Here is a 72,089-nt window from a genome sequence, read left to right as displayed (position 1 = left end):
TAAGAGGGCTATGCATAGCCTATGTATAAGACTATGCATAAGCCCTATTGCATAAGGCTATGTATAAGCCCTATTGCATAAGAGGGCTATGCATAAAGAGGACTATGCATAGCCCTATGCATAAGAGGGCTATACATAGCCACTAGCCCTTATGCATAAGCCCTATGCATAAAGAGGGTTATGTATAGCCTAGCCCTTATGCATTGCCCTATACATAAAGAGTGCTATGCCTAAAGAGGGCTATGTCTAAAGAGGGCTATGCATAGCCCAGCCCTTATGCATAGCCCTATGCATAAGCCCTATGCATAAATAGGGCTATGTATAGCCTAGCCCTTATGCATAGCCCTAGCCTATTGACCTAACCCTAATCCCCAGCACCCAAGGGTGTAAAAACACAAAGACAAAAAGCACAAAGCACAAAGAAAGAGGGCTTACCGTATGAGAGACTATGCCCAAAACCTTGCTCACTTAAATAATCCTACAAAAAGAACCATAATAAATAAAAAAGTTAGTCCTCATTAACACATTAGTAAGCAATAAGAACAAGATAAAAAAGAGGTAAGTGCCCTAAACCCTACTCTTAATGCATAAGTGAATGGAAACACTAGTTTATGTTAAGCCTAAACCTCTGCATAATGCATATAATGCTTTAATAGAAAGCTTTGATGGAGAGCTCTCCATCAAATCTCTCTATTAGAGCTTTATGCATTAGGCTAGGGTTAGGGAAAGAGAGAAAAGAGAGGGGAAGGGAGAAAAGGAGAGAGGGGAAGGGAGAGAAGCTCACCTAAACCCTATTTCCAAGCTTTCCATGAAAGCTTGGAAGAAGACATAAAACCATGAAAGAGGGAAGAAAGCAAGAAGAGCTTACCTTGGAGAGGGAGACTTGATTTATTGAAGACCCTTGAGGGATGAGCAGAGGTGGGAGAAAAACTCGCGTTGTAAGCATAGCTTTGCATGTGCAGCAATAGGGAAGAAGGTAGGTATTGACACCCATCGGAGATGATTTAGATGGGAGTCCCAGTTTCGCAGCAGGTCGCTGAGCTAAGTAGCAAAATTTCACTGCTAGCTTCGCTAGTGTAGGTGCTAGCAACGGAAGTAGCACTTCTTGCATGGGGCCGGGTCCCACACCAGAGCCTCGCCCACGGATATCCAGACAAGAGACTAATCCATCAGTTCATTCAAAACCGAACCCAAAAAAACTTCCCTTGCCCGAAAAGCACAGGCGATTCCTTCAGGATAACTTTTCTCTAATGTAGTCAAAAGCCTTATCTAACAGAACTGATCTGACCGAACCTGTAAGTCCCCTAGTCAGATCAGGGAAAAGGTTGCACTTGGATCATAGATACCAACGCTTTTTTCCTCATTGAGAGGCACAGCCGTTGATTCTTTTTCATAGAACAATTTTTGTCCGAGATTTACTTCATCTATCGTACCATAACAGAATTGAGTCTCAAATTAGGGATCCATCCCATCCAATCCCATCCAAATTAGGGATCCATCCCATCCAATCCATGGGTTATCTAACCGCCCAGCCACTGTAGTGATGGGATCCAATTAAGAATTTGGTTAGGTTTTGTTCCGGGTACCAGGGAAAAGAGTTCCCAGGCCCTCTAGCCGGATATTCATGCAAACTTAAAACTAGTCACTCCACTTACACACCCAATATGAAATTGCCTTTGTCTCAGCATCATCTATCTTTAAAAACAATCATTTAATGAAACCATTGTCTCACTGATCATAATCCTCAAAATCTCTGGTTGAATCCTTAATTCCAATCATTCCTTCATCAATGTGTATCTATGGCATCATTGGCAACCAGAACGCTCACCACTTGACCACTCAGGGGCCTTTTCGATAGTTCCTAGCTCATAGTAACCGGCAATATATTCACATATCAAAATGGAAACTTCGTTGAGAATTAGCAAGATCAACCAACGGATCCATATAAAAGGGCCATGGACTCATCCGTTGAGGACCAGCAAGGTCAATCAACCAAATCCATGCCCAAATTATGAAAACAACTCTTACTCCTTGTTCCAATATCTTCAGGGACGCACGTGTAGGTATCGTCGGTGACCCAGAGTCCGAGCACCGTATGGTCAGCACCCTCTAGGATCCTTCACAGCAGGTGACCTAGCGCTTCACTCATAGGCCGCTTCCTTGGTCCCTCATCCACCGTACCGGAAGCTCACCATTTTAATCGAACCGAGGCCGGTCAAGACCTCAGCTGACCTTGCTATGCGAGACGTCCTCCACTGACTCTCCGTCAGCTGTTGCAACTTTATCAGCTAGGTCTGGTGACCTTAATCACAAGATGGTCAAAATGCTTTCTCAGCATTCTTGACATAAAACAGTCATTCAAAAATAGGCCATAAATACAGTTTCTATAACGAACTCTCGTCTTTCCACAATAATCAACATTTCTTAATCCACATTCATTTCATATAAATTCCCATTCTCATTCAATCGCATCATTTTCCATCTCATCACTTCTTTTCTCAATCGCATTTACCCATATCCACATCTCATCACATCATATGCATTCACATCTCATGCATTCATATTTACCCGATTCGCATCACATCACATCACATTCATCACATCTTGATTCACATGACATCACATCCATTCTCATCCCATATCATTCATTCACATCCTGATTCACATGACATCTCATCCATTCACATCCTATATCATTCATTCACATCCCGATTCACATGACATCACATCCATTCACATCCCATATCATTCATTCACATCTCGATTCACATGACATCACATCCATTCACATCTCATATCATTTATTCACATCCCGATTCACATGACATCACATCCATTCACATCTATCCATTCTACATCACATCACCTCCATCCATTCTACATCACATCACCTCCATCCATTCACATCCATCACATCACATTCAATTCATATCCATCACATTCACATCCACATATATTCTTTCACATACACATCTATATCCTTTCTTTCTCATACATCCACATCCATTCTTTCACATACTCATTCATATCCATTCTTCACATATACATTCACATCCATTCTTCTCATACACATCCTTATCCATTCTTTCACATACTCAATCACATCCATTCTTCTCATACACATTCACATCCATTATCATCACATACGTTCACTCATATCCCATATCATTCATTTACATTATGATTCACATGACATCACATCTCATCCATTCATTCACATTTATCTGATTCACACCGCATCTCATCACATCTATCCACATCACATTCATCTCATCACTTCTATTCATATCACATCCATCCATTCATTCTTCACATCTAGCTGACTCTCATCACATCTATTCATATCACATCCATCCATTCATTCACATCTATCTGATTCTCATCACATCTCATCACCTCTATTCTCATCACATTCGTTTAAACATAGAATTTAAGAGAATTTTTAATTTTTGATATAAAGATTCTTTACGCATCTATTTATGCATAAAATCAACTTCAGTGGGAATAACACTTTTAACAAAATCCTTTTATGCATCTATTTATGCATAAATTCAATTTTAAGGAAAATAAACTTTTAAAACAAAAATAAATCCTTTTTGCATCTTTCTATGCATAAAATCAATTTTAATGAAATTAACACTTTTGAAATAAAAATAAATTCCCTTATACATCTTTATATGCATAAAATCAAAATTAATGAGAATAACTCTTTTGAAATAAAAATAAATTTCCTTATGCATCTTTCTATGCATCAAATCAAAATTTTAATGAAAATAACTCTTTTGAAATAAAAATAAGTTCCTATACGCATCTTTCTATGCATAAAAGCAAAATTAATGAGAATAATTCTTTTGAAATAAAAATAAATTTCCTTATGCATCTTTCTATGCATAAAATCAAAATTAATGAGAATAACTCTTTTGAAATAAAAAAAATTCCTATACGCATCTTTCTATGCATAAAATCAAAGTTAATGAGAATAACTCTTTTGAAATAAAAATAAATTCCTTTATGCATCTTTCTATGCATAAAATCAAAATTAATGAGAATAACTCTTTTGAAATAAAAATAAATTCCCTTATGCATCTTTCTATGCATAAATTCAATTTGAATGGGAATGACACTTTTGAAATAAAAACAAATCTTTTAGAATGCACAAATAGAAGGAATTACTCTTTTAGAATAACCTAATGATAAACTTTAGTTCCACAAAATTTAAGAAAATTTTGCCATAACCTCCTTTGTATGGCTGACCATTTCTCAATTTTAACATTAAATTTATGACTTGAATTAATCCAATTTGAATTCTAATATCTCTAATCTACTCCATTTTCTAAAAATCAAGAGAGTAAACAATGAAAAGAGTTTAATCAATCTTTTAATTAAACTTTCTAGGATTAAGAGGGCTGAATCGTAAAGAAAAGAAGGGGGTGACCTTTCCATCAAGGCATAGCATCAGATTTTTATTCAAACATTTACAAAGCATAAAATTTAAGAAAACCATAGATTTAAAATTCACAAATAAGTAAGAATTAAGCTTACATGGAACTTGTAAGCTTTCCTTTGGCTTGAGGGATTGAGGGTTCTACTCTTGTTTGCAACAAGGGTAGCCACCAGTTCTTTTGGAGAGATTTAGCCAAAAACAATTGAATTATCAATTGAATTCAATGTATTTGACTTTGGGGAGGAGTAGAGTAACAGTGCATAAACACTATATACCTTTTACAAAGGGGGAGGCTTCTATTTATAGGAAAAAATTAGCCTCTAACCAAGCAAACTGATTCTAGAATTTTCCACATCAGTTTGGTCAATTTTTGACCATTTGTGGGTCAGTTTAGCTCACTTTTTTGATCTAGTTAAAACAAGAGAGAGGAGAGATAAAAATATCTCATTATTTGTGAGTTTAAAACTCATCCACACATGTGAAATAGGTGCCTCCTTCATGAGGGGAATTCCCCAGACTAAGGTGTCAAAAATGCATCATTTCCTATAAATATCTCTTCTTTTTTAACCTTGTCCTTAGTCAACTCTTCATCTTATGTGAGTATTTACTCATTTTTGGGGGATTTTTCTTTTATTCTTCAATTTATCTCCTCCCTACATTTGGATTAATCTTATTGGTCCATAGGAACCTTAATCTAAAATTTTCAAAAAATCTAGACCCTCAGGCTAAGGTCCTTTTTACCTATTTTAAATTTATTCTTCCAATTGCACACTGGAAAGTTCTTTTTGAATTTCTGTTTCAAGGAAAATCATTTTAATAAGAAGGGATATTTTTCCATCCAAAGATATCTAGAAACTGAATTATCTCTCTCTAGAATATTTTCTCTCTCTAGGCCAAAACAGATAAAAATAAGATCTGTTATTATTCTCAAAAGGGGATTGATTACAGGGGAGAAACTGGACATCTTTAGGGACTGGGGGAGGAATCTTACATCCTACCCCACTTAAAAAACGTGAGATGTCCTCATCTCAATCACTTCGAGCGTTACTGCCTTGGAAGTGGACGGCCGATTTGGGAACAACTCTCTTTGACCTCTCCTATTCTGAGGCAGAGGTCTTGCATTACTTTGGTTTGAAATTGCGGGTTGGTTGGAGGGTCTACCTCTGGGATTTCCCTGATATTGACGGATAGAAACCTGATTACTCTGGAAGGAAGGAGCTGGAGTCTGGAATCTTGATCCCTGATTTTCTTGCCCTGAAATCCTTGATCCAAAAGGAGTTGGACAATCCATACTGCGATGTCCAAATCCTTGACAATTATAGCATTTCAATCCCTTGTTCAAGGGTGGAACTTCTGAAGTTGAATTCCAGGGGATTGAGTTTCAAAAAAAGGACATTTCTTCCATTTTGAAACTTCCCATATTCTGGGATTGACCCTGATATCTCTTAGGCGGTGGAAGGTTGGAATCATTTCCTCTAAATATCTCTTCTTTTTTAACTAATAAACCTTGTCTTTAGTAGTCAACTCTTCATCTTATGTGAGTATTTACTCATTTTTGGGGGATTTTTCTTTTATTCTTCAATTTATCTCCTCCCTACATTTGGTTTAATCTTATTGGTCCATAAAAACCTTAATCCAAAATTTTTAAAAAATCTGGACCCTAAGGTCCTTTTTACCTATTTTAAATTTATTCCAATTGCACACTGGAAAGTTCTTTTTGAATTTCTGTTTCAGGGGAAATCATTTTAATAAGAAGGGATATTTTTCCATCCAAAGATATCTAGAAACTGAATTATCTCTCTCTAGAATATTTTCTCTCTCTAGGCCAAAACACAGATAGAAACAAGATCTGTTATTATTCTGAAAAGGGGATTGATTATAGGGGAGAAACTTGACATCTTGAGGGACTGGGGGAGGAATCTTACATCTTACCCCACTTAAAAAATGCGAGATGTCCTCATCTCGCAGGTGGAGTATGATCTCTTTCATCATCATCTTCTTCTTCTTCAATCACTTCTAGGGTTACTGCCTTGGAAGTGGACGGCCGATTTGGGAACAACTCTCTTTGACTTCCTCTATTCTGAGGTAGAGGTCTTGCATTATTTTGGTTTGAAACTGCGGGTTGGTTAGAGGGTCTACCTCTGGGATTTCCCTAATTTTGCATTTTGTCGGATAGAAACCTGATTACTTTGGAAGGAAGGAGCTGGAGTCTAGAATCTTGATCCCTGATTTTGCCGGATAGAAACTTGATTACTTTGGAAGGAAGGAGCTGGAGTCTGGAATCTTGATCCCTGATTTCCCTACCCCTGAAAACCTTGATCCAAAAGGAGTTGGACAATCCATACTGCGATGTCCAAATCCTTGACAGTTATAGCATTTCACTCCCTTGTTCAAGGGTGGAACTTTTGAAGTTGAACTCCAGGGGATTGAGTTTCGGGAAAAGGACATTTCTTCCATTCTGAAACTTCCCATATCCTGGGCTTGATCCTGATATCTCTTAGGCGGTGGAAGGTTGGAATCACCTTCTTGAAAGGTGATGGTGCTGGCTTTGGTGGGACCTTGACATCAAAGGCCTTGGAGAAATCCTTCGCCATCTGCACTGCTTAGGCCATGGAAACTGGCTTGGCTTTCTTCACCAAAATATTCAAAGGTTCGTTCAGTCCCTGAATGAACCTGGCCATCAGTTGTTCTTCATTCAGCGGTGGGTGGCGAGTATTTGAGGAGGAGAGCGATTGCTTGGTGATATACTTCAATAGTTATGCTCCCCTGGGTTAACTCTAGAAATTCGTTCATTTTTGTTTCCAAAAAGCTAGGAGGACAGAACCTCGTCCTTAGGTAAATTTTGAGATCATTCCATGTCTGGGTATTCCGATCCAGACGGTTTGTCTCGCAGTGATTTCTCCATGCCACTCTGGCTATTTCTACTATCTTCAGCCTTGCAAGAGCCATTTTGCTCTTCTTATTGTACCCGGTGACATCAAAGTACTCTTCCATTGCTTCGATCCACTTCTCCACAACCTCACCCAAGTTTTCCCCTTCACCCTTGAAAGGTCCAAGCTACGAACTATGAAGAGTTTTATAAACATCCAAGTCAAGCTCTTCCTCATTGAGTTGGGGGTTATCATTTCTACCACGACAACCTTGATCCATGTTCCTATCAATACGAAAAATCTTGTTAAGTCTCTTATTTATGATTCAAATCCGATTTTTGATTCATCTGATTCTGGGGTTCTTTAGATAGGTCGGCTCCCCACAGAATCGTGGGATAAAGATACTCGCATTATTAGATAACAATTCATTCAGAACATATCATTCATATCTTTCACAGAATAATGGTCTATTAGACCAAAATGTCCATCTAAACAGTAATCCATGGGGGATTTCAATTTTATAGACTTTTAATGTTGGAATTAGGGTTGCAGGAAAGCACACAAAGCTTGGAGAAGAAGAAGCAAGAAAATGCACACAACACACAGTGTATTAGATTGTGTCAATGTACAAAAGATAAGTTAGCCCTAGAATAATGGGCGTATATACAAGCCGGGGGAAAAAACCCCCTAAAGAGGAAAAAAGTGCCCCAGCAGTCCTAAGTGTGTTCATACACATCATTGCCTATATATGGCAACAAATCCCCCCTGAAGTGATGGTGTGAATGAGAGCTAGCACTCATGTATAGGGAAGTGCCATGCCCGAAGTAGATCAGTCCACAAAGGGGAGCAAGCCCAAAGCTTTGCGGAAAGCTTTGAACTTCTCACGAGGAAGCGCCTTTGTGAAAAGATCGGCGAGGTTGCCCTTTGTTGCCACATAGGCCAAGCTAATCTCTCCTGCTGAGAGTCTCTCCCTGACATAGTGATAATGCACCTCAATGTGCTTTGTGCGAGCATGAAAAACTGGGTTTCTCGCAACTGTCAATGCGCTCTGACTGTCAGTGTAGATGGAGGTGGCAGACTCTTGTCCAACACCACCCAAGTCAACCATAAGCTGTCTGAGCTACACACACTCAACCGTTGCTGTGAAAGCTACCCTATACTCAGCTTCACAACTAGAAGTGGCCAAAGTAGGTTGCTTCTTGCTCAACCAAGATATGCATGAGCTACCGAGCATGAAACACAAACCACTTGTGGAAACTCTTGTGTCATAGCAACCAGCCCAAAAAGCACGTAAATCTGGCACGATAACGATCCCCCCTTGGGATAAAACAGCCCAAGATGTATGGTGCCACTCAAGTAGCGACGAAAGATGCGCTTCCAATGCTGAGACCCTGGGCTATGCATAAACATGCTCACCTGTGAGACTGCAAACTGAATGTCCGACCTTGTAATGCATACATAAATGAGGCAACCAACAGCTGTATGATAGAGTGTGACATCAAAGTGATCTCCAGCATCATGAAGACTCAACTTCAAACCTGTCTCCATTGGAGTAGCAATAGGCTTGCAGTCTTCAAGGCCAAATCTAAACAACAATGGCTCAAAATACTTTGTCTGACACAAAGCAATACCTCCATCACACTGCTTAAATTGTATCTCCAAATAATGATGCAAATGCCCCAAATCTGACATCTCAAAAGAGGCATTCAAATTAGCCTTAAAATCAGCAATATGACTTTCATTTGGTCCTGTGAGCAGCATGTCATCGACATAGAGAGCAATGATTAGATGTACATCATCCACACGTTTAACATACAAAGTGCTTTCTATTGGACTATTCTGAAAACCATGTGCAGTCAAATATGCATGTATCTTTTCATACCAAGCTCGTGGAGCTTGCTTTAAACCATATAAAGCCTTTTTCAACCTGCACACTTTGTTTTCCTGCCCTCTTTGAACAAAACCACAAGGCTGCGATACATACACCTCCTCATGCAAATCTCCATTCAAGAATGCAGTCTTTATGTCCAACTGATGTACATGCCAACCATTATGAGCTGCCAATGCACAAATGCTACGAATGGTAGTCATACGACAAGTGGGAGCAAAGGTCTCATCAAAATCAATGCCCTTTTCTTGAGCATAACCCTTTGCAACAAGTCTAGCCTTATAGCGATCAACACTGCCATCTGGCTTTCGTTTCAACTTAAAAACCCACTTACATCCAATGCCCTTTTTACCAATAGGCAAATCACACAAAGACCATGTATCATTCTTCATTATAGCATCATATTCACTTTGCATTATAGCCAACCAATTATTTGATTTTTGTGCCTCATCAAATGAAAGAGGTTCTTCCTCTTCACACATACTAGACACAGCCAAAGCATAACAATCTGATGCATAAGAGGCATGCTGAAAACCTGAACGAGTACGACTAGACATAGCCTTATCCTCATAAATTACATCCTATAAATCTGCATCACAAATAGGCTGATCTATGATGTCGTTTGAAATTTGCATAGGCTGAATATTTGCCTCATTAGGACTTACATTTGAATTCCCACCTGTAAACAGAGGCAACAACGTATCAAATGTTGAAAGATACAAGTGAATAGGGTGTGTGCGGGAACAAGCCCTTGGTTAGAGGCTGTAAAGAGGATGTGTAAATGTGAAAGAACCTGTGAACAGGTGAGAAGAATCTACTGGGAGAGAATAAAGGGTAGCATGAGAAGATTTAGGAAGTGTGGAGATATTATGGGAAAAGTGAAGAGGTGCAGAGAATCAAGCAAAAGAGGTGGAGATATTCTGGGAGAAGTGGAGTGAATCAAGGAGAAATCAATGGGATTAGATGCTTTGATGTTGTAAACTATAAATTGAGGCATTGGCCTAATGAGAATTTTCAGGTTTTTTATTATCCATGTCTACATTAAGCTATTTGCTAATTACTCACTAATTACATCTTAATTATTTGCTAATTACATCTTAATTATTTGATAATTACTCACTAATTATATCTTAATTATTTACTAATTACTCACTAATTATGTCTTAATTATTTACTAATTACTCACTAATTATGTCTTACGTCTTAATTATTTGCTAATCATTTTATTAATGATGTTGATTCTAGTATTTGATCCACCATAGCTCATCACATTGCTCTAATTTCAACATGGTATCAGAGCCATGCCTAGAATCCATTAGGTTTATGAGCCCATTATCTAATTAATTAAGATTAGTAGATAATTAGAAATTAATCAAAATTTTAGTTATTTTTCACCTCACCTCTGCACCCCCAGCCAGTGGAGGAGCTCCCTCTCCTTGCACACATCAAATTAGCCCAAGCCCTTTTAGGTACTCAAACTAGACTCAAGGGGCTACACTCACCTCAAAGGAATTGAAGCAAATCAGTGCAAAACACCGGCGCGACAGCCCGGATTGAAGGCATGTTTTTTTCTGAGAAAATTTGACATTGCAGCTGCTCCAAATCAAATTGGTCTAATTCCTCATAGCTCCAGGGGTTTTCAAGCATGCTCTACAAGCTGGTGAAGACAGAATTCAATTTGATCAAGTCTACGGTGAGTTCCAAGCTCTTCATCAAATCTGCAGGTGACTTTGGTAAAACAGAGATTAAGCTTTCAATATTTGGTCAAATCTTGTGTTTCTTGGCTTAATCCTCTACTAGACTCATTGCTATTGATGGCCTTGAAAGAATTTGAGCTCATTTGAAGTCTAAGGCATCAGATCTGGACTCCCCGCATACTCTGTTTTTTGCACACAAAATAATGGATTAATTTACTAATCAGTGATTAATTTACAATCAATGCTGATCACTATATTTTGGTGCAATTGAGGGTTCAAATTAACCATTAGGTATCTGATACAGATCCCTATAACTTCAAATTGCAATTCAGAGTTGGTTTGATACTCCAACCATTCCGTACAAATTGGTTACCCTTGATTTAATGTAATTTTTGCTAAAATTGTGCTGATAAAATTGTGATAATCATCATTTTGCATTTAACCCTTGGTTAATGCTTGTAAATCTCACTCAAATTCAAGATTATTCACAGCCACAGTTGCATTTGGGAATGTGCATAAGAATTCATGCTATATGCATTATGTATTGGGCACATTACATCAGTGTAAATATGGGATCAGACACTGCCCTTGTCTAGAATAAGGCAAGAGGTAAGACCTCCCGCATAGATTTGGGTTTGCATTGCATAATGATACAAGATAAACATCAAAAACCCAAAGGAACTGTCAGCAAAACATTTGAACATGTTGCTCACATGGAGCAAGAAGACCTGACGGACAAGCTCATGGTCCCAGCCATGAAAGAAGAAGAACATCTCCTTCCAAGAAGAAGATCCACACCAAGAAGATATAAAGAAAGACACGGACACGAGAAGAGAAGCTGCCCCAAGAAGACTGAAAGAAGACATGGACGCGTGGAGAGAAGCTGCCACGACAAGAAGACTGAAGAAAAGAGAAGATGTGAGGCTCCAAAGAGTGAGGAGCCATGTGAAAATCTTTGAGAGAGAGAGAGAGAGAGAGAGACCCCACAACCCAATGTAACCTGCCCCAATAAAGTAAAACCATCTCTGAGCCACCGATGATGTAGGCCACATGGTAGATGTATGTGTGAGCACTTTAGTCAAGGTCGCCGGCAACTATAATAAGCCTTGGATACATAGAGAGAGAGAGTGTCAAGGACTATGAGTTTAGGTACTTGAGGCACTGGTCGCGGGCTATCAAGTAAGAGAGAAACTTGGTATAGGGTCCAGGTGTGCTAAGTTAACTTGAGGGGAGGTGTGCTAGACACTGGTCGCGGACTATCAAGTAAGAGGGAAACTTGGTATAGGGTCCAAGTGTGCTAGAGAGTATTCACTTGAGGGGAGGTGTTGAAATATACAAGTGAATAGGGTGTGTGCGGGAACAAGCCCTTGGTTAGAGGATGTGTAAATGTGAAAGAACCTATGAAAAGGTGAGAAGAATATACTAGGAGAGAATAAAGGGTAGCATGAGAAGATTTAGGAAGTGTGGAGATATTCTCCCCTAGCCGGATATTCATTCAAACTTAAAACTAGTCACACCACTTACACACCCAAAATGAAATTGCCTTTGTCTCAGTATCATCTATCTTTAAAAACAATCATTTACTGAAACTATTGTCTCACTGATCATAATCCTCAAAGTCTCCAGTTGAATCCTTAATTCGAGTCATTCCTTCATCAGTGTATCTATGGCATCATTGGCAACCAGAACGCTCACAACCTGACCACTCAGGGACCTTTTCGATAGTTCCTAGCTCATAGTAATCGGCAATATATTCACATATCAAAATGGAAACTCCGTTGAGAATCAGCAAGATCAACCAACGGATCCATATAAAAGGGCCATGGACTCATCCGTTTAGGACCAGCAAGGTCAATCAACCAGATCCATGCCCGAATTCAGAAAACAACTCTTACTCCTTAATCCAATATCTTCCACGACGCACGTGTGGGTATCGTCGGTGACCCAGAGCCCCAGCACCGTATGGTCAGCACCCTCTAGGATCCTTTGCAGGTGACCTAGCGCTTCACTCATAGGCCGCTTCCTTGGTCCCTCATCCACCGTACTGGAAGCTCATAATTTTAATCAAACGGAGGCTGGTCAACCTTGCTACGCGAGACGTCCTCCGTTGACTCTCCGTCAACTGTTGCAACTTTATCAGCTAGGTCTCCACTACGACCTTAATCACAAGATGGTCAAAATGCTTTCCCAGCATTCTTGACATAAAATAGTCATTCAAAAATTGGCGATAAATACAGTTTCTATAACGAACTTCCGTCTTTCCACAATAATCAACATTACTTAATCCACATTCATTTCATATAACTTCCCATTCTCATTCAATCGCATCATTTTCCATCTCATCACTTCTTTCCTCAAATATCCTCATCAGATCTCATCCACTCGCATTTACCCATATCCACTCGAATTTTCCCATATCCACATCTCATCACATCATATTCTTTCACATCTCATCCATTCATATTTCCCCGATTCACATCACATCACATAACATTCATCACATCTTGATTCACATGACATCATATCCATTCTCATCCCATATCATTCATTCACATCTCGATTCACATGACATCTCATCCATTCACATCCCATATCATTCATTCACATCCCGATTCACATGACATCACATCCATTCACATCTCATATCATTCATTCACATCTCGATTCACATGATATCACATCCATTCACATCTCATATCATTCATTCACATCGTGATTCACATGACATCACATCCATTCACATCTCATATCATTCATTCACATCCCGATTCACATGACATCATATCCATTCACATCTACCCATTTTACATCACATCACCTCCATCCATTCACATCCATCACATCACATTCACATCACCTCCATCCATTCACATCCATCACATCACATTCAATTCGTATCCATCACATTCCATTCATATCCATCACATTCACATCCACATATATTCTTTCACATACACATCTATATCCGTTCTTTCACATACATCCACATCCATTCTTTCACATACTCATTCACATCCATTCTTCACATACACATTCACATCCATTCTTCACATACACATTCACATCCATTCTTCTCATACATATCCTTATCCATTCTTTCACATACTCATTCACATCCATTCTTCTCATACACATTCACATCCATTATCATCACATACATTCACCATATCCCATATCATCACATACATTCATTCATATCCCATATCATCACATACATTCATTCATATCCCATATCATTCATTTAAATTCTGATTCACATGACATCACATCTTATCCATTCATTCACATTTATCTGATTCACGTCCCATCTCATCACATCTATCCACATCACATTCTCATCACTTCTATTCATATCACATCCATCCATCCATCCATTCACATCTATCTGATTCTCATCGCATCTATTCTCATCCATCCATCCATTCATTCACATCTATCTGATTCTCATCACATCTATTCTCATCACATTCGTTTAAACATAGAATTTAAGAGAATTTCTAATTTTTGATATAAAGATTCTTTACGCATCTATTTATGCATAAAATCAACTTCAGTGGTGGGAATAACACTTTTTACAAAATCCTTTTATGCATCTATTTATGCATAAATTCAATTTTAAGGAAAATAACACTTTAAAGAAAATCCTTTATGCATCTTTCTATGCAAGCATAAAATCAATTTTAATGAAATTAACGCTTTTAGATTAAAAATAAATTCCCTTATGCATCTTTCTATGCATAAAATCAAAATTAATAAGAATAAATCTTTTGAAATAAAAATAAATTTCCTTATGCATCTTTCTATGAATAAAATCAAAAATAATGAGAATAACTCTTTTGAAATAAAAATAAATTCCCTTATGCATCTTTCTATGCATAAAATCAAAATTAATGAGAATAAATCTTTTGAAATAAAAATAAATTCCCTTATGCATCTTTCTATGCATAAAATCAAAATTATTGAGAATAACTCTTTTGAAATAAAAATACATTCCCTTATGCATCTTTCTATGCATAAAATCAAAATTAATGAGAATAACTCTTTTGAAATAAAAAAATTTCCTTTATGCATCTTTCTATGCATAAAATCAAAATTAATGAGAATAACTCTTTTGAAATAAAATATATTCCCTTATGCATCTTTCTATGCATAAATTCAATTTGAATGGGAATGACACTTTTGAAATAAAAACAAATCTTTTAGAATGCACAAACGGAAGGAATTACTCTTTTAGAATAACCTAATGATAAACTTTAGTTCCACAAAATTTAAGAAAATTTTGCCATAACCTCCTTTGTATGGCTGACCATTTCTCAATTTTAACATTCAATTTATGACTTGAATTAATCCAATTTGAATTCTAATAATCTCCTATTTATGCAACATCCTTGGCTTGATTAAGGGTTGTCGCACTCTCATAAGCCTTTCTCTTTCTAATTAAGCGTAAATATCAGAAATTTCTAGTTTTTTCTTCTTCATAAATCAGCCCATTACTCTCTAATAACCTCCTTCAATACCAATGTCAAAGGAACACACCCAAATCAAGAAGTTCTCGGGAGAGGGCTTCCACACTTAGCAAGTCCTTGTCAAGTACAACCATTATCATGCTTCATCTTGATGAGGCTCTCACCATGTGGACCAGCTTTCGACTCCAAAGGAGAAATGGGATGAGCTTGATAAGCTCTATGGAGCTCGTGGTGGTAAGAATTCCAAGATCTCACTCAAAATTGAATTTTTCAGCTTGGAACTCAAAGAGGGAGATGGCATTGGAGCCTTCATCTCTCACTTGAAGGGCCTTATGGCTCAACTTGCATCAATGAATGCGAGAATGGATGAAGATGATGCAGTGGCTGTTTTGCTAAAAGCAGTCAAGAAGGTGTACCCCACCTTAGTCACCACTCTAAAAAACATACCTAATCCCACCCTCGAAGGATTCATTCAATCTTGTCTTGATGAAGAAAAGAGGCCAAAGGGAGGAGCTGAATCTTCAAATGCAACACTTCATCGAATATCGAACAAGCTTTGTCACATCAAGTGGTCAAAGTAAGATGTGCCCATTGCAAAAAGGTGGGTCATTTGGCAAATAATTGTTGGATCAAATATCCCAACAAAATGAAATGTAACAAGTGTAAACAAACGGGACATATCACTTCTAAATGTCCTAACAAAGAGTCAGAGGCTAACTTTGTATCAATATCTAACTCCTCTGAGCACCTATTTTAAAATGTAACAACACCTATATTCCTAAACCTTGTACGCCTAATGTTATAAAGGCAACCTATGTCCAATACCACCTATTCCAATTCTTTTATAGTTGGTATTGAGGAAGGGTATTAAAAGACTAAGGTCATGTAAAAGGGTAGGAGAAAGGTGTGTGTGTGAAGGGACTTAAGGTCCACTAGCTCACCTATTTAAAGGTGGAGCTAGAAGGCTTTTATGTATTGAGCAAGAAGCCTAGTTGTATTTGAGCAACTTAACACTAGTTTGGTACCAAAAAAGGACACTTAAGTGTCCTTTTTTGGACGATGCAAATAAAATGCTACTTGCACTAGGAAAGACATATTCAAAATCCCTCTTGAGGAGTTTGAATATGTGACCTAGTGTGTCTTTAAAAAATGTAACCTTGCAATTTGGATGTTGGCACGATAAGGAATTACACCCATAAATAGGACTTGCATGAGACTGCAACTCAGGTTTGAGAAAACCGCCTTATAAGCTTAGAGAAAAAAATCACTAAGCCCCGTGAAAAATTCCAAGTAATTATTTCATATTTGTGTCAAAGATTTTACCAAGTTTCACATGAAATAAAATTCAATTGAGAGTGTCTAAAATAGTAGGAAGTTGTATGTGTTTGATACACCACTTTTTAGCTTCCATTTGTATCCAAACCAATACATGGTTTTAATGTGTTTGCAAGTTTTTTAAGGTGATACAATGCTTACTCTATCCATTGAGATCTTAAAGTTATATGTAAAAGTCCCTTAGTAAGCTACAAATATTAATTGTTTCAAAATGTCAAAACTGCACACAACAAAAATTCTGGATTTAGATTCTTGAGTCATACGTATTACATTCCTTAGTAAACTTGCAACATTTTGTCTGTATAGAATAATTCCACTAAGGTACATTGTACAAACATAATTTGGGCACCTAAAACCTTTGTTTCATGGTTGTTGAGAGAGAATTTAGAAAATTTGAAAAATGTAGCACGATTGAAAAACTAAGATAGCGCTCAAGTAGCAAGATTTACTTGAGCTTGGGACCCCAAAAAAATCTGTATTAACTTGGTTTTGAACTATATAATCATTTTCGATTGCCAATTTGCACTAACATAACCCTAGTTTTATGGAAGTACCTTTGGAAGGCCAAAATTTTTCTCTTTTTCAGCATCTTGGTAATTATGAGATTTTTGTTATAGTTCACAAGTAGCTTAGGAACTAGGACCTAAAGGAGATTGTGTTGTTTTGAAACCCCAAGTTCTACCAATTGACTTTTACAAACATGAAAAATTCTAAAATCAGTTTGCTTGGTTAGAGGCTCATTTTTTCCTATAAATAGAAGCCTCCCCCTTTGTAAAAGGTTAATAGTGTTTATGCACTGCTACTCTACTCCTCCCAGAGTCAAATACATTGAATTCAATTGATAAGTCAATTGTTTTTGACTAAATCCTCTCCAAAAGAATTGGTGGCCACTCTTGTTGCAAACAAGAGTAGAACCCTCAATCCCTCAAGCCAAAGGAAAGCTTACAAGTTCCATGTAAGCTTAATTCTTACTTATTGTGGCCCTACGGGCGTTTTTATATAACTAATGAAAGGATCTTTTCTCGGGAAATTTTTTTTCTTACTTATTGTGAATTTTAAATCTATGGTTTTCTTAAATTTTATGCTTTGTAAATGTTTGAATAAAAATCTGATGCTATGCCTTGATGGAAAGGCCACCCCCTTCTCTTCTTTACAATTCAGCCCTTCTTAATCCTAGAAAGTTTAATTAAAAGATTTATTAAACTCTTTTCATTGTTTACTCTCTTGATTTTTAGAAAATGGAGTAGATTAGAGATATTAGAATTCAAATTAGATTAATTCAAGTCATAAATTGAATGTTAAAATTGAGAAATGGTCGGCCATACAAAGGAGGTTATGGCAAAATTTTCTTAAATTTTGTGGAACTAAAGTTTATCATTAGGTTATTCTAAAAGAGTAATTCCTTCCATTTGTGCATTCTAAAAGATTTATTTTTATTTCAAAAGTGTCATTCCCATTAAAATTAAATTCATGCATAGAAAGATGCATAAGGATTTTTTTTAATTTCAAAAGAGTTATTCTCATTAATTTTGATTTTATGCATAGAAAGATGCATAAAGGAATTTATTTCTATTTCAAAAGAGTTATTCTCATTAATTTTGATTTTATGCATAGAAAGATGCATAAGGGAATTTATTTTTATTGCAAAAGAGTTATTCTCATTAATTTTGAATTTATGCATAGAAAGATGCATAAGGGAATTTATTTTTATTTCAAAAGAGTTATTCTCATTAATTTTGATTTTATGCATAGAAAGATGCATAAGGGAATTTATTTTTATTCTAAAAGTGTTAATTTCATTAAAATTGATTTTATGCATAGAAAGATGCATAAAGGATTTATTTTTTTTAAAGTGTTATTTTCCTTCAAATTGAATTTATGCATAAAAGGATTTTGTAAAAAGTGTTATTCCCACTGAAGTTGATTTTATGCATAAATAGATGCGTAAAGAATCTTTATATCAAAAATTAGAAATTCTCTTAAATTCTATGTTTAAACAAATGTGATGAGAATAGATGTGATGAGAATCAGATAGATGTGAATGAATGGATGGATGGATGTGATATGAAGAGAAGTGATGAGAATGTGATGTGGATAGATGTGATGAGATATGACGTGAATCAGATAAATGTGAATGAATGGATGAGATGTGATGTCATATGAATCAGAATGTAAATGAATGATATGGGATATGAGTGAGTATGTGAAAGAATGGATGTGGATGTATGTGAAAGAACGGATATAGATGTGTATGTGAAAGAATATATGTGGATGTGAATGTGATGGATATGAATTGAATGTGATGTGATGGATATGAATTTAATGTGATGGATATGAATTGAATGTGATGTGATGGATGTTTACTTTTGCTCACAGCCAAGCAGTTTTTTGCACAGGAAATTGTCACACAGGAACTGTCATTTTAGATGACTCCTACTCTTGTCAGACCAAGAAAATCCTCACACACACAAAACTTCAGTTTCAAAACACACACATTCCTCTTAGATCACTACTAACACCATATTGGGGAATATGGGAATTTCCCACAAGTTTGGGACACGTGGTCAAACGTTTGGATTAACCATAACTTGAACACCACTAATCCAAAATGAGCGCTTTATAGCTCTTTAGATTCCATTTTTCAAGCGCTTTCCAACGATAGGTCATATGATAGGGTTTTGAGAAACTTACAAACATGTTATCCATGTCCCCTTTTTAAAGTATTCAAAAATGGGAATTGGAAAATTCCCAAATTCACTAATATGGTGTTTACTACATTGTATCTACACTCAAGACACTGAATATGCAAAGTACAAGAAACAGGAATAAGACAGATAGACTCACAAACTGCATCTTGCATTCAGAAATCCCCCATAGCTACACAGAAAATCCGCCTAGTATCAAGAACGTCCATAACTGAAAAGCCTTCTCCCTTTTCAAGAGCCAAACGACTTTTTAACTTCTAGGATATGAAAAGTCTCCAAAATAGACTAAGGATTCATACATATGATAAAAGTAATTCCTCCTAGGGTCTAGCCTAAACAGCTGGCACAACTCGGTGGCTTGAGCCAAAGGCTAACATCGGACCCACAATCCCTTGATCCGTAATCTAGACAGGCAAAGAATCTTGCAAAGATAAGCATAAACGCCATCAGAACATCCTCCTCTTTGAAATTTTGCATATCCGCTGACTTTCCATTTGAAACATAATGCTCCACTGCTGATTTTTGACTAATTTGCTGCATTGCCGACTGCTGATATGACTTCCTACCTTGACGTTGAAAACATGCTTCCTCCACATTTTGAAAATTGGACCATACTCCCTTGTCAAACAGAATGAAAGAAACCTGACTGTCAAATTAGATAACACTTCCAGAATACTTAAAAATTTTGCATCATAATTCTACCTTGAATCTGATCTAATCCTCCACACCTGTTTTGACATAATCAAATTTGTAAAACCTGTCATCAAATATCTGTACTTGACATCCTCCAAGTTGAATGCTATCAAAACTACCTTTGTCAAATAAATCTAAACCCAAATCTGCCAAATAGTCAAACTGATCACCAACTTTCTTCACAATGAAAACATTTTGAAAGTTAGACAGAACATTTCTCATCAACATCAGAGATTCAGATACTTCAAAACCAAAATTTTAACCCTTGATAACTTTTGCAACTTCCCTCATAAGATTTTGACATTCCGTTTGAATCCTCCAGCGATCAAAATCAATCTCAATCAACTTGTGTAGGTTTATTTGGTGTGACACCAATATGCAAGAAACCTACTGAGATGTATACAAACCAAGTTTGCTCTGAAATATGAAAATTCCATAAAAATCAGGAAAATAATCCACATATAATCCTCTAAACCTATTTAGATGTGATATGATCCACAAACCATAAAAACTGATCACTATGCATCCTATAATGCATTCTTCATTGCCCAATCAGCAACTCCAAAATCTGCAACACATGAATATCTAAATTTTGACAATCTGCCATCATCTGTATTTTAGAATTTATCATCCACATTTGACAACCCATTTTGCACAAATTCACCTCCATTCTGTCATCAACTTGAAAGCACACATCATTTAACAAAAATATATTTGAATTGAGAACAACTTTTCCCACATCCATTTTAGAATGCACATCCATCAAACTTAAGCTTAAAATTTCATCAGCCCGCATTTTAGGCATCATATGCTAATCCCCCAAATGTGTCAATCAATCCACTTGTTCAAATTCTTTGCAACTGAAACATCTCCTTGCTGAATATCAACTTGTGACATCAAAATATGTCCTTCAAAACATTCAGAGTCAAAATTGTGATTTCCTTGATCATCCGCAATATCACTTATATCAGTCGAAAAATCCACTTGAATCCACCAACTATCAAAATTAGCATTCGAAAACTCCTCTGGTATTCCTGCAGCACCTGAAATGTGACCATAACAATTACCAGCAACAACCATGCTTTGATGTACAAGAACGGATTTTGCTCTTGTTTCGCCATATTCCTCTGAAATACACTTGCTTGCTGGAAATTCCTCCCACTAGTTTTTTGATTGCAAAATCTGTTTATAGGGTTCAAATATCAATTCTGCAATATCTTTTGGCTTCAAATCCTCCTGTGCGGATCTTTCTGGTGGAAATTCTTCTTGAACTGACATATTTGCCAAAAATTCCTCTTCAGCAAATCTGATTTCAGAGAATTCCTCCTGATTTGATTCTTTATCTCTGTAATTCCACACACATCATCCATGGAACCTAAAAACAACTAAATCACATCCTCCTCTTCATTCATCTTGGTATCCGCCTCTTCAATTGCGCTTTGAATGACATGAACAACATCATTGCTATGTATGATCTGTTTCTCCTCACAACATTCCTCAGATGCAAGTGACATATGTAACCTAATGTTGAGCAATGAATCTTCCTCTTCCGCTCCATGAGCATACTCTAGTGGTAGGTTAGGGGTATCTAGGGGCTCTTCTAGGCTCTCTTGGCCAACCTCCTTTTGCACCTCCTTCTCCTCCATCTTTGGTATCCCTACTTGATGGATTTCAATCTCCATGCCAACCCATCTGTCATCATCATCACTCAATTCCCCATTGAATTCATCCTCATGTGCATCCCTCAACTTGTCACATGCTTTTTGTAACTTCCCAATGCTTTTCCTACTGGAACATGACTTTCGCTTGTCTCCTTTGTGATCAGCTAACCATTCATATGCACTCTCTAAGTCATCCTCAAAATCCGCCAGCCTTTCAAATGTAGTTTCCATTTCCTCCCAAGATGATGCTTTATGCACTTTATGGATGATTTTATGAAACTTTGTGCATAGGTCAACCATACACCATTTCCTACATGCATCTTTATTTGAGCACTCATCCCCATTGCACATGGACAATCATCTACCTCATGCTTCCGACTCATGCAAACCTCACATTTTTTCTTCTTCTTCTTACCCCCCATGACACACTCACATAATTAAAATACAACAATCATATTCAGTCCTCAAGAAAGATGCACCACACCAATCTGAGACCCATTAAATTTGCTAAACGGAGAGCCACAGATGCTGTACCGAGATCCACAAAGTTCAGACATGGCATTAACGACATGCTGCATAACAAACAACCTTTCATTATCCTCATTGTTTCTGCTCGAGGATGCATAGTTATTTTACTGCAATTTTCCATTTTGCATGTCAGCTTGCTTCTTATATAACAAGCTTCTTGCACATGTCCAGGCTTACCCACAATCAAATCATCCACATGTATCATTATACTGCCTTTGCTAATTTCCATGACCTCTTTGACTCCCCCTGCCTCTGAATTGGCCTCTTCCACCTGCGTTGTTGTTGTTGTTGTTGTTGTGAATTTTGGGACTGTTGTTGTTGTTGCTGCTGGCCATAATTCTGATTACCTGTTCGGCCACCTCCTTGGCCACGTCCACGGCCTCCTCTACCTTGTCCTCTTGCTGAACTTGTGTAGAAGGCCTGTTGCTCTGAACTATTTTTGTTTTGTGAAGACTGTTGGTCTTCACCCAAGCTCTTCTCTTCTATAATCAACATAGACACCAAATCTGTGAAATTGGGAATGTTTTCCCAAGTCTGAATAGACGTCTTGAATGCCTTATATTGTGGCCCGAGACCACATAGACAGACTTCCACCTTATTATCATCATCTACTGAAATGCCAATAGATGCAAGGGATTCCACAATACCCTTGATCTTCAATGCATAGTCATTCACAGACATGCTCTTTTTTTCCACAGTATGAAGTTCATTCTTCAACTGTATCTTTCGTGCCTTGGTATTTGTTTCATAGAGCTTTACCAAGGTGTCCCACGCCTCCTTGAGGGACTTGGCATCCTGTATGTGCCCAATCATAGTGTCTTGTATACTGATTGAGAGCCAATACATAACTTTTCTAGCTCCTTGGTTCCAATCCTTGAACTCTTGCAGTAGTCAGATTGATCTCTGGTATCTCCGGTACCTCTTCATGCTCACCTTCTATATAGTCCCAGTAACCCTTTCCCATTAGGAAATTTGTCAACATGAACCTCCAAGAATGGAAGTTGTTCTTATCAAGCTTCTCAATGAGCGACAATTTGGTTTATGTCATCATTTGACATCTTGCTAGACACACAAATTTACCAGAAACAGCACTCTGGTTTGTCTTGCACAAACTGCTATATTTTCTGCACAGCGGTACTGTAATACACTCAAACGTCACAAACAATGACCTCAATGAGCATACATACACCCAATGGCAAACTGTTGACCTCCTTGCAGCACACACAGTGTCTGCACAACCAATCTGTCTTCCTGCAGTTCTTAAAACAGAGTTCTGCAGAGAATTGATGACTTACCCGCAGTGCTCGAAATTGCCTGCTTTCTGAAAAACGAAGGTTGTAACGCGCCTGAAACGCATTTTCGACCGAGAAAATTTTATTCGATAGGACAATTTTGTCCGATAGGACAGAATAGTTGCCCTATAGCTTTACTCTCGCGAAGAAATCTCCTCAATCAGAGATCGTTTGCTGGTTCCTCTCGTAGAGCTCCTGACAAGGGTGTAGTCATCGCCAACACAAATAGGGAAGAGTAGTTGAAGCTCTTATCCTCGTACCGCTTCTTGTGCTTCTCTTGCTTGCAGCTCAGCCCTTAGCATGAACCAGGCTTTGATACCATGAAAAGATGCAGGGGAGAAGAGAGCTTGAGCTCTTGCAAGCACACACACACTCACAAAACCCTAAAAGAGAACACACAAGGTGAGAGGCTGAAAATCTTCTTCTTCTTCTTCACAACACTCAACACACCATATACAAAGATAAGAGTACACTTAATATGAAAGGTACTCAACCAATAATACTCGGGTTCTCTATAGTGTAAACCCAACTAAATGAGCTGGCGTTATAACTATGCCAGTCTCTAGAATGGCTGTCACATAGCCTGTCATCCCACTGGCTGCATATCACCCATGATCTCACTAACCATGCCAGTGGTGTAAGTGTGGGGCCTATCCCCCACCAATGTCCACCGCCTCACTAGATGAGCTCGATATCTCAACATATAGGCCTCTCACTCACACCACACACACCTCACTAGATGAGCTCGATATCTCAACATATAGGCCTCTCACTCACACCACACACACCTCACTCACCTCGCTCACACAAAGAGATAGACAAAACACCAAACAGAGCACACCACTACTATCACAATACCAAAAAGAGTGATACAAGGGAGACTTTGCTCTCCGATAGTAGAAGGACTGTGGAAAAACTCAAGGTGATACATGAGAGAGTGTCCTCTTCTGTGAGAGTGTGTTCTAGACTGTTTGTATGCTGCCGCGAGAGAGTGCTCCCCTTAACTCCTCCTTGGGTGTCCTTCTCCTCGGGTGGTGCTCAAGAGGATCTCTCCCTGCCTTGGGAAAGGGAGAGGGGAAAGAAAGATGGTGCTTAGGATCTCGAAGAGGATCTCTCCCTGCCTTGGGAAAGGGAGAGGGGTGTTGCCTCCATGAGTGCCATCGAAGTTGGCCATGCACGTATGAGATGTCGAAGGGGACCAGCGGTTAGAGGGGTCAAAGAGCATTGGCGATTGGAGGGCACTGGTGGTGACGATGGTCAGAGATGTTGGAGGTGATGGTGGAAACTCTTGGTGGAGTGTGGAGGACTTGGATTCCCGTCCACAGGTCGAGCAGTCGGAGTGGTCGAAGTAGTCGGACGGCACTGACGGTCGGAGTGGTCGGAGCACACTAGCGGTGACGGTGGTCAGAGTCATCGGAGGGCACCGGTAGTGATGCTAGTCGATGGGGTGTGGAGGAACCGGCTTCCCGTCCATAGGTCCCCCACTACTACTCAACTCACCGCCGTCCCGGTGAATGCCAAGAAAACATAGGTGAGCCTTCAAGCAAAACATCCGGAAAGGAGACTGCCAGGCATACCTCATACAACGATCCTTGCAGGAAAATCTTCTAGAGAGATACAAAATAAATAAAAATGAATCAACTAGGCTCCTGGGCAACTTCATCCAGCAAGCTGTAGAAAAAAATGATTGAACATGGAGCTCCTGGGCACTTCATCTAGCAAGCTATTTCTGAGAGCTCCTAGGCACTTCATCCAACAAGCTATCACTAACTATATTACAACTATCATCCCCCGGGCAAAGCATCCGATAGAAGGCTACCTCAACAAAAGCACAAAACCAATCTAAACAATAATCATCACTGGCCACTTTGTCTGGGCAAAACTTCTGGCATGAAGTCTAGGCATACAAGATACAAAATGAGATCTGGCCATGGCCAGTATATAAGAGATCCGCTTTTCATTAACAAAAAAGGTTTGATGCTCCCAAGCATCAGTAGCATGTGCCACGGTAGCCTCCAAGAGAACGTATGCTTCAGGGGGGCCAATACTGCTCATAAATTGCCACGAAGATGGCCATACCAAGGGCTCTACAGCCAAAGGGGAAAGCTACACATGTACATGCTATGTTATGGTATTGCAGAGCGATGACGAAGGGGTGTGCCCTTGAGAGTTTCGCTGCTGCAACCTAGCTGCACCCCATGCCAAGAGCTCTTTAACACATTTAGATGATCCTCTATGTGCTACAAAATGCAATGATGTGCTGCCAAAACCACAGCCGCTTCCACTAGATCTTGTAGGCATTGCACACATGAGAGATGCCTTACTTAAAAGCAAGCAAACTACTGTAGAATGGCTGGACCGGGCTACCAAGTGTAGAGGTGTAGCTCCACATGTTCCTGCCACTATGGGCATCTGGACAACATCCAAAACTTGTTGGACACAATCAAAGTGGCCACTCTTTACTGCATAATGGAGGCATGTCCTCCCATTGGGAGCATCAAACACGAGGATATTAGCTCCCCATGCCACAAACCGCTCAATGCAAAATACCCTTCCATTTTTATAAGCAAGCATGAGAGGCATATGTCTACGATGATTCATTGCATTCAACGACACACCCTTCTCCAAAACAGCAACAAAAGTACCTAGGATTTGGCCATGTGAGGCAGCATAATGCAAAGGTGAGAGGTGGCTGCGAGAGAGAGTGACAATGGGGAGTGACGGGAGGGGGACGATGATCGCACACGAAGGGAAGTGAGGGCAGTGAGAGAGGGGGAGGGAGTCAAGTAAGTTGATGAGACGAGTAAGGTGAGAGAGGGGGGGTTGGTCTGTGGGGTGGGGGGGGAAAAGGCATGGTGGGGGGGGTTGGTCTGTGGGGTGGGGGGAAAAGGCATGGTCGATGAGGGGTGAAGTAAGAGGGGGGGCAACCATTTGGTTTGTTTTTTTTAAATAACTATTATTATCATATTTGTGTTTTTTTTAAAAGGGGGGGAATGGTGTGGTGGGGGTGGCAGGAAGGTTTGCCCAGAGTACAAATCCAAGAGGCTAGTCAAAGGACTCAGCTTGACAATGTGATTCTTTCTAAATGAACTGCCCTCAATAAGTCGAGCACGACACCCTCCAGTTGGCTGGCATAAGACGGTAGAATGGCTTCCACATAGCACAACACTCTGGGAGTTACTAAACACCGTGGTGAGGCTGAAACATCCTGACATTTCCCATCCATGAAGAAGGAATTTGGAGACTGCAAAAGAGGTTTCAATTTGTGTTTTTTCCCCACCTCTACTGGAGGGTGCAGTAAGTCAATGTCATTAGAGAGAACCATGATGATCATCGAGAGGGTGGAAGGTTGAGGATAGCTCGTTAGCACTGTTGCAACAGGCTATAGTGCCAAAACGAGCTCCAACAATGGTGCACAACTGCGAAAGAGAGGAGGACGAAGGTTGAGGATAGCTCGTTAGCACTGTTGCGATGGGCTGTAGTGCCAAAACGAGCTCCAACAATGGTGCACAACTGCGAAAGAGAGGAGGACGAAGGGGGTGATTGTTGCACAGGGGAGGCACCGCTGGAGGGGTGGGGGGTCATGAGGTGAGAGAAGGGGAAGGCCTAGGCGTACAATGGGCCAGCGAGGGGGGCTGGTCGTGAGGGGAGAGAAGGGCGCACAAGGGTAAATGAAGGGGGGGGGTTGCTGGTGGTGAGGTGAGAGAGGGGGGAAAGCGAGCGAAGGGGGGCTGCTGTGTACACCCAAGAGCAGGCGAGGGGGTTGTGAGGTGAGAGAGGGGGGAGGCTTGGGCGCACAATGGGTAAGCGAGGGGGGGGGACTAGTTGGTGAGAGGGGGTAAAACCCCCTGCGGAAGAGGAGGTGGGGGTGTCGGTGAAGAAAGTGGGGGGGGGTGACGGGTGACCGTTGCGCACAAGGTTGAGGGGGCCCGGGGGGGCGAGGAAAGTGGGGAAGAGAGGAGAGTGGGGTCGGTAGAAGGAAGGGGGAGAGGAGAGGAGGGTCGGTTGGTGAGTACACAATAGAGGAAGGGAAAGACGAGGGGGGTCGAGCGAGAGGGTGGGGCGGCCGGGGGTGAGCAAACAAGGGGGGGCGCTAGACGGTAGGGTGACAGTGAGGAAGAGAAGGGCGGTGGGGTTGCTAGAGGGAAGGGGGAGAGGAGAGGGATGGTGGTCGGTGGGGTGAGAGTGAGGGAGAGTACAAGATGAGAAGGTGGGGACTCAGGAGTGAGGTTGGTCGGTGGGGAGTGAAGGGAGAGGGAGACAAGGTTGGTCGGTCAGGTGAGGGTGAGGAAGAGAGGGTGGTGGGGTTGCCAGAGGGAAGGGGGAGAGGAGAGGGATGGTGGTCTGTGGGGTGAGAGGTAGGTGAGGGGGTGAGGAGTGTGTGGTTGGTGAGGAGTGAAGGGAGTGTGTGGTCGGTGAGGAGTGAAGGGAGGGGGTGGTTGGTGAGGAGTGAAGGGAGGGGGTGGTCGGTGGGGTGAGGGAGGGAGAGAGGGGGTGGTCGGCGGGGTAAGGGAGGGAGAGAGGGGTAGTCGATCGGTTGGTCGGTGAGTTGAGTGTGAAGCGGGTGGTCAGTGGGATGAGTGAGAGGGCCCTAAGTGGTCGATGGGTGAGGTAAAGGGGAAAAGAGAGAAAGAGAGAGGTGGCGGGTGTTTTTGTTTTTTTTTTGGGCTTTTTGTTTTGTTTTTTAATAGAAAAAAGAAAACTAAGAGGGGGGAGTCGATTTTTTTGGGGAAAAATGATTTTTTTTGGAAAAATAAAATAAAATAAATATTGAGGGAGGGTTTTTTTGGGAAAGAAAAAAATTACAAAGGGGGGATTTTTTTATTTTTTTTAAATTTTTGCTTGATTGGGGAGAAGGGGAGGTTGGGTTGGTCAGTGATGATGAGAGTTGAGGGGAGAAGAGAGAGGGAAGGGGAGAAGAGAGAGGAAAAGGGTGGGTGAGATGAGTGAGAGATTGGTCGGTGAGGAGGTTGTGTGAGAGAGATTTTTTTTTTTGCATCTCTTGTAAAAGAAGAAGGAAAAAGAAACCGAAGAGGGGGATTTTTTTTATTTTTTATTTTGGAGACGGAGACCCGATACTTGGCACTTCACGAACACCAGAGTGAGTTGAGACATGTGTTTCGCTTGAGCCACCACCCTTGGCCAGCCACATCTTCTGAAGTGCTTTGATTGAGGGATCTGAAGTCTACACAGATCTTGATGTTGTTGGTCTTCTTTTTTGGAATCACCACTATAGGTGACAACCACTCGGAGTGCTCAATGGGAATGATGATACCTGCCTCTTCCATCTTGTCTAGCTCTTTCTTCCGCACTTCAGAATATTTTAGATTCACGCAATAGATGCCCTTCTTGATCGGCCAACTGCCTTCTTTTTGTGAAACTTTATGAGTGCAAATGGCTGGGTCTATCCCTGGAAGATCCTTGTGAGTCCATGCAAATGCCTCTTGGTGTTCATTGAAAAAGTTGGTGATTCTCTGAAGAGTGGAAAGGTCCTCCCAACCCAAGCTGCCACTAAGAGGGGGTGTGGCTCCTCTGATGTGCCCAGGTTCAGCTCTCTCACCTCCTCATGGTAAGTGGTGGGTGGAAGAGGAGCGGTGCCGAGTGTTGCTTGATGGAGACATAAGGGGTCATGGGTTGGGGTGTTGTCCAGATGGAAATTACCAATGTGTTTCTCTGTCCAGTTAGGGGGTATCTCTTCTACTGGCAAGGCTTCTTCCCAACCCTTGAGGTGCTCTACCCGCCTCACCTTGTAGGTGCGTCTGGGAGGGGTTATAGGTGCGTCTGGGAGGGGTTATAGGTGCCTCTCTGATGACTCCTCTTGAGAGACCTTCTTGCGAGGTTGTCAAAAAAACTCAGGTTCCCCTAGACCTATGACCTTTATGGCTTCCTGTTGAGATAGTGTTGCAGAGGAGGAGGCCAGAGTGAGCAAAGATTCTGTCCAATCCCGTACTCCTGCTTCTTTTGAGAGCTCTTCTTCTTGGGATAGCTCTTGAATAGGGTATGGGTCCAACTCCACTATGTCCACCAAGTTGCACTACTGGAACCCCTCATAGGAATTTAACCAATTTCATAGAGGTTCTGTCGCCTCGCCCTTTGAACCGAATGGATCCTAGGCCTCATCTGCTGGTGTTCTTCCTCGTCATTGGGTCCTTTCTCCCGAATGAGAATCATGTCATGTAGGGCAGTACCCCAAGCACTCTCATCTTCGGGACCTTTTTTTGGTGTCCCCTCTGGGTTAGGGTTATGCAAGTTGTCCCGACCCCAATCATGGATCACTTGAGCTGCCCTCAACCAAGGCCTTCCAATGAGGAAGCTGTAGGCCCCTTGAGTTGGTGGGAGGTGGAGACCCAAGACTTTCCTAGTAGCTTCGGGCATGATGTTAACACCAGAACCACCATCCACAATGGCTCCTGTAATTTGAGTTCCTCCCACGGAGATTGTCACCCTTGGGCTTCGGTGATCGGCCACTCCTGGGACAGTGAGGCATACCCTTGCTTTGCTGCCTCCTGGGCCGTCGCCCACTACTACTAGATGTGGCTTTATCCCTAGTTGCCTTCGAATCCATCCAATGCTGGACCAAGCCTAACAGTTGCTCTCCTATTTCTTGGTTCAAACCACATAACTGAGGAAGGGTGATTTTCACCTTTACTCCTGCCAACTTTTCCTCCCAACTTAAATTACTAACCTTGGGTTGGGTAGACTTTGAAGGTGTGGTGGTTGGGGGAATGACCAAGGTAGGCGCCGCTTCCTTCTCCATTTGAATGAATTCCTCCACGGCCTCCTTATAAGCTCGGTTCCACAATGGATGGGTAGATTGCACCATCAGGGAGAGGAGCTGGTGTCTTTGGGGCTCCTTGGGACTGGGTGGTGTGATGACTGCCACTATTGGAGTGCCAGTAGTGGGAGGTGGCACCACTACCACTATTGGAATGTCAACCTTAGGAGATGGCACCACAGCTTCCACCATGTTAACCAGTGGGGGTCTAGGACATTCTCGGGTGTAGTGGTCTTGGCTCTCCAGGCAATGGAGGCATGGGGGCGAGCCCTCTAGTATAGTGCATTGAGCTTGCATGTGGCCGCTCCCCCCACAATGGTAGCATATAAGAGGTCAGGTGGGGTTGTTGGGAGGATGGTGATTGGGGAACCTTTGGTTAGCCATACGTGTTGTTAGCAGTTGGAGGTACTGGAGGGGCTGCCGCATAGACCACTGGAGGTGGGTTTTGATAGACTTGAGGTGTTTGTGGGACCGATGGGAGGTACTGCTGATAGGTTGGGAGAGTGCTTGCTTGATATGGAATTTTCATAGGTAGGGGGTTGTATGTTAGGGTTGCTCTGGAGGAAGGAGGGGTATTGGTGTATGCTACCATGGCTACTTGAGCTCCCTACTACTAAGATGAATTGGTTTGGGGCGGTGGACGGGTTTGTACAAAAGTAGCCATGGGGGAGGGAAGGGTATGTGGGGTAGCTAAGTAGGAGGGACCAACGGGGCAAGGTTAATATAAGCTTGGGATTGGGGGGTTGATTGAGGGTTCAAGAAGGGTGTTGGGTTTGTTGGTGGTTAGGAGCCTGGGAAGAAGTTGAACCACTACTGGTTGGGGTCAGCATGTAGTCTTCGGCAAAGGGATTAAGCGGGGAGGCACCTTGCTTAAGTTGTTGTTACATAAGGCAAAGTCCCTTGAGGTAGTAACACTCCTTGTCCTCATGGCCCGCCTTTGAGCAAAATGAGAAATATTTCTTGGATGGACAATCATTTGGAAGATGGCCTTGCAAGCTACATACCGGGACTCGTCTTGGGATCTTTGACCTTGAGCTACTCGATCTCCTTCCTAAGCACTGCCATAGCCGCGTCTTCTTGTTGTGACCTTTTGAAATCTTCAAGCTCCTTCTTGAGCTTGGCTAGCTCTTCCATGGAAGCAGATGTAGACGCTATCGTCGGGGCTAGAGGAATGATTGGAGGAGCCAAAGACATGCCGAGGATAAGTGGGGACCAAGAGGTACTATGCTCTGCCATGAGGCAAGCATTCTCCAATTGTGTAGCTCTGTCTTGGAAGTCTTGCAGGGTGCCTTGGGGTGGAAAAGTCTCTCATCTTCATCGCCGTTTGAGTAGGGAGTGCTCGAAGCACCCACTATTGTAGCATGTAGTTTCCAGGATCTTGGGGTAGCCGAGCGACCAAAGCTTTAGCTCTTGTGACAAGTTGGGCCACTGACTCCCCTGCATTCATGGAGATTGGTTGAGCTCTTGAGTGATGAGGTTGAAGTAGTTCCCTGGCCAAAAGGTAACCAAGAAAAGTAGCCTGAGGGTGGCCCAATCCGGGAAGTGGTTGATGAGAAATCGACTGTACCACCGATCGGCACTTTCTTCTAGCATTGTTGGGAACAAGACCAAGTGTGCATCATCTCAGTTGAGACCTCTTGAGCCACACATAGTGAGGAACCGCCGCACATGGTCTTCCACATCTTTAGTGATGGTACCTTTGAAGGTTGGTAGCTTAACTTGCATGCAATTAAGGACAGTAGCCAATGGCTCTGGCCTTGGAGCTGCCATAGGCTTAGAAGAGGAAGATGCTGAGGGAAGAGTAAGGGAACATCGCTCAAACACCTTCCTTAAGCAAGCCAGATTGTCTGCCCATCGAGAGTGTGCACATAGATCATCAATGAATACCTCCAACCACTTCTGCAAGTAGTCTTTGAAGGCTATGCGTTGGAATGTTGCTGGGGAATTAGTGAGATCGAAGGGCATGACTCTATATGCAAACGTCCTCCACATTGTGTTTAAAGTTGTCTTATGCTGGTCCTCTGGTGCTATTGACACCTGATTATAGCATGAAAATCCATCCAAGAAGCTGTAAGCTTCTTCACCAGCCATTCTTTCTAAAACATGTTCCGTATAGGGCAATGGATAATGGTATTTCCTAGTAGCTATGTTAGCCTTTTTAAGATCAACACATACCCTAAGTTTTCCATTCTTTTTTGGCACTATTATGATTGGTGACAATCTGTATGTTCTATCTCATAGATGAGATCCACAGTTAATGAGTTTATCTATTTCCTCCTTTACAATTGCCGCATACTTAGGATTCATCTGGTATGGTTTTTGCCTGGTTGGTCTTCATCCTTCCATGATTGGGATCGTATGTTGCACCACCTCAGGTGGTACACCCTTTATCTACACATAATTCCAAGTGAAACAATTCTTAAATTCCTTAAGGAGGGTAACGAGCTCATTTTCTTCAGCGGAAGTCAAGTCCTTATAGCAATATATACAGGTCTGGCTTCCTCCCTTGGTTTTGCAATATCAACTTCCTTGACTTCAGTCAGGCCATCATATGATGTAGACAGCGCATCTTCCTCCTTAACCCTTTCTGCCACCATCAGTCGGACTGTAAGGTCCCTCCCAAGCCATGTATGTGTTAGAATTCGTGGTGCTCATGATAGATCAAGTATGTGGAGGAGAGGGACTCACAAAATACAAGAAAATATCTTGCTTATTAACACTAGTTCTGTAATTGGACACTAAAGTGTCTTGAGGACACTTTAGTGTCTTGTTTCTCACCAAAACTTTGGAATTTTTTGGGGAACCTAGAAACAACATTTCTACACCTTGTTTCAACCATAGGTCGGTTAAAAGTCAAAAAATAAAGGGGATTTTTCATGATGTCAAATCACAAGCTATATTAGAAATTTGACAAAAAAAACTCACTTGAAATTTTCATTGAAATTTGAAGCTGTTTTGTCAAAAATCCCATAAAATGCCTATAACTTCTTGAATAAATCATGTTTTTCATGTTTGTAAAAGTCAATTGGTAGAACTTGGGGTTTCAAAACAACACAATCTCCTTTAGGTCCTAGTTCCTAAGCTACTTGTGAACTATAACAAAAATCTCATAATTACCAAGATGCTGAAAAAGAGAAAAATTTTGGCCTTCCAAAGGTACTTCCATAAAACTAGGGTTATGTTAGTGCAAATTGGTAATTGGAAATGATTATATAGTTCAAAACCAAGTTAATACAGATTTTTTGGGGTCCCAAGCTCAAGTAAATCTTGCTACCTTAGTTTTTCAATCGTGCTACATTTTTCAAAATTTCTAAATTCTCTCTCAACAACCATGAAACAAAGGTTTTAGGTGCCCAAATTATGTTTGTACAATGTACCTTAGCGAAATTATTCTATATAGACAAAATGTTGCAAGTTTACTAAGGAATGTAATGCGTATGACTCAAGAATCTAAATCCAGAATTTTTGTTGTGTGCAGTTTTGACATTTTGAAACAATTAATATTTGTAGCTTACTAAGGGGCTTTTACATATAACTTTAAGATCTCAATGGATAGATTAAGCATTGTATCACCTTAAAAAACTTGCAAACACATTAAAACCATGTATTGGTTTGGATACAAATGGATGCTAAAAAGTGGTGTATCAAACACACACAACTTCCTACTATTTTAGACACTCTCAATTGAATTTTATTTCATGTGAAACTTGGTAAAATCTTTGACACAAATATGAAATAATTACTTGGAATTTTTCACGAGGCTTAGTGATTTTTTTCTCTAAGCTTATAAGGCGGTTTTCTCAAACCTAAGTTGCAGTCTCATGCAAGTCCTATTTATGGGTGTAATTCCTTATCGTGCCAGCATCCAAATTGCAAGGTTACATTTTTTAAAGACACACTAGGTCACATATTCAAACTCCTCAAGAGGGATTTTGAATATGTCTTTCCTAGTGCAAGTAGCATTTTATTTGCATCGTCCAAAAAAGGACACTTAAGTGTCCTTTTTTGGTACCAAACTAGTGTTAAGTTGCTCAAATACAACTAGGCTTCTTGCTCAATACATAAAAGCCTTATAGCTCCACCTTTAAATAGGTGAGCTAGTGGACCTTAAGTCCCTTCACACACACACCTTTCTCCCACCCTTTTACATGACCTTAGTCTTTTAATACCCTCCCTCAATACCAACTATGAAAGAATTGGAATAGGTGGTATTGGACATAGGTTGCCTTTATAACATTAGGCGTACAAGGTTTAGGAATATAGGTGTTGTTACATTTTAAAATAGGTGCTCAGAGGAGTTAGAGATTGATACAAAGTTAGCCTCTGACTCTTTGTTAGGACATTTAGAAGTGATATGTCCCATTTGTTTACACTTGTTACATTTCATTTTGTTGGGATATTTGATCTAACAATTATTTGCCAAATGACCCACCTTTTTGCAATGGGCACATCTTACTTTGACCACTTGATGTGACAAAGCTTGTTTGATATTCGATGAAGTGGTTGCATTTGAAGATTCAGCTCCTCCCTTTGGCCTCTTTTCTTCATCAAGACAAGATTGAATGATTCCTTCGAGGGTGGGATTAGGTATGTTCTTCAGAGTGGTGACTAAGGTGGGGTACACCTTCTTGACTGCTTTTAGCAAAACAGCCACTGCATCATCTTCATCCATTCTCGCATTCACTGATGCAAGTTGAGCCATAAGGCCCTTCAAGTGAGAGATGAAGGCTCCAATGCCATCTCCCTCTTTGAGTTCCAAGCTGAAAAATTCAATTTTGAGTGAGATCTTGGAATTCTTACCACCACGAGCTCCATAGAGCTTATCAAGCTCATCCCATTTCTCCTTTGGAGTCGAAAGCTGGTCCACATGGTGAATGAGAGCCTCATCAAGATGAAGCATGATAATGGCTTGTGCCCTCTCATCATCTTCAATATCTTCAGCCTTAGTTCAATCAATAGCCTTAGTGCCGGAGATGAATGGCCAAAAACCTTTGGACATCATCTTGTACTTGACAAGGACTTGCTAAGTGTGGAAGCCCTCTCTCGAGAACTTCTTGATTTGGGTGTTTTTCTTTGACATTGGTATTGAAGGAGGTTATTAGAGAGTAATGGGCTGATTTATGAAGAAGAAAAAACTAGAAATTTATGATATTTACGCTTAATTAGAAAGAGAAAGGCTTATGAGAGTGCGACAACCCTTAATCAAGCCAAGGATGTTGCATAAATAGGAGATTAAGATGGTAAATTTTATGGTTTAGCACTTAGGGCTTGTGCCCAACTAGTAATTTTGATGGAGATTAACTTCATTAGTGTTAAGGAGCACTTTGTTTGGTGATTAAGATCACCATTAGTGTTTAAAAACATGATTAGTGCTTAAGAGCACATTTTTAGTATCTAATGATACTTATACTGGTGATTAGACGTCTAAAAATGTGTTTAAAAGCATATTTTTAGCATCTAATGACACTTATATTGGTGATTAGATTCACCATTAGTGCTTAAGAACACTCTTAGTGTTTAAAAACACTGGAATAACTCCCCTTTGCTAGATTAGAAGCCTCATTAGTGTTAATCAATACTATTAGTGCTCATAAGCACACTTTGAAGGCTTTGTGAACTTGAAGATGACGAGGAAGCTTGATGACATTTTGATGAATGAGACTTATGAATGCCTCATGTGGTTGGCCACCGCTTCAAAATCAAGAGTAGGATCAGCAACAAGCCCTCACAAGATTACTTAGGTGATTATGCGTATGTCGAGGGAGATCTTCATGGATTGGTAAGAAATCTATTTAAGTGAACTGGGAACTATGAAATTCGATCTCATTGGTTGACTAACTAGTCTTCAACAGAGAGTTCGGATAATACTTGATTGTAAAATAATGGACCTATAATACTAAGGATTATGATGGGAATACTGAGGTTTTATTGTAGTTCTGTCTTTAAAATAGTTGAATATGAGAAAAAGGCAAATTTCATATTGGGTGCGTAAGTGGTGTGTCTATTTTATATTTTTGCATGAGTGCTGGCTAGGGGGCTTGGGAACTCTTTTCCCTGGTACCCGGGACAAAACACATCTAATTTTTATAAAGAGGGATCCCACCAATACAATGGTTGGTGGGCGGTTGGCTAACCCATGGACCGGTTGGGGGTTAGGCGGCGGCTGGATCAGTGGATTCCTACAATAAAGTTCATTTATGTTCAAGTTATGATAGTTGAAGTAAGTCAGAGGGTAATTCTTGTTCTATGGGAAAGAATCAATGGCTGTGCCTCACTTGAGGGGAAAAAAGCGATGATCTCTATGAACCAATTGCAAGTCCCTTCCTTGATTTGGCCATGTGACCTGTGGGTTTGGTTGGATTACAAAGGATAGTTAAGGCCCTTGACCCCGTTAGATAAATTCTCGTTAGAAGATTTTCCTACTAGAGGAATCGCCCGTGCTTTCTGGGCGAGGAAAGTTTTTTCGATCTCAATTTCGGAAGTCCCTTGCCCGGACATTTGTGGGCGAGGCCTTGAGTGGGAAGCTCTGCCCTGTGCAAGAGTTTGCTACTTCCGCTGCTAGCACTCTGAAGATCGATGTGCAAAGAGGGTAGGGGTCTCAAAGCTCTTATCAGAGCTTTGTTGAAAACTCAAGAATCGAAGATGAATTTTGTGCTAAATAGGAAAACCTGTGCAAGTAGAATTGGCCAGTGGAAAGATTCTTTTCACACACCACGAGACAGACCATATTCAGTTTAATCTAGATGGGAACATAACAGGCTGCCAGGGTTGCCCATGTGATTCCAAAAAAAGGAACCTACACTGCAGTGGATGTTGCCAGAGTCTTCCTCAAGGAGATTTTCAGGTTGCATAGCTTACCTAGAAGGATAGTAAGCGATAGAGATCCTAAGTTCACATCAAGGTTCTGGACTGCATTCTTTGAAGCAGCGAAAACTTCCTTAGATCTCAGTACTGCTTATCATCTTGAGACAGATGGACAGACAGAAAGAGTGAACCAAGTAATAGATTTATATATTCTTTGGTCATGATGTGGTAGAGAACCCAAGAAGTGGTTAAGCTACTTACATCTAGTTGAGTTTGCTTATAATGCCTCTTATCACCGAAGTATCGAGATGAGCCCTTTCAAAGCTCTATATGGGCAAGATTACCTCACACCATTAACTTGGTCCGACCCATTGATCAGGGTCGAGATGTCCAGACAGATGCTTGATGATATGGAGCAGCAAATGCAGGCAATCCACAAAGATATTAAGGCTACCCAGGATAGACAAAAGCAGTATGTTGATAAGAAGAGAACGGAGAGAGTGTTTGAAGAATGAGATATGGTCTTCATTCGTGTACGACCCAAGAGAAGTTCTTTATCTCTAGGGAAGTACAAAAGCTGTCTCCTAGATACGGTGGACCATACACCATTACAAAGAAAATAGGAGATCTAGCCTATGAACTTCTTCTATCGGTACATAATGTGTTCCATGTCAGTTTGCTTGAAAAGTATGTACCCAGCTTGAGTCATGTGCTAGATGATGAGCAGTTGACTTTTCCGACTCAAGGCTAGATGAAACTTCAACAACCCGAAGAAATCCTAGATGTTTGGGAGAAGGCTCTCAGGAATAAAGTCCTTAGAGAGTTTTTGGTCAAGTGGAAGTTCTATCCTTTAGAGAACGCCACTTGGGAAAAAAAAGATCAACTGATAAAGGACTACCCCCACTTTGCGAGATGAGGACATCTCGCATTTTTCAAGTGGGAGAGGATGTAAGATTCCTCCTCAGTCCCTAAAGATGTATAAGTTCTCCTTTCAGTCCCCTGTAATCATCCCCCATTTCAGAATACAAGAAAACATTATTTTCCTTTGTTTTTGACCTAGAGAGATAAAATATTCTAGAGAGAGGTAATACAGTTTTGAGATATTTTTGGATATAAAGTTAACCTTTAAATTTAAGATGAATTTCCCTAAAACTGAAGTTTAAAAAGAGTTTTTCAATATGCATTAGAAATCAATTGAATATGTGCATTGGACACCTTAGCCTAAGGGTACCCATTTTTAGAAAATTATGGATTAAGGTCCAAAGAGTGTTCTAAAGGGCCAATGGGGTTAATCCAAGTGTTTGAATAAGAAAAATGCAAGAATAAAAGAAAATCCACAAAAAATGAGTAAATTCTCACATAAGATGAAGAGTTGACTAGTATTGGGATTTATTAGTATGAAAATGGGAATTTTGACACCTCAGGAGGGTGAGTGGAGCTCATAAAGGAGGCGCCTAGAATCTCATCATTTTCCCCAATTTTTAATTCATAAAAAAGTGATATTTTATCTCTTCTCTCTCCTCTTTCAAACTAGATCAGAAAAGTGGACCTAACTGGTCCAAAACTTGTCTTCCAAATTGGACCTAACTAGATCAGAAAAGTGGACCTAACTGGTCCAAAACTTGTCTTCCAAATTGGATCAAACTAAAGCTAGAAGCCTCTAGATCCCAGTTGGACTTGGTTGGTGGCCTCTCTCACCTATAAATAGAACCCCATTCCTTTGTATTTTCATCTTAGTGTATTTACATGCTAGTGTAATTTTTATTTTAGTGTAATTCTATTATCCCTCTACCTTGCCTCTCCATTGTGAAGCTTTGGAGCTTCACTAATCGTCTTCTTCTTTTGGTGGAGATTACTCTCTTCTTCTTGGTGGCCAAGCTTCTTCTTTGAGTGCTACACATCTCCCTAAAGAATCAAGCTAAAAACCAAGGGTAAGCCCAAAACAATGGTGTTTTACTCTCTTCTTGGATGGCAATCTTCTTCCCAACCTCTCTACATACTTGGGAAGCATTCTATTTCATGGTTTCTTTTTAAAACTATGCCCTTATTGATTTATGTTGTTTTGTAGAATTAATGTTAATCTCTTATGCTTAAATGTTATTTTGTAGAATTAATGTTAATCTCTTATGCTTAAATGTATTGTTTTTTATTTGTAATCTCTCTTTTTGAAAGAATACTCACTTTATGGTTAAATCCTTCTTGGAAGGATAAGCTTTAATTCTAATCTCATTTTCTTACCCAAAACTCTAGGCCTAACAAGCTAGAGATGGAGATTAAACATTTTTATGATTTTTAATCTACTTAAAAATGAGGTTAATTCATTTAAGCTTGTTTTTATGTTAATAAATTTTATATTTATTCATTTTAAGATGAAAGAGAGCTTATGCTAACATTCTTATAATTATTTTTATAAGGAAGTTATATTTGGGTTTTTTTTTTAATAAGCAAGATGCTTAGATGCAATTATGCTCAGGTTTATGCATAAAGAAATTTTATATTAAAAGAGAAAGTATCACCATATTTTTATGTTTATGCATAAATTTGATAATGCAAAAAGAGGAATTTTCATCATATTCTATGCATAAACATTTTAATGCTAAAAGAAGGATTTTTGTTACATTTTTGAATATACATTCATAGTATACGCATGCATAAATTTCTAGATGTCAAAAAGAGGAATTCTCATGATATTATATGCATAAACATTTTAAATATTAAAAGATGATTTTTTGTTATATTTTAAATAGGTATATTCATGGTATGTATATACATGGATATTTTTATTTGTTAAAAAAAGGAATTTTCATCGTATCTTGAAATAGGAATATGCATAATTAATTTTGGTATCAAAAAGAGAAAGTTTCATTATACTTCTATGTAGATAATTATGGCATGTTGATGCCTAGGCTCAAATGGAGAAGAGAATATTTAAGAATATTTCTAGGTGAATAATTTAAAAAAATGATGTATGCATATTTATTAAAGGATTATTTAGAAAAAGAAATATCCTTGTTAAATTTCATTATTCACCACCAGTAGAGTTATTTATAGTTCTAATATGTCCAAGGAAGAATAAATTTTCATATTATTGGATGTTTATCCTTATGACTAGAAATCACAGTTATTGTATGAGATAAATAGAGAAATATCTTTAGGAAATAAATCTAGGAATAAATTCAAGAAATTATGTGTTGACCATGACCTCGTGAGAAAGGTGGGTTAGTAAGATGCTTGCCCATCTCTTGAATAAAAAATTAAACCAAGACTTGTGACCATTCCCATTTCTTCAGTACGAAGAAGGGATAACTGTCTGATTTAGAGAATTTTCCCTAAGACCCAAAATCGTCTAGAAATAAGTTAGAAAATTGTTTGTAATTGATGGATGGATCACCGAGATACGAGATTCGTGATTTTCATTGAGAAAGACTGGGTTTGAAAAAAGGGTCTTGTGAAACCAACACTAGAGATGTTTTCTCGTGAAATGGTTTTTTGTGAGAGGAAATCAAACAAAATGGGAAAATCTTACTTGCATAGAAACTCTGCTTTTTATAAAGGACTGTCTTACACCAGCTGTCTTACGCCAGACTAGTCCCTTGCCCGGACATTCATGGACGAGGCCCCGAGTGGGAAGCCCTGCCCTGCGTAAGAGGTTGCTACTTCCGCCTGCTGTGCTAGCACTCCGGAGATCGATGTGCAGAGAGGGCAGGGGTCTTACACTCACCATTAACTGGGACACCCTCCTTGCGTATGGACAAGCAACAAACACCAACCCCTCCATCAATTTTATAGTCCCCCCCAACCACTGGCAAAGCTTTGTTTGTACCCCTATGCCTCTTCTAAATCCCTTAGTGCCCTCGCCTACCTAGATCTACCCAGCTGGACAACAATCTACAATTCTTACAGAGCTCTCCACACACCCTCCCTCCCTTAATCTCCATATGGCCTCTTCGTTATCTACACCTGTATCTACCGCCAAATGGAAGTCATTGCTGCCGAGTGAAAGCATGTATAGGTGGTACCAAAAAGGAGTGTCTTAGACACTCCTTTTAGCCACCCCTCTGGGAGGAGAAAGAGGCTTAAATTTGAAATAGAGGTGGGATTGAAAATGCAACTGAGCATTCATGAAGGGAATGGCGTGCCCATTAAACGCTTCTGAATATTCTCTCTCCTCCACTCAGTCTACACTCGTCCTGCAATCACTCTCTCTCTCTCACTCTCCGCCTCTCTCTCTCTCTCTGCCATAGCATAGCCTTTGCTTCCCGCCTACACAAAAGGGCCTCTCTTCCCGCTTGAGCGCAAGCTGTATTCAACTGTACTATCTCCCTCTCTCCCTCTCTCTCTCTCTCCATGAAGACTACATTTGTGCTTTAATGGTCTTCTTTGCAATAACCTCAGCCTCCTAGCTCCCTCATAACTGCTTTAATGGTCTTCTTTGCAATAACCTCAGCCTCCTAGCTCCCTCATAACTGGCTCCACATGGAGTCTCATAGTGTACAGAATGGCAATACAGGCTCTGTATATCTTCCCCCATTGTCTATCACACAACACATCCTGAGAGAACTTCTGCCAAGTCTTCGAAACTACTAGGTTGCAAAGAAGAGGGAACAAAGAAGCATTGAGAAGAGGATGGCACGTACGCGCAAGGATGGTGACATTGATGAGCGAGAGGCAAAGAAAATCTGCAGAGCAATTTCTCAGTGCTGGCGCAAACAAACAAACGGGCTTTCCGAGGGCCTTCAAACAAAGATTTTACAACAGCTCCTCCGTCATCCAACATTCTCAATGTTACAGCACACGTCAAAGACAGTTGAGAGACTCATTTTCTCTAACATTTGTCATACATTATGTGAGGTGAAGACACCCCATTCAAATAATGAGTTGTTATGTTATTCCAAGTTCATCTAAATGGATCCTCAGGTTTCTAAGTGCTTGCAGGTGCCTAAGAGTGCTTTATAGTGCTTTACAACGATTTACTAGTACTGCCAGGTGCAGAAAGTGCTACTAAGTGCTTCTAAGAGCTTTACCCAATGAGTGTCATAGCTTTACACTGATTGAAAGTGTGTCATAATGCTTACTAATGTTATAGGTTGCTTCAGAATGATTTATAATGCTTGATAGTGTGTCTAAATTTGTCTTCTTTGTCATCACAGAGGGACTTCTATATGCAGTTCCAAGTGGCTCATCCTAACATAAGTCCCTCAGATGTTTTGAGGGTCTAAAGCCATACTTCGTACGCAAGTTGAAGGACCGCAACACTTGTTGCTGTGAATACCATGTGCATCTTGTCTACTTCAAGGAAGCTCTTAAATCAGATGCTCCAAGGAAGATATGGGATACATGGCCGGCCATGCAGTTGTTGCAGGTGCCTTGTTTGCAGTTCTCATGATGGAACAGCGCAGTGCACGGCCTCCAATGCCACATTTCCAAGCTTAACAGACCTGTGGGAGTCTGTATTGTGCCCAAAACCCATTGATTGTGCTTATCACCGTAGACAATGTCTTTTGGGTACATGCAAACATTGTGGCATTAAACAGATCTCCTTGTGTCCACATGAAAAAAGCGATGACATCTCTATGATGACTGTCAAGCTTTTTGATGACGTTCCTACACAGGAAGTGGATGAGAACGATCAAGCAAAAACTCGGAAAGATCTTGTTGTTCACCAAGTCAGCCCGAGGACTTTCACTTCCTTGCTTCAAAGCAAATTGGGAAACTTCATCAAACACAATTATAAGTACAGATGGCAAGCTGAACAATTCAAAGAGTGTTTGGATAAATTTCTAGATGATGTAGTGGTGTCGGTAGTGGATTTTGCAGAGAATTACTCCTTCAATTCAAAGAGTGTTTGGATAAATTTCCAGATGATGTAGTGGTGTCGGTAGTGGATTTTGCAGAGAATTACTCCTTCAAGGTGCAGAATGAAATTCAGTCAATGCATTGGTATTCAACTCAGGTGACAATCTTGGTCCACATTTCGTACCTGCGTGATGTGCTTGGTACCATTCGGAAGACAACCCACTTCTACATCTCTGATGACAAAATCAACGACACTTTGTTTGTGCAGCATTGCTTTATTTTGCACAATGAGTGGCTGAAAGCTCAAGGATGTAGTGCCAAGCGACACTAGGTGTGGTCTGATGGCGCTACTTCACAATTCAAAGCAAGGTGCCCTTTCTATTTTGTAGCCCGATACTTCAATATGACAGGTATTGAGATGATGCACAGTTTCTTCGCATCCGGCCATGGGAAGGACGAGCACGATGGGGCTGGTGCAGTGCTCAAAAGAGCTCTCACATAGGAGCAGCTGAAATCTGACGGATGGGTGTTACATAACGCTTCAAGTGTGGTGGCATTCCTCAACGCAACCCTCAGGAAAGAATGTCCATTGATAGGGAAGAAAGTCGATCGTAGATTCTGGGAGGTCAAGCTCGGTGATGTAGACAGAGATAGAGAGTGGGATTGCATGCGGATCAAAGGGTCGCGATCCTTCCACTGTGTCAACGGCTACAGTCAATTAGATATGCACGGGCTACAGTGCAGACCATTGTCCTGCTTTTGCCATGCGTGCATGAAAGGCCAATGGAGGAGATGTGTAAACAAGGACCACGTTGAGAGGTGGTAGTACTTGTGAATACAACCGACTGTCAGCAGCCTTAGCACTTGCAAGTGGTATGACCACTTGCAAGTGGTCTTAGCACCTTCAAGTGGTCTAAGTACTTGCAAGTGGTATGAGCACTTGAAAGCGGTATGAACACTTGCAAGTGGTCTTGAACTTCGCTAGTGGCCTAGGCACTTGCAAGCGGTATGAACACTTGCAAGTGGTCTTAGAACTTGCAAAAGGCATGAACACTTATAAGTGGCCTTAGCACTTGTAAGTAGCACCTTCAAGTGGTCTATGCACTTGCAAGTGGTATGAGCACTTGACAGCGGTATGAACACTTGCAAGTGGTCTTGAACTTCGCTAGTGGCCTAGGCACTTGCAAGTGGTATGAACACTTGCAAGTGGTCTTAGAACTTGCAAAAGGCATGAACACTTATAAGTGGCCTTAGTACTTGCAAGTGGTATGACCACTTGCAAGTGGTCTTAGCACTTGCAAAAGGCATGAACACTTACAAGTGGCCTTAGCACTTGCAAGTGGTATGACCACTTGCAAATGGTATGACCACTTGCAAGTGGTCTTAGCACCTTCAAGTTGTCTAAGCACTTGTTAAACTTCTAAGAACTTGCATGATTTCTATGCACTTGCTAGTGATGTAGGCACTTACAGTGGTATAACACTTTGCAAGTGGTCACAGCACTTGCAAGTGGTCTCAATACTTATGAGTGGTCTATGAACTCGATGACCTCTAAGCACTTGCAAGTGAAACAAGCACTTGCAAGTGGTGTAAATGTATGAGCACTTTCAAGTGCTTAAATCACTTGCAAGTGCATATATCACTTTCAAGTGCTTAAATCACTTTCAAGTGCTTGGACCACTTGCAAGTGCTTAAATCACTTGCAAGTGCATATATCACTTTCAAGTGCTCATCAAGATCTTCAGCAATTCTACCTAACCATTCTATGTATAGAGGCTGGGATGCAACCTCAGTCGGTTTTGCAGGGTGATTAGACACTGTCAAGGTGTAGGAGTCAACAGCATGCTCTGTTTGTCCATATAAGACAGAAACACCGTAATCGGACATGAACTTCCTGACTTTGCGATTCAAACCTCCCGGTTGAGCCTTCACATTCTCCAAGACCATACCACCCACCACAGCCCATGCAATCTTGTGACTTTCGGGTTGAGCTTTAGCAGCTGCACAATTCTCAAAGGCAAACCCCCTAGCAAACTTTGTCATTAGTTCCCCATTAGAGGGGGCAGCCTGGTACACTTTCTGATACAAAAGACGACAAGCGTCGTATAGGTGATCCTGCACCATATGCAAGAAGACCTTTGTCTTCTTCTTTTCAGGAACTTTGAAGACAGTCAGTCAAATCCTCGACAGTAAGGTCTTTGGGCAGCTTGCCCTCCATGCTCAAGCCGTACTCAGCATGCAACTCAGCTGCTGAGTGGCAAAAACGGGAGAGCTTTACGTACTCAGATGACGCTGTCAATAAGAGAACAAGCAAACGTTAGTTCTCAAGGGGAGCATGCATTGACAGGGAAAAAATGTGCAAACAAAAGCCAATGGAGGGAGATGTGTAAGAAGGATATGTGCATGCAGCAGACATGGAAGAGGAGCACAATACCTTTCCGAGCGGACTTTCCTGTTGGGGGCCGCATGTTGTCTGGGAAGCTGCACCTTGCTCTGGCATCGGTGAAGGGGTCTACACGACTGAGTCAGCATCCGCAAAGGGTCTCTTGCACCTCCTAGGGGGGGTGTTCTTCTTGGGGGTGGGATCACTCTCTGCGCACACGGCTGTGAAACGGTGAAACCGTGAGTGATGCGAGGCAGCAGAGGGATGAATGGGCAGGAAGCTCGCTTGGTAAGAGGGAATGCAAGAACGGAGCAGAGGGAGAAGAGCAGTAGAGGGAGAAGGGGGGCGCGCGCGACGACAGGCCAAATCAATGCATGCTTAAAGGAGGGTGGCCCGTTTCCTTTTCATGATGGCCCACTATTTAATATATTAAGAGAAGGGGGGCACCAAATCATTGCATGCTTTGAAGAGGGGGGCCCAATTAATATTATGATGGTCCACTACCACTATTTTCCATATTACTAATTTGAGAAACACTAAACTTCCCTCCTTTTAGGGGCTATTGGTGGTACCACCAAAAGGTGAAAAAAGTGGTACCACCTATACATGGTTTCACCCTGCCACCGCCATCCTCCAATTCTACGAATCCCACATCGCCTTTCCCAATGACATCACTGTCAAAGAGGCACAAGAGGCTAAGGCCTTATTCTTCTTCTCCAAATTCTCGGTAATAGCTGCCCCCTGAAGGAGACCCCATCGATGACGATGATGACAACAAGGTTGAGTACCACTCCACTAGTGGAGACAACCATGCCCCCACCCTCGACTCCAGCAACAACATCCTAACCCACACCTCCCATCCCACCCAAGCTCCGGCTAACCCACCCCCCACTAGTGCCCACCAATACTACCTCCAACCACCCACACTCCACGCCAAAATCCTATCAGGCACCAGCTTCTCCACTTCAACCTCTTCACCCGCCATCCTATCCCTCACTCGATACCACACCATCTCGTGTTCCCTCGCCACCCCCTTCCCCAACACCACCGTCACCCTCTTCCTCCCTCCATCTCGGATTGGGCCCATCATTGCTACCTAAACATCGCCCTTCTACATCGGCATGCCCACGTCCTATCTTCGATGCCTCGCTCGGCACCACCCCCTCCACCTCAACAACCCCAACCCGCCAACCTGCCTTGACCCACCCCCCTAGACCACATTAGCAAGATGAGGTAGATCCCGCCCTCAATCCCCTTAATTGGCGCGATCCTTTGGATCACACAGTGAGTCTGACGATGCCACCTCCATCTTGCTCCGTCGCCAGGCTACAACAACCGCATGGACATTCATGTCCTCCGGCTCTACATCCACGCCAAGCAGGATGCACGGAAGAAAGCATGTTGGCCCAAATGCATGCATTCATGGCCAAAGATGATGAGGTATGGCTAGTGGAGAGAGAGAGAGAGCGCGCGAGAGCGAGCAAGCTTGGCAAAGACAAGATGGTGTGTAAGAGTTGTTTCTATTGTGCCCACGTCCGCCTAGTAGCCTTTTTAGGGTTTGTTTGCCCATGATGCAGCGGGGCAAAATCTTAGCAGTCCATCACACAAGGGATCCAAACACGCAACGGTAGAAACCGTGTCTCTGCTAAAAGACCGTCCTCTTATTAAAAGGACATATAAGCGGCAGCAGGCCGTTTTCGCTCTGTCACAGCAGCGAGCGAGAGACCAGCAGCTGGCTGGAGGGAGAGAGAGAGACCCCAGCTGCATGTCCGCCGACTAGCCTTTCCTTTTTAGGGTTTGTTTGCGAGGCACACGCAGAGCGTGCACCTTCCAAAAATTCTCCACGGCCCAGGGGCCGAGGAGGGGGTTTGGAAATAGTTTTCAACCAGCAATTGACGCGTCTCGGGAAACCCTCACTAACTGCGTCATTGCCCCAAGCGCAAAGATGGATTGTATGACAGGCCCCTCAAGCTCTTTATACGTGACCTGTGGGCGGTGCTCCCCTCGTTGGAATTAACCTATGGGATAGGTTAACCTTATAAAACGCCTATATTCTTGGCAGGACGATGGGCACGTGTTTGTGTGGGGAAGCTTTAAGGGGGATTATCTATTGTAAATTTCACGCTTTCAAAATTTGCATATATCCTCATTCATCAGACCCATAAGCTTGGAATATGTGTATGAATTCTAATTTGGTTATCAGACTCCAAAGATTTGGTTAGTGAGATGATTAAGGTTCCAAGATAGGCATGTTTAAGAGATGCCTTACGCCAACCATGTGTGGGTCCAAAGCTAGACTAGCATGTGAGGCAAGTTATATATTTGCAAGCTTTGTAGGATAATACCACGCATGCTGTGGAGCGTGTGTGCAATGTTGACTACTACAAGGTCCTCTAGGGATGAAGTGGCCTCATACTCTAGTGCTTCACCCATCTAACTCTTACATGGTTGAAGGTGGTCTAGTGTAGCATAACTATAGCTTGGTTGTGCGTCCACCAAAGATTTTTCCCTGTATGTTATCTATGTATAGATGTAGCTCAATTGGGACATGGTTATGTAGATCTATAACACATATCTTTAAATGTTAAGTCCTTTCACATTTTGTCTTGACATTCTATTATACATGCATAAAATCTCTCTTTAAACTTTGTAACATTGTCTCTTCCTCCTAGTGGGTCGTGCAAGATTGGAGACTCTTTATTAAAACTCCTCTCGAATGGTTTGACCTAAGAACTTTCATTCAATAAGTTAATATCTCAAATTCAACTTGAGCGAGTTTTATCCATTTAACTAGTTTTATTCAACAAAGTGATACAAGCTTACCTGACTTAATTGAAAAAACTCTGTTTAACCTAGTTGAGTAAGCCACCTACATATACTCAACTAGGTTAAACAGAGTTTTTTTAATTAGCACTTTGTTGAATAAAACTAGTTAAATGGATAAAACGCGCTTAAGTTAAATTTGAGATGTTTAATGGCCTTAACTTATTCAATGAAAGTGCTTAGGCCAAACCATTTGAGAGGAGTTTTAATAAAGAGTCTCCAATCTCGCACCGCCCACTAGGAGGAAGAGACAATGTTACAAAGTTTAAAAAGATTTTATGCATGTATAATAGAATGTCAAGACATTTGTCCTGGGAAACACACGATCATAAGCACTTCATCCCAAGGAAATGAGTATGGATCATCACTTAGTGAGAACTGTCACACCTCCACTAGAACCTGAGGTGGGGTGGTACGGCCCAGATAACCCAATCCGAATTGATCCAACGGTCTGGGAAGCCATGCCAACTACCGTGTCGATAGATTCATTTGAGGATCATAGGCCAGCACCAAGCCTAGGTCAAGAACTAGTTCAGCAATGTCCAGAGACTGCCTACCAAAGAGCAAGAGTCCACCAAGGACTTTCCAAGCTAGCACACGGCACACACATACAGCCATTACCCGCCTCGTGGAGTGTATCCCGGATACCATATGGATCCTTATGAAGTGCACATCATCCCACCACTAAGGCAGGATCCGCCACAGATGGGATACTATCCTCTAGGCCTAGCCCCTCCATCTATCATACGCTAACCTGCACCAGCCCCTGGGCTTGTGCCAAAAATGTTGAGGATAGCCATGGAAATAGGGAGGGGGTAGCTTTAGGAATTGCACCACTAACACCCGCATACCGAGTGCAAGGGCCAAGATTAGCACTTGCATAGCCAAGGCAAAGGCCAAGACCAGAAAGGAATAAATCGGCCCACATATCCAAAATTATCACTAAGTTTGATAGATCCAGAGACTCCATACCTCATTTGGAGCTGTTTAACCAGATTTATGAGGAATTTTTCCATGTGTAAGATCAAGTTAAGGTGAGTGCCTTTGGCCTCACCCTTGATGGAAAAGCAGGACAATAGTTTCGATCACTAAAAGTAGAAGATAAGGCTACCTTTGACACCTTGAAAGAGGCTTTCAAAGTAGGATATTCAAGAAAAGGAACGTGATGGAGTCCAATTGAATAGTTGCATAATGTAAAATAGAAACAGGGAGAATCCATCCGGGACTATATCAACCGGTGAGATATCTTCACTCTCACTGTAATAACAGGGACAAGCGAAAGATTGATCGGTCAATTCCTAGAGGGACTTGAATATGTAGCTCGACATAAATCCCTATATACTCTGGGCCATACCTCCTTTGAGAAATGTTGTACAAGTGCCATGGATTTCGAAGACAATTTCAAGGGAACTCATTCTCGATAATTGCATGAGGGCACGTCTAAAGCTTCCTTCAAAACCACAAGCACGAAATCGGAAGGAAAGGGAAAAGAGTCCTATTTAGGAGACAACAGTTGGAGTGGCTAGTAGCTGCATTAATGTAGCAGATGACCCAACAATGGAGAGTAGGAGAAGTTGTGACCAAGTTGGGCAACCTCGTCTTTACCCCAAGAGAGAACTAGTGTGGTGCCCAATTTGTCCAGAGAACCACACTAGTAGGGAATGTCCACATCTGCAACCTAGACACACTCTATACTACGCTTACTACCAAAGATGGGGCAAGCACAAAAACCTCAAACTCCTACCACCAAGAGCTACTGAAGCACAAGCGCTCTACCCTACAGGCCTTACCACCTAACTCGAGGCCTTGCCGGCCAAAGCAAAACACAATGCACCTCAATCAGGCCATGAAGTGGCCCGGAGAGGAATCCTCAGGGTGCATGAAGTACTCTTGCCACCCCTAGTCCTCCCACCAAAACCACCCTTACCTCGAGTGACCCCTGTTCATGAGCAGTTGACCCTGACCAAAATTTTTGAAGAAGGTAAGGAGGAGCTATTCACAACACCATCTTTGAATCCCCTAAGCCAAGCAACCCACCCATGCAAGTCCTAAGTCACTACGTGATGGAGGGTGAGCATATGTACCCCTTACCCAGTTCTGAAGGAATGCACTTCTTGAAAGTGAGAATGGGAAAAGGAAAGGAAAATTCTATAGGTTGGATGGCTATGCAATGCTATCACTATGTTGGACCTCATCAAATAGCTGAGTGTCCAGTCAAGAAAGGGATAACTAGTACTTTCTCTAAGTGCTCCCACCTTAACTCCCTTTGTAAGATTCCTCCTCGGGCTGAATATTGATTAAGCCTCTACTTCAATCCCTTGTAATCATTCTATGTTTTTGAATACAAGAAAATATTATTTTTCCTTGTTTGGCCTAGTGAGATAAAAATTTCTAGAGAGTGGTAAATTAATATTGGGATATTTTTGGATAAATAAATTCTACAGATATCAAAAAAAAGTTTCCCTGAAAGAGAAAATCAAAATAGATTTTCCAAGGTGCAATTGGAATTAATTAAAAATGGTTTAGAAGACCTTAGCCTAAGGGTAGCCAAACTGAAGCTGAAAAATTATAGAACTCAGTTGGACTCAATTAGTGGCCTCCCTCACCTATAAATAGATCCTCATTCCTTTGTATTCTCATCTTTGAACTAAACTATGCTGGTATTACTCTAAGTTAAGCTTATTTTCTATTATCCTCTAAAAACCCTCTACAAATTGAAGAGATTGGAGCTTCTCTCTCTCTCTTCAATCTTCCTTGGAGACTCCAACAACATACCAAACAAATTGATTGGTTGGGGGCCTCTACTGTGATCAAAGAATCAAGTAATTTAGGAGGTAAAGTGTGGATTATTATCTTCTTTTTCTTAAAACTCCAAATGTTTCTCTTCTCAACCCCTCTCAAGCTTGAGAAGCATTTATTTGAATGGCTTTTGAGTACTATTGAAGTTCTTTAATGTATTGTAATGAAGAAACACATATATTTCCATTTATGCTTAATTTATAATGGTTTTTAAGCATTTCTCTCTCTCCCCCAAAAGAATGGTCATTCCTATGACCTATTCTCAATTCGAATGAAGCTTCTCATGAAGCATTTCTCTAATTTAAAAGTAATTTCTATGCTTGTCTAATTGGAGGCCAAAATAATGGCTTTTTATACTTTTATGCTATTTAACTTATGGTAAAATTAAGAATCAATCCATAATTGGATAATGATCCAATTAGTGGTTTTTCTAATCACATGAATAATACTAAACTTTATTCTTTCAAATTTATTGAGAATTATCAGTAATAGCAGCAGCGGAGCTATGGCAAAATTTCTATAAAATTAACACATAAATCATTTTCATTTATATTATGAAAAGAGGACTTCTTACCATATTCTAGGATTAATCATCCTAGATTAATTGAATGATTCTCATTATGATCATGGAAAATTGATTTTTATGTTTATGCATAAATAGTTAATTATGAAAAAGAGGAATTTCTAGTAATCCATTTTTTTGTTAAAAGAGTAATTCCCATGACAATGGAAATCCATGTATTTAAATGAAGTAGGAGAAAAATTGTGACGCTAAAATTATGTATATTTTATTTAAAAATTAAAGAAGGATTTTAGTTAAATTTATCTTTTTACATAGATAAAATTTAAATGATGAAACAGGAATTCCCACTATATTGGAATCCAAATATTTAAATGAGGAAAGTGTAATTCCTAGTGTAAAGGAATTAATGAAGATTTTTATTTAAATTTTTATGAGAAAATTTAGTTAAATATATCTTTTTGCATAGATAAATTTTAAATGATGAAAGAGGAATTCCCACTATAATGGAATCCAAATATTTAAATGAGGAAAGTGTTATTCCTAGTGTAATGGAATTAATGAAGATTTTTATTTAAATTTTTAGGAAAAAAATTAGTTAAATTTATCTTTTTGTATAGATAAGATTAAATGATGAAAGAGGAATTCCAACCATATTGGAATTCAAATGTTTAAATGAGAAAAGTGAAATTCTTCGCTTAATGGAATTAATAGATATTTTATGTAATTTTTAAGGAAAATTTTAAGTAGGTTTAATTTATGGTAAAAGAGGAATTCCCAATTGCACTCATTGAAATGAGAAAAAGGAGGATTTCAAGTTTATTAAAAAAAAACAGGTATTGATGTTTTAGTTAAAAGAAGAATTTTTATGATATTTAAGAAAAGATGGATTTGAATTTAATTTTAGTGTCAAAAGACGAATTTCCACCATAATTCTACCTAATGAATTAAGGCTGAGAAATTATGTGGCATAAAGAATATCTTTGGATATTTTAATTGGTAAAATCACTAAATGTATATTTACCCAAAACTAGATGTTTATCTGAAGGGAATAACTAAACCGAATGAATTTGGTTAGACTACGTGAGGGACGGACAGTAAACCTAATTGTCCTTCTCTCAATTTGAATCAAACAAAAACTTCGTGACCAATTCCAGTTACTAAATCCAAAGAATAGACTACCAAAACTAATCTAGCTTTTCCTTGACCAAACTCACCAAGAATCTAGTTGACAAAATGATGGGTAGATTACCCTCATGAGAGATCAAGGATCCTCATTATTGAAACTGGGAATTATGGAAAAAGGGTTTTCGAAACCGATCTCAAACTGCAATTTTACTTACATTGGAACCTCTGTTTTTTTTCATTCAAAGGACTGTTTTACACCAAAATGCTGGAGGAAGTATTTGGCTTATGTTTTTCTAAGAGGAGGTTCGTTGGAACAGCTGGCGAGGAGTCGTCAAGGTACGGTGGTCACGGCAAAGCCTGTCGAGGTCTTGACCAACCTCGGTACGGTTAAAATGGTGGGCTTGCGGTACGATGGGCAAGGATCGACGAAGTGGTCCCTGAGTGGAGTGCTAGGACACCTAAGGAGGATCCTAGAGGGTTCTGACCAGGCGATGCACGGGCTCGCGGTTGCTTTGGCACCCATGTGTACGTCGAGGAAGATTTCGAATGGACAAAAAGGAAAGATTTTTGGGAATCAAATTTTGATACTGGATCTCGTTGGTTGGCCAGCTCTGCTGGTCTTCAGAGGATACATTTTTGTAATACAATGGACTCGGAATTTTGGAGAATGATGATCAGAAATATTATGATTTCTATTGAAGGATTGTTTTTAAAGCCAGTCAAATCTGTTATAAATGGCAAGTTCATATTGGGTGTGTACGTGGTATGCCTACCTTGATTTTTGCATGAATCGCCGGCTAGGGGGCCTGGGAACTCTTTTCCTCGGTACCCGGGCAAAAACCCAACCAAAGCTTTATAAAGGAATCCTGCCAATTTAGTGGTCGGGTGGTTGGCTAACCTATGGGCCGGATGGGGTTAGGCTAGATCGGAGGATTCCTAAGAAACAACTAGATACGATTAGTTATGTTATTTAGTTTTAAATCCTGACAAGACCTTGTTCTATGGGAGGGGATCATTGGCTGTGCCTTGGTAAATGAGGAAAAAAGCGGTGATTGCATGGATCAAGTGCAAGTCTCTTCTTGATCTGATCATGTGACTTCAGGTTTGGTCATATTAATTTTTCAAGTTAAGACTTGACTCATTAAAGTAATTTCCCCGTTAGAAGATTTTTCCCAATTGGCGGAATCGCCCATGCCTTTCATGCGAGGGGAATCTTTGGGGCCCGCCGGTTTGGGAGGGGCCGCCTGGGCTAGCCTCTCGTCCTTGACATCCACGGGCGAGGCCCCGAGTGTGTGGACCCCGCCCTGCGCGGGAGACCGACGCCGCTTCTGCTGCCGACAGGAGCCCCAGAGCAGGTGGGGGACTTCATAGTTGGTATCAGAGCTTTGTTGAAAGCTAATAAGGATAAACGAATTATTATCAGTAATTGATAATAATAAAAACTCAGAAAAAAGCATTTTCATAATGTATTTTCATTCCGTAAGCTTCTTTAATGAAGAATTTTTAATGAAAGAAATTGTTTTTATAGATGGAAGTTTCGTACTTATTTGGTGTTCCCGACCTCACCCAGTCACAAGACATGGCTGCGTTCGCCTTTGAGCATCTCATCTCTTCCACTGCAACTCCTCGAATAAGCCGAGTCAGACTCGCACGCCATTTCGAGGATTTATATTTTTTGGATCCAGTGGAGAGACGAGAGCATAAGTGGTTTGTAGGGTAGTATGTCCTTGCCTCTTGCGACCGGTGTGCAACGCTGAGGCAAAACCTCTCATTGGCCATGATTCTGATAAAGTTGAAAGTGGTACATGGTGTCATTCTATATCATTCAACACCTCGGAATTTTAGACTCTCATGCCAAATCTATAGACTCCTTAGTCGCTTTATTCCTAAGGAGAAGATAACAGCTCCCTTGGTAGTAAGTGAACGTTTGTATCAGGGCATGGCTATGGCCTAATCGGATGGTATAGGATCTGTATACCTAGGTATGCTCAAATAGTGCCCCCCCTTTGACTAACCTTCTCAAGAAAAGTACACTTTTTCAGTGGAGTGCAATGTGTCAGAGTGCCTTTGACAAGCTAAAGACAGCCTTAGTAACCAACCCTGTTCTTAAATTGCCAGATTTTACCAAACCCTTTGAGGTAGTTACTGATGGCCTGTGATAGAGGCGGCACTGTGGGCATACTTGCTGGCTCCTCCTTTTCAGACCACTTCCCAGTGCTTCTCCAGATTGAGGACCCTTCGAGAGGAGAGCAGGGCCAGAGCGTCCGGATTCCTGATTGTCTCATAGAGGAGCCTGAGATCGCACTCAGAGTTGAGCAGGTCTGGCAGGAGCTACAGTTCAGGAGAGGCTCGGCAGCCAGTGATCTTGCCAGTGGCTTGCAGGAGATTAGTCGGATGCTCAGACTGGCTGCCTTGGACCGTCTGGAGGCCTTCAGGGAGCAGGAGAGGAGTCTACGGAGGAGTTTAGCGTCCCTCCAGAGACTCCAGGAGAGAGATCCTCTGAGTCCTTGGATCTCTGAGCAGATGGAGACAGCTCGCACTGAGATCAGATCCATCGAGGAGAGGCGGGTGGAGTTCCGATTCCATGCTCGGTCTTCTTTTTGGACTCAGGCTGGAGATAGAGTGACTCGGGATTTCTTTGAGGCGACTGGGCCTCGCTTCAGACGAGAGGGTCTCAGGCGGCTTCGTCAGGCTGATGGCCAGGTTGTGGTGGATCCCCCCAGGGTGCGGGCGATAGCCACAGATTTTTACAGGGTTCTTCTCTCTGCTGAGCCGGCAGACGACAGGGTGAGAGAGGCTAGGGAGGCAGTCTGGAGCTTCACGAGACCGGTTGTGCCGGCCCATCTACAGCACTCCCTTCTCTCCCCCTTCTCGGATACGGAGCTGGAGGAGGCTCTTCAGGCATTACCACGGGGCAAATGCCCAGGAGAGGACGGTCTTTCAGTGGCTTTCTTCCAGAGGTACTGGGGCCTCCTTCATAGGGGCTTCAGATTGGCATTCCAGGAGATTACGGAGACGGGAGTCATGCCGGATAGCATTGCAGAGGGGTTGATTCACTTGATCCCCAAAGAGGGCGGAGACAGACTGGAGATTAGACAGTGGAGACCGATCACCTTGCTAGGCACGGCCTACAAGGTCCTAGCTAAGGCGATCAGCAGGCGGCTTCAGCCTCACCTTCCGGACATCATCCACTCCACGCAGACAGGATTCATCCAGGATCGGAGCATTCTGGATAACATTTTCTCTTTCTGGGAGGCTACGGCCTTGGCTAGATTTCGGCAGGAGGATTTGGCGGTGCTCCTTCTCGACTTCGAGAAGGCATATGATCGGGTGGACTGGGCCTTCTTGGAAGGCACTATGGAGAGGATGGGCTTCCCCCCTCAGTGGATCCGTGGGGTATCTGCACTCTACACTTCGGCTCATAGCCAGGTGCTGATACAGGGTGTGTGCGGAGAGAGGTTCCAGCTTTCGCGCTCGGTGCGGCAGGGGTGCCCCTTGGCGCCCTTTCTTTTTCTTTTTGTGGCGGAGGCCATGAGCACCTTCTTGACGGCACAGGATACAGGTTTGAGGGGCCTCCAGCTTCCCATCCGCACCTCGGAGGAGCTCCTAGACTCGGAGTTTGCGGATGACACTGCTGTCTATCTTCAGGGAGGTGAGGAGAACCTCCGCCGCTTCGCCTCAGCCATGGACAGGTTTTGCAGAGCCTCGGGCGCTTTGATCAACTGGCACAAGTCGTGTGGGCTGTGGGTCAGTTCTATGCCCCCCCCGACTTGGAGGCCAGTTGATGGTTTTCAGTGGCTGCCCCCCGGCACTACAGTGCGTTATTTGGGCAGCTATGTGGGCATTGATATTTCTCCGGAGCAGCAGATAGCCCCCCTTCTTCTGAGCATTCGGAAGAAGCTTCTGTATTGGAGTACTGCTCGTTTATCTCTGGCTGGCCGCGTAGTGGTGGCCAACCAGGTTCTGCTCGCTACCATGTGGTACATCACTTCCTGCTGGGCCTTCTCTCGGGCGTGCATTGGCCAGGTGCAGAGGCTCATCAGGAACTTTCTTTGGTCCGGAGGCGATGGGCGACCCGCTAGGGCAAAGGTGGCATGGGCTGTGATCACTCAGCCGAGGGAGAGAGGCGGCCTGGGCATTGTAGATCCTATTTGCCAAAGCCGAGCTTTGCTTGGCAAGCTGGTAGTTCGTGGTCTCCTGCCAGGTGTTGAGCCGTGGAAGGAGCTTCTTGTTTCCAGGATGCTCAGCCGCACTCCGTCTCTTAGCGGCCCCTGGAACCCCAGCATCAGGTGGATCTTTACGGAGCAGCGCTCCAGAGGAGTGGGCCTTGGCTTCGAGGAGCGTTTTGCAGCCAGCCTTCTGAGGGCCTGGGCGCATCTGAGGCCGGCACTCTTCCAGACTCCCCCGGGCACCGATGAGGAGCGCCTGAGGCAGCCATTGATCTGGAACCCCTTGATTCGTCTCCCCAGTGGCCATATGGTTGGCTCGCGGTCTCACGTGTCGTGGGGCCCGTTGAGCTCCGGCCCAGCCCAGTCCCTAGACGACTGGATATGTTTTCAGCAGCTGCCTCCAGAGGCTCAGGAGAGGAGACTCAGTGGGATGAGGGGCAGAGAGTTGATGAGACAGGATATTGAGGCGGCCATCCCCCGGGAGTGGAGGACCCCAGTACAGGACCCTTCACCTCCACAGTGGATGGGTGTCTTTACTCGGCATGAGATCCTCCTAGCGGTCTGCGGCACAGCGGAGAGAGTCGCCCCACTCACTTTCGAGGTGGGAGAGGGTGGCCAGCTTTAGAGGTCACGACTAGATTTGGATGGGTTCCAGGGTTGTATCCTTCAGAGGGTTCGGGTGGTCGGCTTTCATCAGAGACAGTGGTATGTAGACCCCTCACCGGCCTCGATAGGGGAGGATTGTTCTTGGAGACTCTGGGCTTGGGACAGCAAGCCTCTTGTTCGCCTTCAGTGGGACCCAGGGGAGTGGTTTTGGCGAGATCCCTACTCGGCCCCTACCAGCCCTGCCATTCCCTTTTTTCAGTACACAGCGAGGCTGGGGCGGCGGATTCAGAGACACAGGATAGAGAGCACCCCGGCAGCGGCCGAGCATTGGCGGCGACAGGGGCTCTCCCCTGCCTTTCTTAGGGACTTCTGGCAGCGCCTTTGGGCCAGCTTCCGTCCCCGGAAGGTGACACTTTTTCTCTGGCTCACAGCGCATAGAGGATTGGCTGTGGGGGCTTGGCTTGCTTTTGGTAGACACCCAGCGTCCTGCCCTCGATCATGCACAGGAGTCACAGCGGCACTGCTTATGGGATTGCCCACAGGCACAGCAGGTCTGGCAGCGCGCTCTCAGGATGGTTTTTGCAGGTTCTCCAGGGGAGATGTTGGTGACATGGGGTGCGGTAGCTTGGGCCACGGATAGCGGCCCTGCACTTGGATATGAGGACGCTCCTGGCAGTGTGACCATCCAGGTCTCTGACAGGGCGATGGCGGTGGTTCCGACGCCAGACTTCTCCTCGGCAGCCTCTCAGGAGGGGGTCGGGCAGAGATGGGAGTTGATCAGGAGCATGACGGCCTGGCACATATGGAGAGCCCGATGCAGGGAGGCCATTGACCACCAGACGACTCCACCGGCGGAGGTCATACAGGCCCTCTGGGTGGACATCATCCACACCTTGAGAGGACACTGGGGGGAAACTCCAGGGAGACTCGGATCGCATGAGAGGGCGCCGCAAGGCTTTCCTCCGCACTTGGCAGCCTGGCCCTTTCCTCACCGCGAGGGACGAGGATGTCATTTGGCACTATCGGCCGCCAGTTTGGCTTTTCTCACCTCCTTCATGTATTACTAGGTAGCCCCCCCCAGAGAGCGGCCAGCCACGGGGGGGAGCTCAGGTGTTCATTGTGTTTTATCCCTCCTTGCGAGGTGAGCTTTGTAGCCATATGGCGTTTTCTCATTAACTAATAGAAGGATCTTTTTTCCGGAAAAAAAAAAAAAAAAAAGATAGACATTGTCCAAGGTAGCCTGGTTGGGGCCTCTGTTAGTGTCAAATAAGACGGTGCCAACAAATTTGATGGGCATCATTGTGTTGTTGCCACATTGAACACCCTTAGCAAGACACTGAGAGATGAAAATGTCAACATTGCATGCCATATGGTGTGTAGCTCCACTGTAAGTGACCAAATGACCATAGGGAAGAGTTGGGTGAGCCTCAATGATGGTGGGCATAAGAGGATTGTCAGGTAACTGACAGATTTGAATGAAGGCAGAGGCTTTCACACACGGATGGCCCATTTAGGTCTTTGTTTCTTCTTCCGATTGGAGGAGTGGCCAAAGTCAACCTCTGTGCGCTTTTGCCACACGTGTCGGAGCTAGGGACTTGCCGGGCACCGTATGCGGCCACAAATGGCTGCAAGCACACAATGAGAAACTAGCAAGCTCAAACAAGGAGCAAAGGTGTGTCACTCACTGCTCAAACCGCCGTCGTGAAGGATTCTCGCGTGCCGCAGTGAAGAAGGAGCCACCGCCGTGCTCTACCGCCTCACGCCGCCGTGCTGCTACGCAGTGCTCGATCACTCTCTCTCTCTCTCTCTCTCTCTCTCTCTCACACACGCAGGAGAAGGGGACGGAGAAGATAAGGCAAGAGCACTCCTTGTATTCAACACATAATTTGAGAACGAGAGGTTTTAGGGTTACATTTGACTCTTATAGGTGACCTAGCCGTTCACACATGGGCGCCCATACATGGCCGACCGATCCTAACCCTTATCCTAATGACATTCGAGGTGCGCCTCTCATCGGCGATCACCCAATCCCTTTATCCTTTATATGTGGTGCTGCCGACAAGCCCGGCCCATGACTCAGAATACTTAAATTAATTACATGACGTAAAAAGTAATACTTCTGAATGTCCACTGCCATAGGTTAACATTGTCCCCTTTCTTGATGTAGATTCCGTCCTCGGAAGCTATGGTATGGTAAGCTCGATAGGGTTTGTTGTGGTAGACCATCTGCAAAACAGGGAAGTAGAGTGAAAGTATGCTGGAATTCAAAAGATATAGAGTGTAATAAAATTAAGCATGTTAGACCACAATGGATGTTGCCATGAGAACTTATTTTAAGGGGTCACATGAATGAGCTAGCGTAGCAAATTAACAGGAGTTTAAAATTATTGAAAGTAATTCAAGAGTTAGCAAGGTGTTGAAGGTTAATCAAGGTCTATAACTGGCCTAAGTCAAGGAAAATTACCAAGCTTAATAAATAAACAGATGACCACAATGTGTCTACTCTAAGAACAAGCTAATCCCAAGAGCCTAGGGACACAAGAAACATCAGAGTTATAGGAGACTTTTGCCTTTATTTCTTTATGCACGTGATAATTTTTACACACAATGGCGACCTCCCTAAGGCAAAACTAGCATCGATCCTGGTGTCATGTTTAACACAAATCATTCTCCAGGAATCTATTAGTTCACCTTAGGCAAGGCTACCCCCTACCAACCCCCAGGGCATCGGTCTGGAGTAGAATACTCCTCGTCTACCAAGTGTCAATAAGGCGATAGGCCAACATTAGAGCACATAATAGACTTGCATTGCCATTTTTTGTAGGCTTTTTTTAAATTTTATTTTTCTCTTTTGATTTTCGCTCGTGAACTATAATGTGTTCTTACATCCTTTCAACAAAGGGATAAAAGCTATGTCTCAGAGGTGGCCAGGTTGTTCAAACATTAAGATGGTTTTAACCCTAGACCTAAGACAACTATATTCCAAGGTTAACTAAAGACTTCATGCATTCCCAAGAATAACTCAAATAAGGTTAAACTCATTAATGATGTACACTAACACGTTAGGCAACTTCGAAAACTTAGTGCCTTGACAAATTCCATGTGGTCATGCATTAAAGTTCATGCAATTAGTTGAACAGTAAAATCGAAGAGAGTGGGCATGGAAGAATTACACCTGTATTTTGGAGATCTCCTTGATTCGATGAGAAATGCCTGCAATTTGATATTTATGTATGAACCTTGCGACATTCTCAGGATTTAAAAGCGAACCCACCTCAAATTTTTTAACCTGTACAATGAACTAACAAGCACTATACCTCGAGAGGCACATTAGTGGGAAAAAATAAGCACTCGTTTAAGGACACAAAACTAGAAACTTGAAAACACTAACCTACCTACCAGCCACCACACTAATACTCAGGATCAAGGTAATAGGACGTTGTAGAGTCCTGGCTCTAGCCCTAAGGCTAAGCCTCTATCCGCATCATCAAATAAATAAAGTCAGCCTCGGTAGTGCCATGAGTTTCATCCGTCCATTCATCGTTGTCAAATATTTCTTCGTTTTCCCATCCACATAAACTCATCAAGAATGTAACCATGCAAGGATAGTCATCTTGTGGAAAAGGAAAGTCTTGGGCTATCGGGGATATGTCCTCTACGGAGTAGGGGTCAGTCATGGTCAATAGGCAAATTAGCCATTCTAATTCCTCAACATTTTCCTCTCTGGCTAGTACATCTATATGATCGAATTCGGTTTTAGTTACAAGATAGCACATGTGAAATATCTGAGAAAGGTACACATGATACCTCTCACCAAAAGTGGGAGTGGATGAAGTGTGTGATGCTCGTGCATTTGCCATATCTGCAAACACAGATATAGCATCAGTAGGTTTATGACAGGCCAATCTAGTTCCTAATTGTATGCGGATATTTCTCCTCTTAATGTGCTCTTGCTCTTTTTACTATTTTTTATTTTTCTTTTCTTTTTGTGTATGAAGCTATATATATACATCCCCTCGAATTTGGGAATTACATGGTCAGGGGAAAAGGTTAGGGAGGAAGCAATAGAATGTCGAACGTGAGTACATGCTCCCCCCTTCCTTGGGTAGATCATATTTTTTGCAATGATGTTGCAGCCTCTTGGAACCAATTTGTCCAGCGGGTCATAGGTGGTGATGTGGTCAGATAGCTTTTTATGACCCTTTGTGGCTACATCAAATTACAGAGATGGTAGTGTACGCTCCCATGAATGAACAGAGGAAATGGTTTTCGACGATACTGTTACAAGGGGAGATGTAGACTCATTGGTTACTTGGTGGGTATTGACAAGGGTAGGTGTAGACTGTACATAAACTTCCATATCAACGGGTGCCTGGCATGAGGAGCTAGAAGCTTCATGTGGCTCCCTCCTTCCTGAGCTAGGTGGTATCGATCGATATCGTTTGGGAATCCAAACTAGCTTTGGAAAAGTGGTGTGGAGCACTCCGTTACCTTTCCTTTACCACGGTCTTGAATTGTTGTTGGGGTGGCAACATTTGGTTTGCAAGGTTTTACAGGCGATGTAGAGGGATTCAGCTTATGTTTAGGGACCCAAATCTGGTCATTCCCTTCGTAGTATCGTTGGGCTGCTAATAATTTTTTAGGAATCCAACGTGATGTCACGTTGCCTTTTCTCGGGCAGGTAGCTGCTTTCCTACTACGAGGCTTCTTATCTGAACGAGATTAAGAAGTGGAGGTAGCCGTTAACGAAGCTTTTGGGACCCATTTGTATGTACTCTTTGGTATAGTAAGCGGAGCCTTGGAGACCACACTGCCTGTTTCCATTCTTGGCGTTGAAGCGTTTGAGGGGTGGCAAACAATCAAAGATGGTTTGGCCACTTCACTTTGTGATGTTTCGTTATCTAGCGTTTTGTCCAGAGTTGATGGCTTAGGTGCGAGATTTTGACCGGTCAGGCTGAGAGCTGGTTCTTGCGTTGTAACTCGCCTGGTTGCCCAATCAATATTGCACTTGGTGGCTAACATCCATTTGCGCCCTAAGTTTACAGTCCCCTCCATGGTACTAGTAGGCATAACCAAAAAGCTTTGAATTATGGTCCCCTTGTCATAGGCAACAGGAGTGTGCAGAATTCCTGAGACAAGGGTTTTCTTCTTATTGATACCCTTATCTTGGATAGCACTCTTGGATAAAGGTGGTTTTCCAAGTTGACACCACACTCCATATGATAGCAAATTGTGTTGAGCTCTGGTATCCAATAATGCATTATGCAGCACCTCCCTGTAAGGACTCTGTAGCTCAATTGGGTATCTTAGAGGCGGGTCAGATTCTAGTGAATCCTCCTCTGCCTCCTCGAAAAATCCTTGTGTAATCCCCAAGTTGGCTTCTCGTTGGCGCCTAACACGCTGTTGACGTTCTTTGGCTTCAACTCTTGCTTGTATCTTCTTAAGCCCAGCTTGTTCTTTAGCTGCCTTCTTCTGATGGATTGCCTGTAACTCCTCTTGGCTGAGGGGGTCATAGTATCTCCCATTGAGGAATCCAATGGTTTCAACTCCGTCGAGAGTCTCCACTCGGATGGTACCTTGCGGGGTAATTTCACATACTCTATACGGTCCTTTACCAGCATATTTGAGCTTCTTCTTTTCGTTACACACTCCATACATCAAGACTTTATCCCAACTTTGATGTCCTTGTCCTTCAGGTGGGCGATCAAACCATTTTTTCCTTCTATCCTCCACAAGGGCGTTGTACACAGCCAATTGTCTTTCTTCATTTAGCCGCTCAAGGATATACAAACGCTCTATTAAGGGATTACCATCCCAACCCTCTTGGGTAGCAACACGAAGACTAGGGATCACAAATTCCCACGGCATGACTGCTTCTTGGCCATATACCATTTTGAATGGTGTGCAACAAATAGCCACTTTGTACGCGATGTGATCTTAGTACTGAATTAAGAGTCCACACGATTCTCAAGGATATACAAACGCTCTACTAAGGGATTACCATCCCAACCCTCTTGAGTAGCAACACGAAGACTAGGGATCACAAATTCCCACGGCATGACTGCTTCTTGGCCATATACCATTTTGAATGGTGTGCAATTAATAGCCACTTTGTACGCGATGTGATCTTAGTACTGAATTAAGAGTCCACACGATTCTCTTATCCAACTCCAATGGTTCCTGCAAAAGCAGAAATATCTAAAACGGAGGCATCCCCTATCTATTAGATGCATATAACTAACAAGATAGAGGAGTAACATACCTTGATTTGTATAGTGAAAAAATTAATATACGATAACCTCCGGCATGTTCAAATAGGTGAACCACTTTCGAATCTCTTGTTGGGAAGTACTCCTTCTTCTTAGCAATGGTGCCAACTGAGAGTTGAGAATAAACACCTCATAGTGGCTCTCACGTGGAAGCTGGCACTTTATTAAACTGCAAAAAGAAGGGTAACTCATTGAGGAAAAAGGGAAGAACTAAAGACAGAAGGACCATATCATCAGAAAATGCAATTTGCATACCTACTTTAAACAGACGCATAGGATAGTATTTGTGATTTGTGATGTCCTATCCATCAAAGTTCTGACATCCACGATGTCAAGAGAGAGCTGTCGCTCACCATCTTCCATCTTCCATCTTCCATGTGTGTGTGTGTGTGTGTGTGTGTGTGTGTGTGTGTGTGTGTTTGTGTGTGTTTCTGTATGTCCTTGTTAGACCGCACACCAGTGAGGCCTCTATAATAATAAGTGTAGTTTGGCACGCGATATCAAACTTGCGTTAGACATGCAAGCGCTATATCGTGCCAAACCACAAAAATACCTCTCTCTCTCTCTCTCTCTCTCTCTCTCTCTCTCTCTCTCTCTCTCTCTCTCTCTCCCCCTCGATAGGCCCATAAAGCGTGACATAAGCTTTAGATCCCAATCCGTGCGATGAGCCTCAACAGTCTTGGTCAGAACAGAGATTAAGGTCTTGTTGGTACTCTTGGCTTGCCCATTCGCTTGCGGATAATAAGGAGTAGATTTATAATGGGATATCATGAAATTTGTTGTGAGCTCCTTAATCACTTCATTTATAAAATGCATACCATTGTCGCTCACAAGTTCAAAAGGACAACCAAAGCGTGTGATTATATTTTCAAAGAGGAACTTGGCTGTTGTCCTCGCATCTGCCTTACGTGTCGCTTTCGCTTTAGCCCATTTGGTCATATAGTTAGTGGCCACAATAATATAGCGAGATTGTGTGTTGCGGGCCGGTGGGCTAATTGGACCTACAAAGTCTAAACCCCACTTTTCAAATGGTTGATTTACTTTAATTGGATGTAGGGGCATCTGATCTTTCCGCTGGGGTTTCTTGTAACGTTGGCATTCATCGCAACCCTTCACAAAAAGTGATGCATCTTGGCACATAGTGGGCCAATACCCTAATTGTAAGATCTTTTGCGCAGTTAAGTCTCCTGAGAAGTGACCACCGGCTACGCCCATATGTGCCTCTTGCAAAATATATAGAAACTCATCCTCTCGGGCACAACGTCTAAGAACGTCATCCTTTCCTCTTTTATAAAGAGTCCTGGCCATCAGGCAATAGGGTTCGCATTCCTTGATCAGCTTTCGAGCTAGATCTTTACGAAGCTCTTTGGGTGGAAAGCCATTAACCAAAAAGTTAACAATCCTCTCACTCCATTCAGGCATTGTCTCCACCATGAAAACAAGAAAGTGTCGGGTAAGTCATCCTCAACTCCCGTAGGAGCTTCACCATTAGGTATGCAAGACAAATGATCAGCCATGACATGTTTTTTGCCAGGTCTCACAACAACAGTGAAATCAAACTCAAGAAGAATCAATAGCCATCGTGTGATTCTTCCTGTGGAGCATGGTTTGTTTACGAGATACAACAATGCTTGATGATCCACATAGAAAACAAACTTGGTGGCAAGAAGGTAATAACAAAATTTCTTTACTGCATATATCATTGCCAACCCTTCTCACTCCATAGTGGTGTAGTTCATTATTTCAGCATCGTTCAACTGGCGACTGGCAAAGCTAATGGGGTAGTCTAGTTTATGTTCAACTCGAATGACAGAGTCCTGGAATTGTAGGTAGACATGGTTTTTCGACCAGCCATGCACCATTTGTGCTTCCCTCATGAAGGGACGTCCTAAGATCATTTGATATGACATAGGATGCTTAGAGAAATCCATTACAATGAAGGTATGTCTTACCTTGTATCCCAGAACCTTGATCTTAAGGTCCCTTAACATTCCAATAGGTTTAGCTATAGTTCCGTTTGCCATCTTATGTTTGTGACTTTGAGGTGAGGTCTTCCTATGGATTCCCAACAGTTTTTAGTCACAATGCTCACTCTAGCACCACCATCAAGGATTCCGTTTAGAGTTAATCCCTTGGTAGTAATGGGGAGGGTTGCATTAGATTCGTCACCTTCAAAGTACTATCCCAACTTGTTAATAGGTATTTCAACGACCGAGTCTTCATCTAGGTTGGGTTGTATATCCAAATGTTCCTTCTCATCTTGAAGCGTGTCGGGTCTATCCATATTTGCAAATTGTGGTAACCCCGCCTTCAATTCTCCATTGAGAAATGCCCGAAGAGCTAAGAATAGCTCAGGATCTCTGTATAACTTGGATATGATTGTGGTTCTGATTTTAGAGGACATGAAATCCATTAGTTTGGACACATTCAACGGTACTTTTCGAGATGTCGGCCCCTGACTAGGGGCTGGTGAAGATGGAATCGCTTCCTCTTCAATGGGCTCAGGCATTCCCTCACTAAACATTCTTGCAAGAAAGATGTCTGCCCACTTCCTGATGTCCTATTCTCACTTTCTTCCCGAATGATACTAGGTATAGCTAATGGTTTATGGTTCATGTGAGGCTGAACTTGTGTAGGAAACACTGTCTGGAATTTTGATTTTTCTAGGGTCTGGCTCCAGTTCTCTTTGTGTTTCTTCCACCAAATCCCTTAAGTGTTACACTCGTTCAATCTCCTCTACTGGGTTTGGGTAAGTTCCAATCTTTTTCTTGAGGGTTTTTGGCCCACGTGGCTTGTCTTTGGGAGTCTCAGTCAGTCTAGGGAGCCGAGAGGAGGGCATTAGCTGACTTGGTTATGGGGCCAGAGGAGTTTCCCTTTGTTTCCCCTGATTTATGTATTCACTTGATTCTCCTTCGTTGCGCTCCCGAGTGGGTTCCTCCCTTAAAGTAGTGGCTTTGGTCCCCATGGTTTCTATTGAATCAGAATCATCTTCCAGATCATTCATATACACGAGGTCGTCTCCTATTCCTATATTAGTCTTTGAACTAGGCTTGGAGCTTGTGGCATTAAGCGATCCCTTCCATCGCGTTTTCTTTTTCTTTGCTCGAGCAATTGATGCGGCATCCCTCTCTTCAAGAATGTAGTTTGGATTTTGAAGCATTGACCGTGTGACTACATTCGCGGGTACAACAGGTGTGGATCCTAGTGCCTCATTGGTGATTTCAACCAAATTCAATGGCGTAATCTTGGGTGCACTAGGATTATGTGGACATTTTGCAATCAAATGATCTATGCCACAACGATTACATGTATCGACATTCCCGATGTGCTCCCTTGATTTGGTTGCATTTCAGTAGCGATCTTCTGTAGCCTATTAGGGCATTCCGCTACACGATGCGGTCCACCACAATCGTAGCATTGAAGAGGTGGTCTCCTCGCCAAGGTATTAAGGTTTTGCCCTCTTGTGTGGCGAGAGCAGCAGCTTGATATACAGGCTTGACTTGCCCGAAATGATCCTCCATGTAGTACTGGGGAGTCATTTCAAACGTATCAATCCCATATGGAACAGTGGGGTCTATATCCTCTTCATAATCCCCACACGCACTATGTGACTCACAACCCATCTGGTTTATAGGGGTAATCCTTGGATGTGGAGGTTGTGGTCCTAGCACTGGCGGTGGTAACGGCACAGGCTGGACTAAATTTGGGTTCCTTGGAACTGTGTTGTGACGGTTGCTCGACAGGTGGTGCAGGCATCAGTGCGGGTACTTGAGGTGTGTTTGACCAGGCTAGTGGTGCCTGATTTGCTAACATACGCTTAAGTACTAGACAATCCTTAGATTGATGGCCATACTTACCACATGCATTGCAAGTCCCATTGAATTTGACTCTGAATGTGGGAATTCACTCGTGCTATGTGGTCTAAGCAAACCGAACACCATTGTTGCTCTCTTCTTGGGTACATATGGCTATTTTGAGGAGCTTGATTACCCCTAAAGTATTCTTGGAGAGCCTTAGTAAGGTCAGCTACAGACATTTCGGATATCTTGGGCTCCTTGGCAATAGGTTTTACAGTCATTGGCTCGTGCCCAAATACTTGCGAACTAACGGACTTTGTCTCCGAAGACACCTTTTTACCTGCAATCATCAAGTTGTCTTCTAACTGGATTGCATTGGCAGTGACCGCTTCCCACATCGTAAGACCTCTAATGACTAGGCCATTGTATATGTCCTCGTGGTGCAATCCTCGAATGAATCTATCAAGAAGTTGGTTGTTATTGAAGCGCTCATCGGGAGTATAGCGAGAATTTAGATGCTTTAGTCGACTAATAAAGTCTCTCACTGACTCTCCTTCCTCACGTTCAGCTTTTTGGAGTTGAGATGCTACTCCCCAAAGCACACCCTCACGTATGTATTCTTTCAAGAACAATCTCTTGAGAGTGGGATAGTGAGTATGCTCTTCAACCCTTAAAGTTCAATACCAATCTCCGACTTTTCCACTCAAGGTTAAGCCTAAGGCTTTACATTTATGTAGCTCATTGTGCTCTTCCAGGGAATCACACACATGTTCAAAAACTTCAATGTGCTTTCTAACATCTTCGTTACCACTGAAGTTCTGAGTGAGCTTGGCAACTTGTACCGCCTTGCTTCTAGGCTCTCTCTCAGGCATGCCACGCATGTTTTTCGCAATAGATCGTCCGATCGTTTGAGCAAACGCTGCTAGATCACCTAAGTGAGCAGGCATAGCTGGTGGCGGCACTTCTGGGATGGCCTGGTTGGCAGGAGTTGGCAGTGGTCTTGATATGTATGTAGCTGACGTAGGATATGATATGTGACTAGGCCTAGCTCCTCTTGGATAAGGGTTGTGATAAGGCATTCGTGGAGCATACGCCATTGGCATAACAAGAGGCATAGGAGCTACATGAGCATGAGTAGCGATAGGTACATATGGTCGATATGCACTGGTACGCACTGTTGTAGGTACTGTACCACTAGGTAGCGGTGTTGTACTAACTACAGTGGTAACGGGTGCACTTTCTGTCATGCTCATCATCAGAGTAGGCATTGTGGATTCCCTAATGGAAAGTTGAGCCAAAGTTGGAAAGCTAAAGTTACTGCTCGTGGGCTCAACTTGCATTGAGACTCCAAGCAAAACAACATACGAAGGATCTATGGGACTCACCGAGGGAGTCTCCAATTGTGACAGGGTTGGTTGTTTGGCCTTGCCCGTATCCAAAAATCTCATAGGGCCAGTGGAAACTAGGTTCACTCCCCTATTCTGTCTCTCGAATTGGATAATTCTATGAATAACCTCACATATCATTTGTTGTTGTTCATCTAGATTGGTGGCACTAGATGTAGATCGTATGACTTCTAACCAACCTACCTGGTATGTGTAACCCGTGTATAGGTCAGTCAAAGTCTCCGTGTGTAGATCATATTCCCAATTTTCATTGAGAAATATCCCATCTAAACTTGGCGTGCCAAACGGTTCTCTTGAAGTGGACGCAATGTCACTTCTTATGGATTGACTTCTAGGGACCTCTACTTTAGGAACGTCAGAAGGTGGTAGCTCAGTAGGGCCTTCATTAAACGAAGTGGGTAGAATATCCACATGAACATTCTTTGGAAGAGTAGGGTCTACATGAGATGTGAATGGCGAATCTACTTCCCCTCCTCCTTCGTTTACTTCACTTGTCGCATGTTCAGAGCATGTAGCTCTACTAAAGGTCTCTATTAGACCACTAAACATGCTAGATCCGGGTTGTGGGACCCAAACTGGCACATTTTGGCTTGCTTTCTCAGAGTTCTTGGTAGGGTGCCCTTCCATGACTTCAAAGTCAGAGGACAAGTCACTAGCCGCTATTCGTGAATCTTGGGTTGCACTTCCTTGGGTTCCAACTGAAGGCCAAGATGCTAATGTGGAGGGATGGTGTGAGCTTGCATAAACTGAAACGCTTTCTAGTTGCTCAAACTCTAGCACCCGACCAGAGCGTAGATGCATGTGACGTGGGTACCCTACGGGCGTTGGTAACCACCCTTGAAGCCCACCCAAGTGGTTTCTCGGGTGTTTCGCACCCCGTTTTTACTTGTTTTTGTATTGTTTTCAACCCGTTTTTTACCCCCTTATTTATGATCGAACCTGGACTAGGGCGTGTGATAGCTCAAGACGAGCATATCGTTCAAGGGGTCCTAGCGTGCTTTACAGCATAGTGTTCGCCTATCCAGAGTTGAGCGACGGTGGTGGGCTCCCCACTAGTGTTGCCGGCTGCTGCTGCTGCTGGTGGCCGGAAGTGGCTGAGGGTGGCGGAGGCCACGGAACTACCGGCCGGAATCAACAGACGGAACCTGCGTCGATGGAACTATCGGACGGATGGCGATGGAATTACGCGCAGAGCGACGGAAATCTGCAGGTTTTCTTCCAGGTTTTCTTCCAGCGGTAGATTCTCAGGGCCAGCTCCCAGCTCTGATACCAATTGTTGGGGTTGGACTCACACACACACACACACACACACACACAAACCTACACATTAGGGTTAGGTGCAGCATAGAGAAGCTCACACAGAAATGAGAGAGAGAGAGAGAGAGAGAGAGAGAGAGAGCCAAAAGTGTGGTATCCACAAAATGCAAGTCAACCCTTGCATGTGTGCCACATCCATATAATATAGAAGTACAAAATATTATATGTTAGAGTGTCCTTTCACACTTGATGTCCAAGGGGAAATACCACATGGGAAAAAGTGCCCTTGGTTAAGCCCTGTTCACACATAGCACTGTTCACACATAGCACTACCATAAGTGAGCATATGCCTACACACAAGGTCATCATATGTGCAAATGTGCACAAAGATATTTTATGTAACAAGGCCCATTAGCAATTACATTTGGGCAAAGGTTTTTGATATGTACAAACCTTAAGAGCAATTACATTCGGGCAAAGATTTTTGATATGTACAAACCTTAAGAGATTTCATATGGTTAATAGTATGTAAAGCAATACCCCAAAAGTGGGACAAGCAAGCCCAATTTGTACGTACATCTATTATTAGCTCCTTGGGCTATTTTATGAATAAAAATTGTCTAAATACTCATGTCGTGGAAATGGAGCTACACGGCATGGGGGGGAGATTGCACCCAATCTTGTCTTGATGGTGATGTTATTCTATTTCCCTTGCCTTGTGTTATGCTATGTTATTTGATTTCAATTTAATTCAAGTCTTTGTTTTAATTTTTGTTATATTTTATGAGTTTTTAATTATTTCTTCAAGAAGTACAAAAAGGGTCACGTGACAGTGGTATCAGAGCTTTGGTTTAATTTAATCTTCTTGAAGTCGGTCAAAGACTTGTGGACAAAGAGGTGAAAGAGATAAAGACACATGTGATTTCGGTAACTTTTCAATTCAATTTGGTAGTTTTTCAATTTAAATTGAAGAAGAATACGTTTATGTTTATGTATGGTTGAAAGAAAGCTTCAAATCCCCATCAATCTATTGCCCAAAAGGTAAAGCAAAGTGGGAAACCATTAGTGGGTTTGTAAAAACCATAAAATCACCTTCCTCAACTCTAATCCTCTTTATAATCCGTCCGTATATCGAATCAGCAAATTGAGAAGGTCAAATCTCTGATCTCAAAATTGTTAAACCTAATTACTACTCAATTTCTATAATGGATGGTTCAAAATTTTTCTTTTCCCCTTTCTCCAAAAAGCTTGAAGCATGGTGCACCTATTTCAAAAGAATTAAAATCTAATATATATATATATATATATTCTTCTTTTAAAATTTTCTCTCCTTCTCCTCTATTCTACCATGCCGGCAGCGCAGATTCAGCAGTGGGGCCGCGGGTTGTAGCACGACGATCCCAGGAGGGGGGGAGAGGACTATGAATTTTTTTTAAAAAGCCTGAATTTCATCCTCCCTTTGGTTTTCTCAGAGCGCTGCACACTGTTGAAACCTTTGGAGAGGCTTATTAAGCTTTAGTTAAAACTTAAAGCTAATTAATATATATTTGTTGATGAGTGTTGGGTTGCCCTCTTGAAATTGGGTAGGGACAAAGCTCCTAGGTGGGATGGTCTTTCTGTATAATTCTTCATAGCCTTTTGGCCTTCCTTGAAAGACTTTGTTGGGGAAGTGTGCCGAAAGGCCTTCAAGTCAGGTAGTATGGATATGGACTGTAAAGAAGTCTTGGTGAAACTAATCCCAAAGCAAACTACTTGCACTAGATTTGTTCATTGGAGGCCCACGACTCTTTTGACTGTGATCTATAAGATCCTAGCTAAGTTGATTGCCCTTAGAATTACTCATGTGCTACAAGAAGCAAGAAGTCATTTCTAAGAAACAACATGGATTCATTAAGGGAAGATCAATTTATGATAATATTTTTGTTGACATGCTAGGAAGGGACATTGCTCTCAAAACTCAACAAAAATTAATAATGTT

At 42.1% G+C, this 72,089-nt stretch overlaps 1 protein-coding gene, 1 non-coding gene and 1 pseudogene across 2 annotated transcripts; all 3 read right to left on the bottom strand.

Moving 5' to 3' along the window:
- Nucleotides 1–21,259: 21,259 nt before the first annotated feature.
- Nucleotides 21,260–21,990, bottom strand: LOC147622145 (uncharacterized). Its single transcript, XM_086823554.1, has 2 exons — nt 21,493–21,990; nt 21,260–21,421 (listed from the first exon to the last, which is right to left on the bottom strand). The coding sequence occupies exons 1-2, from the start codon at nt 21,988–21,990 to the stop codon at nt 21,260–21,262; spliced, it is 660 nt and encodes a 219-aa protein (XP_086679680.1).
- A 3,710-nt stretch (nt 21,991–25,700) lies between these two features.
- Nucleotides 25,701–26,904, bottom strand: LOC147622144 (small ribosomal subunit protein eS27w pseudogene; annotated as a pseudogene).
- A 20,250-nt stretch (nt 26,905–47,154) lies between these two features.
- Nucleotides 47,155–47,284, bottom strand: LOC147622143 (U4 spliceosomal RNA). The gene has a single exon (XR_015269742.1). It is a non-coding gene; the product is annotated as a U4 spliceosomal RNA (small nuclear RNA).
- Nucleotides 47,285–72,089: the final 24,805 nt, after the last annotated feature.

The sequence above is a fragment of the Cibotium barometz genome, chromosome 29 (assembly GCF_041138505.1).
Source record: "Cibotium barometz isolate CiBa-2024 chromosome 29, ASM4113850v1, whole genome shotgun sequence".
NCBI classification, from domain to species: domain Eukaryota; kingdom Viridiplantae; phylum Streptophyta; class Polypodiopsida; order Cyatheales; family Cibotiaceae; genus Cibotium; species Cibotium barometz.
This window is presented reverse-complemented; position numbering and strand designations above follow the sequence as displayed.

Bases quoted from the DNA above. Each gene is read 5' to 3' on its own strand.
- LOC147622145 (XM_086823554.1), bottom strand. From the start codon at position 21,990: ATGGAAACTACATTTGAAAGGCTGGCGGATTTTGAGGATGACTTAGAG. The intron at 21,422-21,492 runs GTGATTTAGTTG...TCAAATCAGGAG, and splicing joins AGATGAATGAAGAGGAGGAT to GAATTCTCTGAAATCAGATT.